We start from the raw sequence: 69477 nt of genomic DNA, 5'->3' as shown, positions 1-69477 counted from the left end.
CTTTTTCCAATAACAACCTGGACCTAAGTTGCATGTTTTTGGTGGTGGGAGGAAGAACCCGGAGAGAACACACAGAGACATGGGGAGGACATGCAAACAGATTTATTAAGGTTAAGGTAAGTCAATTGAGAATTAATTCTCTTTTTCAATAACGACCTAAATTGCATTTTTTTGGAGGAAGCCGGAGAGAACCCACCCAGACACGGGGAGAACATGCAAACTCCTCACAGAAAAGCCGCAAGTTGGATTTGAACCTGCAACCTTCTTGCTGTGAGGCAACGGTGCTAACCGCCGTGCTGCCCAATGAGAAGTTAGGATGCGAGGATGTGAGCGAAAGGGAGTAGGAAGATGTAAATACTCACTCTGCTAATAAATTGGCTCCTACGTCCACTATCGAATCATTGTCATTGTTGCGCCCTGAAAATCAAAAGTCAGTGTCATTGATTCGGTTTCACAAGCAGATAGCTCATATTGTGAATAAATGAGTGAATAATGGGAGAATGTGTCTTTGTGTAATTGGTAACACGCTTCTTGACAACGTTAGCTAAGTTGATTTGGCTAAACGAATTAGCCGAAGTTAGTCTACCGATGGTTACATATTTAAAATCTCGACTAAAGCAATGTTGTTCTTTGATATCAACGTTAGGTTCTCTTACAACATTTGCTAACTAATCCAAGTACAGGTCAGTGATGTGCAGTCAGTGGAGGCCATATAAAATCATATAAAAATCATGTATTTGTATTATTAAAAATAATATAAAAATCATATAATATATAATATAACATCAGTGATATTATATTGTATATTTTATGATTTTTTTATTTTAAATAATACAATTAGTGCGTCACGTATTCTTGTGCTCAGCGGCATTAAAATACTGCAGAATGAGGCCACATGTAATACGGCCTTCAGCCGATAGGAGACCAGTGAGTGAATCAGGCACTCATCAGCTGATCCGCTCGTTCGAGACGGGCTTGTAAACACTGAAGCGCTGGCTGTCTGGATGTCTGGACGTCAAGCAAGAACCCGTGTTTTCTGCTTTTCCTGCCGTCCTTTTCTCAACTTCTGAAGATGTCTGGACTCGGATGGGATAATGCGACATGAAGAATTTACCGAGAAGCCTCCAAACACGAGCAGCGACCGCGCGTATTCATGGTCAAATTGCGGGACCGATTCGAGCAGAACCCCGGCGGACTGGGCCTGACAAGAGTCCATTGGATGCGAACGAGTGTTCTGTAGCGTTCTGGAGAACATAAGCTGTCAAATGAAGCCCAGCTTTTCCTCCATCGCTGGCATATCTCTGCCGTTCCGTTCCGTTCTCTCTCTCTCTCTCTCTCTCTCTCTCTCTCTCTCTCCGCAGCCCCAGCTGGACGGCGACACGCCCCCTCACACACAGGCCCGTCTCAGAACATACGTTTAACAGTTAAACATCAGTTAAACTTTAACTGATCAACACACGCATCCACACACATTCAACACTGCACGCACACTGATACGCAGAGTTGAATAATTTTATTAAATCTCTTGTAAATACGCAGATTATGTGTGGTCTCCCCTTTTTGTCATAAACGAACGAGCCAGGTTTGTGACAATATGTAAAAAATTCTGGTACGAATTTTTAAACAAAAGACGTTAAATGTTGCCAATCAAATTATGAACAAGCTGTAGGTTCATTTATTTGTAAATCTGACTGTGCCTCACCAGACACGAACCTCACCGCACGTCACCGGTACAGGTATCTAGGCGGTTAATGGCATATATAAAAACGCAAAGTAATTTGTACTCGAGCTAGCGTTAAGAAACCGTTAAGGAGGTTAGCCATCTTGCTAACCCCAGGTCAGCTAATATTATTCTGCAAATAAGCAACACCAACCAAAACAAGTGATTACTGTCATAATACCGAATTATTTGGGTTTAATTCAGACTTCAACGCACTGCCACATTCAATGTAATTACAAAAAGTACCTCGGTCTTCTTCGCTTGACGCCATCTCGAAGTCTGTGTGCGTGAAGCTTAAAATTAATCTAATAGTGACACTTGTGATTTAAAATCTTTAGCACACCGCACAAGTTTTACCATTAAATAATAATCCAGCAGGCGGCGCCAGACAACAGAGGCCTAAAACTCACGATGGAATCAGAACCTCATTTGAATTTTTTAGTTTTTTTTAAAGCTATGATTAAAATCTCATTTGAGACATTTATGAACTGATAACATAGACGTGAATTTAGTTAGCAATTACAATAAAACTTTATGAATAAAATTACACTTCTCAAGCAATGTGTGCAATAAACAAGAAATTACTGATAAAGGAAAAAAAAAAAAACAATACTATCAGATTCAGATTCAGAATGCCATTGTCATTGAGGGTTCACAGACTAGGAATTTTTCTCGGTGAAGTTGTGCTACATGTAATAGTAATGACAAAATACAAAAAACATACAAAATACAAAAAACATACAAGTATAACTATAAAATCAGTGTGCATTATTCATTCAAACCATTATTAAACTAATTAAACAAATTCCTAAATATGAAAATGTATTAGCATTATATTAGCAACAAATGATCCAAACAGTAACAAGAAAATTGGAAGATTGAATGTCCAGCAAAAATGACATCAACCTGCAAGTCTGAATGATTTAGAAAGAAAGCATTCCCTCAACATCCATCCTGGTCAATAAGAGTTGCACAATGCAGGATTGAGCTCTGGATGATATTGGCTTCAGCATCGGTGCACCAGAAGACCAATGCGACCTCTTTCTTATGTTGCAGCCAGGATGACGCTCATCGTGTCTGAGATCCATCTGGCGCACGATCACTGATCAGTGTCTCTGTGGCCTGTCTGCATCAGCTGAGGCATTTGCATATGTGTCCTTCTTTCTGCATGTGCCCCCCCCCCCCCCACCCCCACCCCATTATCCAGCCTGGCTTTCAGTCTGTTGAAGACAGACGGAGGTGACCCCATTAACATAATGATGCTCCAATATGGTGATGGTGGGAAGAGGAGAAAGTGTTTAACGCCAGCTCAGCAGTGTAAACAGTCCCAGGATTTAGTGATTAGCTGAGAACGTCTCAGGTTCAAACATTTCCCTTAAACACAGTTTGCTTTTGTTTAAGTTGTCTCTGCAGACATGATACAATATTTACCTAAACAGCAGAGTCACAACTTCCAGCCTCAAATTACGCCCCTCTTGACGTGTGCTGTCAAGAGGAGCGTGCCGGTAGAATCTATCAGCGCCCGCCGCGCCTCGCGTCTTTTCAAATCTTCCAGGTGGTGATGTGGACTTCGGTGATGGTGTTGAGCATATTTAATAGCATGTAGCAAATTCATGTTAATTAGCATATTGAGTGATGTCATGCTGCGTGTACCTGAGTTATCCTGAGCATGCGCAGTAGTAAATAAATGGTCTGAGTTTCAGTTTCCCAGATGAGACACAAAGGAGTTGTGCTGTCCTTCTTTTCTCCGTGAATATTAAGTTAGAACCACTTGGTGCCTGCCACACGCAAGAACTGCTGCAGGATGGCAAATGCTACAGGTTATGGGCACAGTAATGCAAGCCAGAGATGGTTCAGACTTTTATTCGATGGCGACGAGTAAAGTTACGAGCTCTGGGAAACGCGGTTCTTGGCGCACATGGAGTTACGCGGCCTCAGAGGAGTTATCTCGGAAGACCCGGAGATAAGTGAGGAAGACGAGGCAGCTCTTGAGGAAGACGCGGCGAAGAACGGAGAGGCACAAATAGACTTAATTTTTTCTAACAAACCTGATTGGATCATAAAATCATATAATCTTCTTTGTGGTCTATCTGATCACAATATAACACTCATCGGAAGAAAACTGTCCCGAAATCGATTTAGAAAGAGCCAAAATGAAAATAAAGTAGTAAAATTTATAATCCCTCGGAAAGACATAGAAAAACTCGAAGTAGAGTTGAGTAAACAAAATTGGAATGAGGTTTTAGCTCATAACCAGACAGATGACTGTTGTAATATCCTTACATTCCAGATCCAATATATTCTCAACAAGTTCTTTAAACAGTGCAAAAAAGCACATAGAAAAACTAAACTCCCTTGGGTCTCAGACAAAATACGCCAATTAATGAAAAAAAGGGACCGTTCGCTCAAAATCTATCTAAAGAGTAAAAATAATACTGATATGTTGATTTTCAAAAGCCTACGAAATCTGGTGTTGAAAGAGACACGTGGGGCCAAAGCAAGTTACTACATCAAAGTTCTGTCTGATACAAAGGGAAATGGTAAAAACATTTGGAAACAACTAAATAGTTTGATCAATCCTAATGCTGGCACAGATTTTAAATATGAACTGCTAATATCAGGAGAAACTATATCTGAACCTACACAGGTGGCCACAATATTCAACAACTTCTTCATTTCCTCTGTTGAGGAATTGGCATCTCAGTTTACTCCAACCAAAACATATTCAGACAACATAACACCAGTTAAACCAGCTGAAAATGACCCTGATCTGTTTCAGATGACAGAGGTGGATGCGGACACTGTCCTCAAGACCATAACCCACCTAACAACTCCTCTGCTATGGATGTGTACACACTAGATGTTGCTTTCCTTAAGAAGCACAGCCACGTCCTAGTAGGTCCTCTCACCCACATCAACACCTCGATTAAAACTGGTCAATTCCCGAGCGCATGGAAGAAAGCACTTGTTAGGCCGACTTTTAAATCAGGGAACACTCAGGAAGTAGCAAACTACAGACCAATCAGTCTCCTGCCTGTCATGTCCAAAGTATTGGAAAAAAATATCAAAGAACAATTAATAGACCACCTGGAAAGCAAAAATCTATTACACCCTCTTCAATTTGGTTTCAGGAAAAAACATTCAACAGACAGCAGCTTCCCTGCTTCTAGAACAGGTCAAGGAATCCCTCGACAAAGGAAATACAGTTGGTGCAGTGTTCCTTGATTTAAAAAAGGCCTTCGATACGGTGAACCACAACTTGCTCATATCGAGACTCGCATCTTTTCATTTCTCTGAACGTGCAGTCTTCTGGTTTCACTCATATCTGCAAAACCGTGAACAGTGTGCCGTCATAACTAATTGTAAATCCTCATTTCATAAAATCAGAACTGGAATTCCCCAAGGTACAATTCTCGGTCCCATTCTCTTTAGTCTTTATATAAATAATCTCCCAGAGGTCTGTCCAGAAGTCAAGCTACAGATGTATGCTGATGACACGGTTGTCCACATTTCTGGTAAAGACTGTACTACAATAAATGAAAAGTTGACACATAGTTTAAATAAGATCTCCACATGGCTAAAAGAATCCTGCTTAACTCTAAATACAAAGAAAACCAAATGCATCTATTTCTCCATTAAAAAAGCCCCAGTTACCCCCTTGCAGATCAAAATAAACGACGAGTTAATTGAACAGGTATCAGAGGTGGAATATCTAGGATTAATTTTAGACTCACACTTAAATTTCAAAAGCCACATTAAAAGGTTATGTAAATCCATCCGATCCAACACCAATTGTTTTAAATTAATTAGACAATGCTTGACTCCCGGCTGTGCAATGATGTTTTTAAACTCTATAATCCTCTCTCGTCTGTCTTATGGAGCCACTCTTTGGTCACGAACCAGTCAGACCACGCTAAGGCCAATAGAGAGCCTTTACCACAGGGCCCTGAAGGTGTTTGACCAAAAGCCCATTAGATTTCACCATTGTCATATTTTATCGAAACACAAGTTTTTATCCTTCTTAAATTTTATTAATTTAAGTGTTCTTAAACAGTTTTTTAAATGTGTGAATGGCTTTGCACCAGAACCACTGAGCAGGTTTGTCAGCAGACTGCAGAGCTCTGGCAGGTCCACCCGGGCAGCCTCAGGTGGGGACTGTAAGGTGCCCCCCCGAAAAACATCTTTTGCACAATCCGCTCTCTCTGTGAAAGGTGCTAGTCTGTGGAATCTGCTCCCTGTCCACCTAAAATCTATGACACAATTGGTCTCCTTCAAAAAAGAAACAAAATCTTGGATGTGCAAGCAGCAGCACTGTACCCATGTTTAAATGTGTACATAGTTTTATCTCTAACATTTCTTTTTTATTACTGTCTTGTTTTACTCTTAATTGTTTTAGTTCTGTGATAAAAACATGCATAGATGACTTTTTAAAAAATTTCCTTCCTTTCCATGTTTTTATGAATATCTGTGTTAAAAGCCCATCTATGGACAAGTGCTGCAAATTAGCTTCAGCTATAAGCGCTATAATGCAAACATCAGATACTTGTGCTACATGTGTCTATGTTTTGTCTTTGTCCATATTCAAATAAACCAGAATATGCGGAGCTGGTGGATGTGTATGGTAGGCTGTATTACCGTAGCACAGTAGAGGTTGAAAATGTTGATGAAGCGTGTGGTTGTCATGATATTCAGACGTGGCATAAAATACTTGGTCATTGCAATTTTGATGATGTGGCAAAATTAGAAAAGGTTGTTGAAGGGATGTCAATAAAAGGGAAACATGACAAGAACAACCAAAGCTGTGAAATATGCACACAGGGCAAGTTCACACAGAGTAGAAACAGAGAGGCAGACGCTAAGGCTACGACAGTACTAGAGCTAGTACACACAGACTTATGCGGCCCTATAGAACCAACAGATAAAGATGGGTACAGATATGCAATATCATTTACTGATGATTACAGTGGGATGATTTTTCCATACTTTATTAAAGCAAAGAGTGACACGGCAAAAGCTACAGAAAAATTCATAGCAGATGTAGCTCCACACGGAAAGATAAAGTGCATAAGGTCTGATAACGGTACAGAATTCACCGGGCAGGAGTTCCAGTCTTTACTGAGGAGGAACGGGATAAGGCACGAGACGAGTGTGCCCTACTCACCTCATCAGAATGGAACTGCTGAAAGAGGCTGGAGAACCTTATTTGAGATGTCACAATGTATGCTATTGGAGAGTAGCCTCCCAAAGCAGCTCTGGACATATGCTGTACAGACAGCAGCTCAAATCCGGAACAGGTGCTACAGCAAGCGGCTGGAGCAAACACCTTACCGTGTTTTCACAGGAAAAACACCTAACCTGTCCAACATGAAAGTATTCGGTTCTGAGTGCTACACATACAAGCAGGATAAAAAGAAGCTGGATTCCAGGTGTGATAAGGGAATTTTTATTGGCTATGATAAATACAGTCCAGCATATAATGTGTATTATCCTGAGACAGGAAAAGTCCTAAAACATAGGCTGGTAAAATTCATCACTAAAAGTAGCTCAGATAGCCACACTCAGACAGACTGTGACATGGGGGACGACCTGGAGCGTTATGGTAATACACCACAAGAGGTCGCCAACCAGGGTCAGCCTAAAGAGAGTACAGAGTCTAGTGTTGAGGTGACTGCTGAGGCAGGTCCGACCCAGACAGATAGTACTCAGGGAGAAAGGAGGTATCCTAAAAGGCAGAGAAAGGCTCCAGAATATTTAAAGGAGTACCAGTGTAAAGCTGAGTGTAATGATGACGAATGTGAAAATGTAGATTATTTCTACAGGGTGATTTATGACATGCCTAAAACATTTAAAGAGTCAATGGACTCTAAGAAGTCAAAAATGTGGGCTGATGCGATGAAAGAGGAGATGAACTCTCTAGCAGAGAATGACACTTTCACTCTAACCCCACTGCCAAGAGGCAAACGAGCAGTGGGAGGTCGCTGGGTATATGCAGTGAAAGAGAGCCCTGAAGGGCCAGATATGTCGCAAAAGGATACGGTCAAGTGGAAGGGATTGACTATGTTGAAACCTTTTCACCGACAGCCAACATGACCTCCGTCCGAGCGCTGATGCAGGTCGCTGTACAGGAAGACCTCACCTTGCATCAAATGGATGTAAAGACTGCTTACCTCCATGCTCCAATGGACTGTGAGGTATATATGGAGCAACCTGAAGGTTTTGAGGTAACATCAAAAACAGGAGAACACTTAGTGTGTAAACTCAACAAGTCACTATATGGCTTAAAACAGTCTGGGCGTAACTGGAACATGTTACTGCATGATCACCTTACAGAGAATGGTTTTGTACAAAATGATGCTGATCATTGTGTCTACAACAGAAAATCTGAGAACGAGAAAGTAATTCTGTTAGTGTGGGTGGATGACTTAATCATCGCGGCGAGTAACAACACCTTACTCAGTGATGTGAAAGACATGTTGAAGAGAAGGTTTAAGATGAAAGATATGGGTCCACTTAAACACTTTCTGGGAATTGACTTCAAACAGAGTGAGGGAGAGATCAAAAGGACTCAAAAGAGACACATAGAGAAGATGTTAGCAAAGTTTGAAATGTCTGAATGCAAGCCGAGAGCCACCCCATGTGAACAGAAGTTAAACTTTGACAGTGAGGGTGAAGTAATTGACTCAACAGGATACAGAGAGGTTGTAGGTAGCTTGATATACATTATGACATGTACTCGACCTGACCTGAGCTGGATCATTAGTAAGCTATCTCAACATCTAGCAGAACCAAAGCAACAGCATTGGGCTGCAGCAAAACATGTGCTGAGGTACTTAAAGGGTACTATGGACCAAGAACTACACTATCAGAAAGGTGAGAAAAGCTCACAGCTTGAGGGATACAGTGATGCTGACTGGGCAGCTGACAATGATGATAGGAGGAGCACATCTGGCTACTGTTTCAGCTTAAGTGAGGATGGTCCAGTTATATCCTGGAAGAGCAGGAAACAGCCGACAGTGGCGCTATCCACCTGTGAAGCTGAGTATATGGCGCTAGAAGCCGCTACTCAAGAGAGTATGTACCTTGTACAACTGCTTAAAGGGATGGATAGTAACCAGCATGTACCAGCCAGTCACAGTCTATGAAGACAACCAGGGAGCGATAGCTCTATCTAAGAACCCAGTCTGCAGACAGAGGAGCAAACACATAGATATAAAGTACCATTTTGTACGGTCTGCACACACAGAAGGGAAAATATCTATCGAGTACTGCCCTACTGCAAACATGGTTGCTGATGTCTTCACTAAGCCGGTGGACAAAGGCTACGTTTGAGAAGTTCAAAGGGTATTTGTTTGGAGAATAAAGTGAACTGGCAGATGTAAATGTTTTGAAGTTTTGTAGAACACTGTCAGTATGCCAAAATTTTCATTTTGGAGTTATGTTTTGTTTTTGTTTGCTGCTATAGAGAGCTATACACATGTATTTGAGTGGGAGTGTTGAGCATATTTAATAGCATGTACCAAATTCATGTTAATTAGCATATTGAGTGATGTCATGTGATGTCGAGAATGGCGTTGATCCGGATCTGGATCCAGATTCTATAATTATTTTTACATCTGGAATCGTGACTGTGCTATAAACTGCCACTTTAAGAGGGAGGGACATGAATGGTGTAACGGATATAAAAGGGTTAAATTCCACTTGTCAGTCAGACTTGTGTCTGGTAGCGCCCCTGGTGGTCACGGGAGCGTATAAAGCCTGCAGACGAGGCGCGCTCGGCGCCATTGTGATCGCGGATCAGCCGAGGTAGGGCCGCGGGTGTGGTGCGTCTGCAGGTTTTGTATGTTCTCGTGGTTAATACGCATTATTACTCCCTCCGTAGCTGCTGCGCCACCGCGAGTGTCCCGGGTGTGTCTGACCCGAATAAATGTCGTTGCACAGGTACCCATTTTTATTTGATTGTACATTTATAATTTATTATTCGCCATTGTGATCGCGGATCAGCCGAGCTGCTGCGCCACCGCGAGTGTCCCGGGTGTGTGTAGGGAATTTCCGTATTTAGATGGGATTCCACAAAGTAATTACACGCCGGCACCACTAGGAACGCGCTACATTTAGTTTGTTATTGTAATTACTGATTTCAATTGAACGCATCACAACAGTGATGTCACACAACACAGATAAACATGGGCTTAGATTGGCTGGGGCGGGACCCCCACCTGGAGGGGGCCGGACTCATGGACATTGAAAGACGCGGACGCAGAGGGCGGCCCTTCGTTCGGACCTGAGACTCACACACGGAGCAGGATCGAGCCTCAGCGCTGATATCTGAACCAACTTGTATTGATCTGCATGTTATATAAATATCTTAATCATGACCCAAATCCTCTTTATTGACCACGCACCCACACGGAGAAGAAGAACCGGGGAGGGTTAAGGAAAACCCTAACAGATGGTGCCGTGACCCGGATCTCCTGTGAGGTGATTGATCGCTCAGGGAGGCCACGCTGTATCTGATCAGCGCAAACAAAGAGGTGAGCAGAAACCATTGATTAATTCTGCCGGATAGTAGCGTGGCCTTGCATGAGCGTGTATCTGAAGTAAAGCCCGTCGAATAAAGTAATGTTAAAGCTTGCGTTCTGTGAATAGCACACGGACGACACAGATCAGTGCAGTTGGTGACGATAAGGGGGGATAAATAAAACGGTTTAAACATATATATACACTGTACACACATATGTGTACATCGTCTCCATCAGCTGACCTGTCCTGTCCACACAATAATCCTCCCCTGAATACCTGCTGAAATAAATTACTACTACTACTACTACTACTCTGCGGTCCACTGAGCGTCCAGACGGTGAGAAACAAAATCCTACTCATCTGAGCATGTGGCATCCTCACCTGAGCTGAAATGTAAATTATCTTGTAAACACTAGGGCTGAAGTTGTAATTATCTTGTAATTACATGAGCAAATTTCTAGAAATCCTGTAAGTACATGTGACGTTTGTTTGACATTAATATTGGGACTACTTTAAGACAAAGACATGACTCAATTCAGATGTGAATTGGAGACTGTATGACTAGACGACGGAAACGACGAGACGGACTTCTGCTGGTCCGAGCAGAAAAGAAGGAAGAGATGGGTGGACAATCTGGCCTGTGATGTCAGGCCGAGACCGGGAGATGACGGACGGCGACGGACAGCACAGCTTTTTTCCCCATGTGCAAGAAAATCTTCTGCAGGACCCAGATGTCGCACCAGGAGACTGAACCCAGAGAGTGGGTTCTGAGAGAACAACATTGTGACCACAACCTGGGATCCCCTCAGGCTGTACAGAAGCACAGTGCAGCCTGGAGATGAAGGGACACATCCAGAAGGTCAGTGATTGGTGGCACGAATCCCGCAACATCGGAACTGGCCCACCAACGGAAACGGAGAGAGGACTCGGTGAGACCGGAAAACACCTGAGTGAGACGGAGGAAGAGGAGAAGACGGGAGGAGGTGAGTATGAGAGTGAGAGGAGGCCCCGTGTGGAACACGGGATAGATAGTTGTTTTGTTAGATTGGCATTGTGTTCTAATAATGACCGTATAGTTTTTAGGATGTAGAAAAGTTAGGGGGGATGCATTGAATAATAATAAACTGGAAGAGTTGTATATTAGTTCAGCGAAGGAGAGCAGGAGTACGATAGAGTAGCGCGTGTGAATGAGAAGGTCTCAGGGAGACAGAGAGGTCAAACGGAGTAGATGGATGGACTGTGAATGACTTCAGGTGTGCAGCGTCAACAGAGCAGGATAATGGAGAATGTGGAATGGAAGAGAAGAAGCGTGTGCAGCTAGACTAGAACAGGACATGAAGTAGTATATTTTGTTGTGAGTAATGGTAGATGGACTGATTGAAATTGTGTTTTTGCTTTTGTTGAAGAGGGGACATATAACGGAGATGCGGGCCATCAGCCCGGTGCTCCTGACAGCGTCCCGGTGAGAAGCAGGTTTACATTTTGAATCCTCCCGCATGTGAGAGTAGACAGGAATCAGGTTAGTTTGAGTAATGAGCAGGTATTCAGGGGAGGATTATTGTGTGGACAGGACAGGTCAGCTGATGGAGACGATGTACACATATGTGTGTACAGTGTATATATATGTATTTATGTTTATGTATATGTGTGCACATGTATTTGGCATTGTTTTATCATTTTTGGTTGTTTACGTGGTCGAAATAAATAAATAAATAAAAAGTAAATAAATAAATGTCAACTCGCCAGGCGGTGACGATGAGCATCGTCCGGTGACATCGTCGCTGGTATCGTTAGAGAATGATTCATTTCATAGCTCAGTGAGGGCTGGAACATCAACTGGCTGCAAAGCTAGCTTTGGCCAGAGCAGAAGGCGAGAGGTGTGGTGAAGACCACATGACAGACACCTGGACAGGACAGGCAGGGAGGCGTGTCTCTGTCTCTCTTTTCTTTCACCCATTCAGGTCCAGAGATCCAGACCTGTGCAAAGGAAATCCAGTCCCGTCAACGACATGGGAATTCCACGGGACGTCCTGAATGCGTCTAACCAGCTGACCAACTAACCTGAGGGGGGATAACGTTGTTTAGAGAGTGTCCAATAAAAGTGATAGGATCAGTAAATAAATAAAATAAAACGGTCGGAGTTTACTAATCATACCAGGGGTTACAGCAGTTCATGACTGGCACCTCTCATAATACATATTAAACTACTAACATTTAGAGACGCATGACTAGCTGGTAAAGTTAATGTTCTGTTACAAAACGCTGCATGTTTGATCTGGTTGTTCTAGACGGACTTTTCAGAATTTGGAGCAAATGACAATGAAATTATAGGATATTGTGTTTCGGATGCTTTTGATTAATGAAGGGAAGTTATGGGGAATTTTATTGTGTTAAGCAGATACAGTTGTAGGGAATTTTTATGGCAGGTGGAGGCCGTTGTGTACTATGTATACGGTGGCTATGATTGAGTGTATTGACAGAGCGGTGGGGGAGGCCATGCCCCCGCCGACCGGATGATGGAGCTGGAGGCCCGGCTGGAACGGGGCTCCAAGGAAGGAGGAGCCGGAGGGAATGCCTGAGACGTGGCGTTCATGTTCCCACCGGTTCTGAGGATGACGAAGAACATCATCTATAGTTGGGGTTTGCATGCTACATGACACACTGTTGCTAAGGCTAACACATGGTGACTGTGCGCAGGGAGAGGTAATGATAATCGTGTTTAGTTTTCTTGTGGGGATTCTAGATCTCTGTCTTAAGGGGTTTTTAGTGTCCCTTATGGGCGTCGTAGGTGAGGCTAGCACACTCACAAGACTAGGCCTTGGAAATGTTTAGATTTTTCCACTTTGTTGCACGACACGCCTTTGCGCCGGTTTGTGAGTTCAAGCTGAGTTCCCTGGGATGGACGTTCACGTGTCCTGGAAGTAACATCAAGCTCCCAAGGGGGGGGAGGCTTCCAGGCTGTGACAACCCGCTGGACGGGGACACTCATGGATCGGTTGCGGGGTCCTCATATAGCTTGCACCATACATTGGTTTATGGAGTGACCCAGTTGGGTCACACCATCAGGGGAAGTTGTAGGGAATTTCCGTGTTTAGATGGGATTCCACAAAGTAATTACATGCCGACACCACTGGGAACGCACTACATTTAGTTTGTTATTGTAATGACTGATTTCAATTGAACGCATCACAACAGTGATGTCACACAACACAGATAAACATGGGCTTAGATTGGCTGGGGCGGGACCCCCACCTGGAGGGGGCCGGACTCATGGACATTGAAAGACGCGGACGCAGAGGGCGGCCCTTCGTTCGGACCTGAGACTCACACACGGAGCAGGATCGAGCCTCAGCGCTGATATCTGAACCAACTTGTATTGATCTGCATGTTATATAAATATCTTAATCATGACCCAAATCCTCTTTATTGACCACGCACCCACACGGAGAAGAAGAACCGGGGAGGGTTAAGGAAAACCCTAACATGTGTCTGGCCCGAATAAATGTCGTTGCACAGATAAATGGATCCCGTGTCTTGGTTGTACGTCACGAAACACACAACGCAGAGTCAACCACGTTACAATGGCATGGTGGGATTGCAGACCCTCGCCTCCAAAAGACTATTGGATCTTGTGAGACAGTAAACAGGGCTTCCGGATCAGAGGGGCCAAACCTGCTCTAGCTTGCTGCTCCGGAACGTACTACAAGACTCCTTCTGGACTCTTTTTCCCCATCATGCCATTCGTGTCCCTCCCTCTTAAAGTGGCAGTTTACAGCAGAGGCACAATTCCAGATGTAAAAATAATTCTAGAATCTGGATCCAGATCCAGATCAACGCCATTCTCGGGGAGGACCGAGCCACGGACAGAACCTTGCTTGTGTAAAAATTTCAAGTCAATTGGGTTATTAGTTTTTGTGTTATGCGCTCGGACAGACAAACAAACAAACAAACAGACAGACAAACGCACCCAATTGCAATACCCTCGCCTCCTCTTCGGCGAGGGTAACAACCAGGTGACTGTGAATGGAGACGCCTCGCTGGCAGAGGAATTAAATCATTTCTTTGCCCGCTTTGAGGCTGACAGACCTGTGCTGAGGACGGTAAACCCCAGGAAAGCTGCAGGGCCGGACGGAGTACCTGGGAAGGTACTCAAAAAGCCTTCACCACCATCTTCAACCGCTCCCTGTCACCATTGTCCCCCCCTGCCTGAAATCTGCCACCGTCATCCCAGTCCCCAAGAAGTCGGCCATCGACAGCCTGAATGATTACAGGCCTGTTGCACATACGCCTGTGATCATGAAGTGCTTCGAGAGGCTGATCGCTAACCACATCAAAGACACAAGGAGATTCTAATCTGGGTGGGGGGTACCTTCTGAGGAGAAGACAAATAAAATTTCTCCTCATCATGGATGGAGGTAATAAAATGGATGGCAAAATGTGTAAACTAAAAACAGAACCTCAAACTTCACCATTCTAAGGGAAAACAAACAGAACAAATTGTCTTCATGAGCTCAAAAGTGATCATTGTGGCAAAGATGTTGGTAATTCTCTCCATGATATTATCTTCAGCATGTTGATATGCATAGGTATAAAAAGTCAACACAGCAGTCCTTATAATAAGTCTCGTAGAGATTTTGAAAGCGTGGATTAAAAATTGTGAAGCAAAAAATTTGCTTTTATCACTAAAAAGTATATTAGTTATTGTCTCCATAGAGCAATCCAAACTGTCTCGTGCACAATTCAGTCAGATTTATAAGATGCCATTTCAAAGGACATGACTTCAAAGAATGTGGGTAAGAAGAGATCAAAGGACATTAAAGGCAGATGAATACGGGATTAAAGCTGCTGAGCAGGAATGTGTCCCCCTTGAGCCGGTCCCAAGCCAGGATAGATGCAGAGGGTTGCGGCATAAATGGCATCCGGCATAAAACGTTGCCGGAATTAAGCATGCAATCAACTTAGAAGGCTGATTTTCTGTGGCGATGGCAACCCCTGACGGGACCAAGCTGAAAGAAGGGGGGGGGGGGAAATTCCGCCGAGGCGTTTTCTGCTGTTAAAAAACAAACAAAACTAGAAAACGACAATCAGAGACTGCAGACCCTCGTCTCCAAAAGACTATTGGATCTTGTGAGACAGTAAACAGGGCTTCCGGATCAGAGGGGCCAAACCTGCTCTAGCTTGATGCTCCTGAACGAACTACAAGGACTCCTTCTGGACTCTTTTTCCCATCATGCCATTCGTGTCCCTCCGTCTTAAAGTGGCAGTCTACAGCACAGGCACAATTCCAGATGTAAAAATAATTCTACAATCTGGATCCAGATCCGGATCAACGCCATTCTCAGGGAGGACCGAGCCACGGACAGAACCTTGCTTGTGTAAAAATTTCAAGTCAATTGGGTTACTAGTTTTGAGTTGTGCGCTCGGACAGACAAACAAACAAACAAACAAACAGACAGACAAACACACCCAATTGCAATACCCTCGCCTCCGCTTCGGCGAGGGTAAAAAGCAAAAAACAAAATGGTACATTAGGTTTGATGAGGAGAGAGACGCTTAAATAAAGAGTTCTATGTTGTGAGGATAAGAGTAACAGCAGGTTAAAGGGGCGGTGAAGTCTTTGTTGGATGGGGACAGGTTGGATTCGAGACATCGTTTCTCACTCAGGGACTGGCAGCACCCCCCCCCCCCCCCCCCTCGTAAAGCATGTTCATTGGTTGTCTAGACTTTACATGTATATATGTTACGGGGAGCACAGAGGGACAAGCACAATGACGAAAGGTTACAAGTATTTATTTCATAATGACAGGTGGAAAGTCACTCTTCACCTTATCCCGTATTGCCTGCCAGTCCCCAGTCCACCCCGAATAGCACCGCACTACAAGGCGGAAGAAACCCGCAACGTCAACACTCCAACTCACTGCAAACTTAAAAGCAACACACCACAAACCCATGCACTAATAAAACCACACGTAAAAATAGGATCGGGTATGGTGGGTATTGGAGTGTCAACGGGATACAAAGGAGGGAAGTGACAAAACAAAAGAAAAGAATGAAACAAAAGAATAAACAAAAAATAAAAATAGGTAATAGAGTTAGTCCGCTCGTACAAGCTTACGCAATAAACAAAACACAGATTTACGACACTGAGCGGACTAACTCAAAACAAAACTCAAACTAAACTTAATACAAAAGACAGCAGGCAGCGGCGACATGAACACTGAAATAACCAAAACAAATACAACATTATTATTTGTTAAAACACATTTAATAAGATATGTCTAAAACTTTAAAAGGCCGCATACCTGAGGCGTCGTTCTCCCACGCCCAGTCATTCAACCCTTACGAATCAGAGCTCGAATCACTCCGGTCTTCAACAGACCCTATCAAGTAAAACACGTTTAAAACCTAAAACATGATATATAAAACCAACATATTAAAATATTCACCGAAGTAAAACACATTTAAAACCTAAAACATGATATATAAAATCAACATATTAAAATATTCACCGGCTTAGCTCATCAGATGCTTCGACCATGCATGTGGGCCCAGCAAACAATCTGGTCACCCGACAGGAAATTGGCATCATCTTGGCCAACAGCCACTCCCTTTTTAAGGAGAAGCGCCCCAGGAGAGGGCGACACCCTGTGGTGGCCTCCAGCACATTCACCCTGTGGTGTCCCCTGCTACATTCCTCCCCCGCAGCGTGCATCGGCGACCCGACGATGTACTCAATCAGCAAGTTATTCAAGGCTTGACCTGCACCGACTGAGGCAGTCGACGCGGATTTGAATGCTGCCCAGCTGTTCTCCTCTCAGACCTCCTGGGCCCAGAAACTAAAGATGTGTCAGTTTCTCCCATGGGTTCTTGGTCTGAAAGAACCTGATCAGACACATTTCCAGCATTACAGTTTCCACTCTCTGATCCAGGGAGGGATTCGAGTTCATCCTGGTCTATGACAACATTGGTCGGGTTACCACCAAAGGGAGGATTCTCGTCAGAGGGAGGATTCTCTATCCCCCCGGCTCCAGTCTCCTCCGCCCCTCTACTTTCAGGCACACTCCTCATCTCAGCCCTATGTATCTGTCGCAGAGGACCGTCCTGACCTGCAGGTGCTATAGAATACACTACTCCTCGAGCCGGAGGTGGACGGACTATTTGATATGGAGCTGGGTCCCAAAAGTCCTGAATCTTATTCCGACCCCTAACTGCATGATTTCGTGTGTATACTAGATCTCCCTGCTCAAAATCCGGCGCCACGGGTACATCCTGATTCCTTGAGTCCCTCTGAGCCACTTTGTCATCCACCCTTCGCTGTACCATCTCATAAGCTGCCGCTAGAGATTTTTGGTGTTCTTCTACCCACTCTTTCATAGGAAGGTCCTCCCCCTGGTTGTTTCCAACAAGAGAGTCAATGGGCAGCTGTGGCTCCCGCCCAAACATTAAAAAATATGGTGTCCTGCCAGTAGTTTGGTGTACAGCGGTGTTGTACGCAAATGTCACTTGTGCAAGATGGCGAGGCCACCTGCGTTTCTGTTCGGGTGGCAGGGTACGCAATAAATCATGCAAGGTGCGATTGAAACGCTCACACTGGCCATTCCCCTGGGGGTGGTATGGTGTAGTGCGGCTTTTCTCGATTTTATATAACCTGCAGAGCTGCTGAACCAAACTACTCTCAAAATTTCTTCCTTGGTCCGAATGAATGCGACCCGGGACACCAAAAACCTGAAACCAATTTTTTACCAATGCCTCTGCAACTGTACTAGCCCGCTGGTCTTTAGTAGGGACAGTTTGCGTGCACTTAGAGAAAACGTCAGTCATTACAAGGACGTTTTCCCTGCCGTCAGTGGAGAGCTCTAAAACTGTAAAATCTATTGCCAGAATCTCATGAGGCCGTGACGCCTTGACTGTGCCCATGTACGTTTTGACTTTTGGCTGCACAGCTTTCGACAACACGCATCTTTCACAGGTTTTACACCACTTCTCTATATCAGAGTACATATTTGGCCAGTAGTGACGAGCACGCACCAACTGAAAAGTCTTTTCTATGCCTTGATGACCTTGTCCATCGTGAAGGGAGCGAAGAATGTTTTCTTGCAAACACTGGGGCAATACAAGTTGCTCAAGCTCAGCCTGTCCATCCGGGGTACAAACACGGCAATAGAGCACCGACTCTCTCTAAGACGACCCCACTGCCTTATCAACTCCCTGGTGCCCTTGGTAAACTTATTACGCTCCCTAGCATCAGGCATCCCACCTCTCTCCCAACACTCCAAAAAAGGGCCAATATTAGGATCCTGATGTTGGAGTGTGACAAGATCAGACCTTAATAACCCAGGCAGTGTACTGATCTCTTCCTGCAGCCCCAGGACCCCTTCAACAACATCAGAGCTAGTCTCAGACTCCCTTAAAATGGCATGTTGGCGGGACAACGCATCCGCATTAGTATTTTGTGAGCCGGGACGGTATTTCAGTGTGAGGTCAAAGACTGCCAACTCGGAGGCCCATCTCTGCTCCGTCGCCCCAAGCTTTGCTGTGGCCAAATGACTTAGTGGATTATTATCCGTGAAAACTGTACATTTATTTCCCAGCAGGTAATCCCTGAATTTTTCCGTTACAGCCCACTTCAGCGCCACCAACTCCAACTTCATGGAACTGTAATTTTTCATGTTCCGCTCCGTGGGCTTTAGGCTACGGCTCGCAAAAGCCATAGGACGACGCTTACCCTCATGCTCCTGGGAGAGAACAGCTCCTAACCCTCCGTGACTGGCATCTACTTCCAACACAAAAGGTTTCTGGAAGTCTGCATAAGCAAGAACAGGTGTAGTGATTAATGCATTCTTAAGAGTCTGAAAACTCTGCTCACATTCTGCATCCCAAACTTCGCTCAAAGGTTTTTTTGGCGTTTTTCCTTTCCTGCCAGGAGGGAGGAGCCTAGCCACTAATCGATTTAAGGGGGAAGCCATGTTAGAAAATCCTCCCATAAATCTCCTATAGTAGCTGGCAAATCCCAAAAATGAGCGAAGCTCGGCCAGGTTAACAGGACGCTTCCAGTCACGCACCACGGCTACCTTCTCCGGATCGGTAGAAACCCCCTCAGCTGACACCACATGGCCCAGGTACTTTACACGTTTTTGGAAAAAGTGGCACTTTGAAAGCTTCACCTTCAACCCTTGTGTATTGAGTCGAGAAAAAACCTGGTCTAATCGTTGCAGATGTTGCTCTACAGATGATGAAAAAACAATAACATCGTCCAGGTATAACAACAGAGACTGATGACGGCAGTCTCCGAACAGGCGCTCCATGAGACGCTGGAATGTACTTGGCGCATTACATAATCCAAATGGCATACGATTAAACTCAAACAATCCGAAAGGTGTACAGAATGCAGTTTTTGCCTTATCTTTCTCTGCCATCTCAACTTGACCGTACCCACTTGCCAAGTCCAGGGTTGTAAACCACTGGGCCCCGCCCAAAGCATCAAGGGATTCATCAATTCTAGGTAAGGGAAATGCATCCTTCCTAGTTCTGGCATTTAATTGCCTGTAATCGACACACATCCGTAAGGAGCCATCCTTCTTCTGTACCAACACAATTGGTGATGCATACGGACTACTACTTTCTCTAATAATGTGGCTCTGTAAAAGTTGTTGAACGTGGGAACGTGCCAAATCATATTGGGAAGGGGGAATGCGTCTATAGGGCTGCCGTACTGGTGTTTCATCCAATAGTGGGATTTCATGTTTTATTAAGTTGGTACTGCCCACATCTAGGTCATTCCTTGCAAACACTTGGTTGTATTTTAATAGCAAATCGCTGGCTTGCTTTTTTGCCTTCCCTCTCAGATTTTCAAATTCTGGCCAATCCAATACAGTGTCGTCGACAGTACTCTCCTGACTGGACACATATGCCATGCAACTCTGAGAGTCAATGGAAACCTGTATATGCGGGTCAGCCGATACAACAGTGGCTGTTTGAACCGTAGCAACAACTCTTCGAGGTGTCAGCCACACGTCTGTTTTACTCACATTAGTAATGGGGACAAATGCCTTGCCCTTTTCTGCCTTTACTAAAGAGGGAGAAACCAATAGCCCCTCAGGTAAACTGCCCTCTCCAGGACCAAGAGGCTCTACGAACAGGTCTATAGGTTGGTGTAGAGGCATCTGTGGACATGTTACCGGGACATAACAGAGACTACCTGCAGGGACGCAGAATGGTTTCTTACCCTGCACTCTGATGGAATAAGGGTCCGGAGAGTTGGCCATGACCTCCATCATCTCGCAGTATCTGAGGGCCAGCCTCCATCCACGAGGGGCTGCTGTGAGCACTGGCGCCTCCCACAGGTCGGGACCATATCTTTTACACAGCTCAACATAAAGAGAGTTCAAGACATTCATTCCCACCACCCCAGGAACATGTGTCTTTTTCTCTTTCATGTAATGGTCGCTCGGATCTTCAACAATCAGTACTCCCAACCGTGGAAGCGTCACACCCAGCACAGTAATATCGAACTCGATATAACCAAGGCACGGGATTCTCAACCCATTTGCAGCCCTCAGACCCAACCAGCCACAGTCTTTGAGTTCTTTATCTGACAAATGAGAAAATATTTGCTTGAAAGAACTTTCAGTTAGAGTTGTTACCATGGATCCACTAGCCAACAAAGAATTTACATTGATCCCACCAAAATCCACCTCCCCCTCCAAGCACTCACCAATCAAAGTAGATACATTTGGACATTTGGACTTGGACTTTGGACTTATACACTCACTAGAGCCCTGCAAAGCCCCCACCAATGTCTGGCTCTGAACACTGGCGGGTTCTAGTTTCCCGATGACTTTGGGAACTGGGTTCCATCTTTAGGATGGATTGTAACCGCAGGACAATTACGTGCAATATGCCCAACTTCGTTGCATCTAAAACAAATTGGTCTTCCATCTGCGGCTTTTGAGGGTCGGAAGTTACGTACTCTTGGGGGAGGCGCACTACTTGGGACCAAGGCCTTCATGACCAATTCCAACTGCGTCTGCTGTGCCTTTAACGACACCAGCTCACCAAACTCTGAAGGACGAGACACAGCACTTTCGCAGGAGACAGACATTTCATTTAAGACTGAAGCATTATTGCATTTGGATTTGGGGGACTGATTTTCCTGTTGTGCCATCCATCTTGTGGCTTCACCTCTAACATCTCGTATAGTCCAGTGGGGGTTAGAATTCACTAAATCTCCCAGTCTCATTCTGAGTGCCTGGTCTCTCACCCCATCACAAAACTGGTCACGTAAATCTTTAATTGCAACGTGCACATCAGTTTTGGAAACCTGATCCAGTAAGTCCATTAAAGCATGTGAATAATCAAGGAAAGACTCTCCCTCTAGCTGTTTGCGGTTGTAAAATTTACGTTGTAATGTAATACGGGAGTGCATGCAACCATACACTGCCTTAAGAACATCAAAAATGAATTCGACATTCTCTCTTTGAACAGCTGGCAAGAACTTTATCTCTGTACGGGCAGCGCCCTCTAGGTGGTCAAAAACTATTTGGGCACGTTCTTTTTCAGTGCGCCCTCTCGTTTGCACAAAGTCTCTCACTTTCTCGATCCACTCGTCCAGTGTTAGCGCATCGGAACCATCCACTTTACCCGAGAACCGAGGCATTCTTCTGTCCTGCTGCACGTAAATAACAGAGTCTGTGTGTCTCACATTTCGTGCATCTCCACCCGTTGCTCCAGATGAGGTGGAGGGCATTTCTGGATGCGTGGCAGCTTGTGCAGTTCTTAATGTGGCGAGTTCATTCTCCAAGTCCTTGATTCGCTGAGACATGGCCTGTCTGTCCGGCTCCTCCCGAGCCACGCCGCTATCACTTCCTGGATCCATGCCAACGTCACAGCGCGACGAGGAATCACTGCGCTGCTGCCGCTCCTGCTGTCTTACCAAACAAAAAAAAGTCACTTCCCCCTGTTTTGCTTTGTCGACAACGCCAAATGTTACGGGGAGCACAGAGGGACAAGCACAATGACGAAAGGTTACAAGTATTTATTACAAAATGACAGATGGGAAGTCACTCTTCACCTTATCCCGTATTGCCTGCCAGTCCCCAGTCCACCCCGAATAGCACCGCACTACAAGGCGGAAGAAACCCGCAACGTCAACACTCCAACTCACTGCAAACTTAAAAGCAACACACCACAAACCCATGCACTAATAAAACCACACGTAAAAATAGGATCGGGTATGGTGGGTATTGGAGTGTCAACGGGATACAAAGGAGGGAAGTGACAAAACAAAAGAAAAGAATGAAACAAAAGAATAAACAAAAAATAAAAATAGGTAATAGAGTTAGTCCGCTCGTACAAGCTTACACAATAAACAAAACACAGATTTACGACACTGAGCGGACTAACTCAAAACAAAACTCAAACTAAACTTAATACAAAAGACAGCAGGCAGCGGCGACATGAACACTGAAATAACCAAAACAAATACAACATTATTATTTGTTAAAACACATTTAATAAGATATGTCTAAAACTTTAAAAGGCCGCATACCTGAGGCGTCGTTCTCCCACGCCCAGTCATTCAACCCTTACGAATCAGAGCTCGAATCACTCCGGTCTTCAACAGACCCTATCAAATAAAACACACTTAAAACCTAAAACATGATATATAAAATCAACATATTAAAATATTCACCGAAGTAAAACACATTTAAAACCTAAAACATGATATATAAAACCAACATATTAAAATATTCACCGGCTTAGCTCATCAGATGCTTCGACCATGCATGTGGGCCCAGCAAACAATCTGGTCACCCGACAGGAAATTGGCATCATCTTGGCCAACAGCCACTCCCTTTTTAAGGAGAAGCGCCCCAGGAGAGGGCGACACCCTGTGGTGGCCTCCAGCACATTCACCCTGTGGTGTCCCCTGCTACATATACAATATATGATCCTGCATTGTGCAACTCTTATTGACCAGGATGGATGTTGAGGGAATTCTTTCTTTCTAAATCATTCAGACTTGCAGGTTGATGTCATTTTTGCTGGACATTCAATCTTTCTTGTTACTGTTTGGATCATTTGTTGCTAATATAATGCGGATCTGGATCCAGATTCTATAATTATTTTTACATCTGGAATCGTGACTGTGCTATAAACTGCCACTTTAAGAGGGAGGGACATGAATGGTGTAACAGAGATAAAAGGGTTAAATTCCACTTGTCAGTCAGACTTACACAAGTAAGGTTCTGTCCGTGGCTCGGTCCTCCCCGAGAATGGCGTTGATCCGGATCTGGATCCAGATTGTAGAATTATTTTTACATCTGGAATTGTGCCTCTGCTGTAAACTGCCACTTTAAGAGGGAGGGACGCGAATGGCATGATGGGAAAAAGAGTCCAGAAGGAGTCTTGTAGTACGTTCCGGAGCAGCAAGCTAGAGCAGGTTTGGCCCCTCTGATCCGGAAGCCCTGTTTACTGTCTCACAAGATCCAATAGTCTTTTGGAGGCGAGGGTCTGCAATCTCTGATTGTCGTTCTAGTTAGGAATTGGTTTAATTAGTTTAATAATGGCTTGAATGAATAAATGCACACTGATTTTTATAGTATTAGATATTATTTTGGTCTTCCTTCATCAGAAAAGTGTCATTTTATTCATGAAGTTTTATTTTAATGATTGATTACACGGAATCGCTAACTAAAATTCACATCCATGTTATTTATCAGTTTATAAATGTCTCAAATGAGATTTTACTCATAGCTAAATTAAGAATAAAAAAATTAAAATAAGGTTCATTTGATTCCGTCGTGAGTTTCAGACCTCGGTTGTCTGGCGCCCACTGCTGGATTTGCGTATTTATTGGAAAACGTGAACTTTTAGAACATTAGGAGGCGCTGTTGTACAGATTTAAAATCACTCGTGTCACTATTGGATTAATTTTAAATTCAACATTGACTTACTTTGTCCTTCACGCAGCATCCACCAAAATGTATAAATACATAAAGAGGCTGATATATTGTAAAAGTGCTGCTTTGCAAAAGAACAACAGATGGCGATTAAGTCGGCAGATTTGAGTTTGTAATAAAATTAAATCCTGTTGACCTGCGTAGTTTGAGGCTAATCGCCTTGTCAAAACTGGAGCAAACTGTCAGCAGGTGCAGAGGAGTGGGTGTGTTAGTGTCTTTAGGATTTAACAACACTGCATTGCAAACATTCAAATGCCAGATTTTGTCAGTGTTTTTATTTGAGTTGTACTTCACAATATCAGTTCTGAAATGTCCTCTTCGTCGGCTCATCATGGCGATCAGACCGCAACTTCCCTCATCTGTTGATCTTACGATATAATTTACACTCAGATCAAGATTTACATGATTATTTCTAATATGCAACAGTCCAAAAACAAAGCTGTCACATTATGAACCAAGTGGTTATAAAATGCCAGTGTGATAAGAGATGATCCTGATTTTTACTTGCAAATAAATAACCAAATCTGATGACTGATTAAACATTTTCAGTGGCAAAATCCTGTGAGGACATCAAATGAAGACCATAGAAACGGGATCAAACAAGGTTTTTCTTTATTTAACAGACATGTGAGCCGCTAGCTTTCCGTTCAAAGCAACATCTAAAATTTCTGGAACTGCTTCTTGGCTCCCGCAGCTTTGGTCACTTTGAGGACGTTGAACCTCACAGTCTTGCTGAGAGGTCGGCACTCTCCAACAGTGACGATGTCTCCGACGGTGACATCTCTGCAGAAACAGGCAAAAATGTTAAACGAGTATAATCAATAATAATACATGATGATTGAAGTCAGGCTGCATCAGTGTTTGCCAGAGGCGGTTTCCTCAGCGCTCGGTGAGCTTGGAAGACCATCGTGAGAAAAAGCATCATTTGCAGCAAATTACAAGCCGACGGACACCAGACCCACAAAAAACATCCTCCACTGAAAGACAACGTAGTTTTTAAAGAATGCATTAGGAAATTTAACATATGCAAAGTCACAATTTGCAAACTTCAAAGGCATTTCTCCCAGATTATCAACTGTCACACCGTAAAATTGAACAGCCTGTGAGAGGTGTCGTACCTGAAGCAAGGTGACAGATGGACAGAGAGGTTCTTGTGCCTCTTCTCAAAGCGGTTGTACTTGCGAATGTAATGCAGGTAATCACGTCTGATAACAATGGTCCTCTGCATCTTCATTTTGGTCACCACACCTGGAAGCCACATGTGCAGATAGAAAAGGAATTTAACTCTGCAAATTCAAGCAAACACTCAATTCACAAAGACTCCAAAACAGACAAACGGCAAAACTGTCACTTCGCTGCATCAGCATCGCCATTAGGCACTGTCGTCAGAACCCGGAGAGTTTGGAAGACCATCGTGAGAGAAACATCATTTGCAGGATAGTGACAAAAACAATTTCATGGGGTGTGGTCAGCTGGTTTCTATAAGGACTGCGTGTGAGTCATGCGCTTCTGCATTTGAGTGGCGATTTGCAATCAGGCTTGAACACTAAAGAGCAGCAAATGTGGCACCAGAGTTTAACCAAGATTTGAAATCATTGCACTGTCCACACACAAACAACTCCGCCGCCTGGTACAGCATTACAGCTTCAGCATCGCAAGCCAGAGCCCACTGGTGAGAGCACAAGCAATCTGTAAAGTAAGCGTTGAACTGACCAGAGAGGATACGGCCACGGATGGAGACATTTCCAGTGAAGGGGCATTTCTTGTCAATGTAAGTGCCATCAATAGCCTGGTGAAAACAAAACACATATTTAGCGCAACCACTCAGTACTTTACCCATCATTGAACATCTTCCACAGCTCTTCATCGCATCAGTTAACGCCATACGGCAGTATCGTCAAAACCCGACAGGTTTGGAAGACCATCGTGAGAAAAAACATCATTTGCACAGGTATGCACTTTGAAGATTCTGATTTTCAGTTACCTCTCTGGGGGTTTTGAAGCCAAGCCCGACACTCTTGTGGTAGCGGGGGAGTTTTTCCTTGACCTCCTTGGCACCATCAGCAACAAGAACACGCTTCTTGTTCTGGAAGATGGTGGGCTGTTTCTGGTACGCCCGCTCGGTCTGTGGAATGGATTACAGATGTGTAGCACGTTACCGTCGCAATCTGTGCTGCCCTTCTCGACGCACCACAACTCGACCGTAGCAACTCCAGAGAGACTTTCTTTTATAAAAGTACCATGGAACGATAGCTATAACATCATAATATAATGTTCAATGTGTTCAAACGTCTGATGGGACTTTACAACCTTAAGTATTGTGCACAGTTACCGAAGATTGTAGCATGCTAGGCTAAATTACCATCCCGGCTAGCTAAACGTTACACGAGGGGATAAAGATCGACAACAAATATCACATATAATGACCCGAATGCATCTCGAATTGGGTTACGCTCGTATACAGTGACTATCTGAAGGTATTTGTTTAATATTCCCAAGTAGCTGCATTCACGTAGTCGTAAAAAACATCGCTTTAAAGTCACCACGCCGCTTTCCCGAACATACTTGTGCATCCGCCATCTTCCCAAGCCGAGTCGTAAAGAGGCCTGCGAACGCGCCCGAGAACCGGAAGAGCACAAGCTCCAGGAAATGACGTTTGCAGTTGCCACAAACAAATACAAGTCATCACGTGACTTCACGGAAGTCCGAGAGATCTAAACAGACTTCAAGATGGCGTCAGGCGGAGGAGACGACCGAGGTACTGGCTGGCGTCAGTAATATAAAGCAATTACATTGAATGTGGCAGTGCGTTAAAGTCTGAATTAGCCCCAAATAATTCGGTATTATGACAGCAATCACTTGTTTTGGTTGTTGTTGCTTATTTGCAGAATAACATTAGCTGAACTGGGTTTAGCAAGATGGCTAACCTTAATGCTAGCTTAAAGCTAGCTAGTGTGCAAATTACTTTGCGCTTTTATAGATGGCATTAGCCGCCTAGATGCCTGTACTTGGATTAGTTAGCAAATGTTGTAAGAGAACCTAACGTTGATATCAAAGAACAACATATGTAGCCATCGGTAGACTAACTTCGGCTAATTCGTTTAGCCAAATCAACTTGGCTAACGTTGTCAAGAAGCGTGTTACCAATTACACAAAGACACATTCTCCCATTATTCGCTCATTTATTCACAATATGAGCTATCTGCTTGTGAAACCGAATCAATGACACTGACTTTTGATTTTCAGGGTGCGACAATGACAACGATTCAATAGTGGACGTAGGAGCCATTTTGTTAAAAGAGTGAGTATAATCCTGCGTTTTATTATTTTAGTAAGAAGTCAGATCGTTCTAATAAACGATCCATAACTGAGAATTGTGGATACATAGAGAGAGAGAGAAAATGGGTGATACATTTCAAAATGTATTTAATTTATTACTCAAGAGATGTTGTTTTCTCCAAGTCTTTCTGGAACTATTTTTGTCTTAGGCGTGGGGTGTCTTGTTATATTTCACTTCAGTATATGTTTCATAAGTAAAGAAACTGAACATTTTGACATTTCTACCATAAATATCACGGCTTTGGAAAAAATAAAAGCCAGACTGGAATGCCTTTTGTGGAAGCAGGCGATGGCTGTACCATTCTCATTTGATTTTTATTATCTTAATATTTCAACATCATACACTCAAAATTCTATTTTTCTATATGTGGCCCAAATGTCACGTCCTAACTATGCTCATTGGGCAGCACGGTGGCACAGTGGTTAGCACTGTCGGCAAGAAGGTCGCAGGTTCAAATCCAACTTGCGGCTTTTCTGTGAGGAGTTTGCATGTTCTCCCCGAGTCTGCGCGGATTCTCTCCGGGTTCTCCGGCTTCCTCCAAAAACACGCGATTTAGGTCGTTATTGAAAAAGAGAATTAATTACCTTAACCTTAAATAAAGGTTGAATACAAATAAAATTGTCTGCCTCCGTAGCTTCATCTACCAGCGGGTTCAACATCGCAACGACAGTAGCGTTTCAGTGACCAGAGCACAGCTAGGTGGGAGAGAGCTGAGCAACCCAAACCACAGGAAGCTTGCCAAATGCCTGCAGCAGATTGGAGATGAACTGGACGGCAATGCAGAGCTCCAAAGGTGGGCGATGTGTCATCATTATAACATTAATTCAGCAGATGTATAGGCTGTATAATAAGCTTTTATGTAATTCTTAAATCTTGTTTTCCACAGTATGATAAAAAGCTCAGCAATCTGTCCCACCAAAGATGTTTTTATGAAAGTTGCCTTCGAGATCTTTTCTGATGGGAAATTCAACTGGGGCAGGGTGGTTGCACTCTTTTACTTTGCCTGTCGACTTGTTATTAAAGTGAGTATCTCTGTTGTGGCTCACAGCATTTCAAATTCAAAACAAAGTGAGACATAGTCTAATATATATATAGGATTGTGAAACATCTCTTATTTATACCGTGTCAGGCTCTCGTGGATGACCTCCCTGGTGTCATCAGAACCATAATCAGATGGACCATGGACTACCTTCAGGAACATTTGACCTCGTGGATTAGGGAACAAGGTGGCTGGGTAAGGAAGCGGCTGGCAAATCCCAACTCATCATTTAATAGAAACGGATCTTCAGCCAGCGTTTTGTTTTAACGATCGATGCTAACAGTTTTATCTGTTCACAATTTTTAGGAGGGTATTCGTGCCTACTTTGGAACACCGACGTGGCAGACAGTGGCCATTTTCTTGGCCGGCGTTCTCACCACTGTTCTCGTCGTTCGCAAGATGTGAGACGTCTGTGAAGAGCAAATATCATAAAAAAAATGGGAGGAACTCTGGCAGAAGGAAATGTGGATTAGGAACAGAAACTGAAAGAGGAAAGGAAGACGTTGTAGCAGGATGAACAAGTTAAGCAGCTTGGACATGACGAACGATTCTTCGTTTCTGCTTGCCTTTCGTTTTCGTGGATTGGGAGGGTATGCGTTACCGTTATAGCCATGACCCCCCCCCCCCCCACCCTTTGCCACTCGTGAAGCGGAGCAATGCAAGGTGACATGCACAAAATGGGAGGATGGAGGGTTTGTCAGACTTGAGAAGAATCCATTTTAAGTAATTTATTTTTTACTTGGCCTTCTGCCCTTGAAGATACGCGGGCTCGATTTGTTTTTGTTTTTTAATGAAATATAAAGCCTTCTTTCTTCATTATTTTCAGTATACTTTTATTTTGAATCCCAGCCAGACTGCATTTTTATTCTTCCCGTGCTCCGTCCATCTCATCCTAGCATCTGTATGCCACTTGATAGATTTGTTTGTGTTTACTAGTGTAAATCCATAATAATCTGCTGGTGTCAGAGTGCTTGCCTCCCATCAAACTGCAGAGAGATTTATTCATGAAGTTGGACAAATTAGATTTTAGGCATCAGGTGATATTTGAGCTCAGACAGCCCAGAATAATTCATCTTGGCTTTGTTGCCATGCTTTGTTTCTGTGGACAATCAGTGTGTCGCACCAGGGACTTGCCTTTCATCATCCTTTGTGTACATTCACCATGAATCGCAAGTCTAAAGTGATGAGATCTCAACATGATCAAAATTCCTGTCGTCTATAACACTTAAGCACGCGCCTCTTTGAGGCGCTTTGACCAGCATTGTGACGGGTAAATGTCTCCCACTTTGAAAAGGGCATGCCAAAAATCACACACGAACATTTCCTGGGGTACGTAATGCTCGGATGCTTACCTCACTTCACACTTGTTGAAAGTACTGTATTTCTATGTAGTAATTCAAACTGCAATCTACATTATATACGTATTAAATCGGTTTTGATACCTTATCTTTGTCAGTGCCTAGGTGTTTTGTTTAGTTTCGTTTTTTTTTACTCTGAAATCTCTTTGATATTCTGACATTTTCATGTTTTTCTATCAAATTTGTTAATCCATTCGGTTCTTCCTGGAAATCTTTGCAGTGACCTTGTAATATGGAAAATAAAACTCTAAGCTCTTGCTGTGGTTACGGGTGGATAATTGAGGATTTTGTTTATCAGGCTTGCTCTCAGGCTGACCTCAATCATTGTTTATCCTGAACATTGTTGCAAATTAAACATATTAGCTTTAGCATACTTAACCAAAACAAGTATTTGTGCCTGAATCTATTTTGAATTTTCAAAAACTTTGTTTGGTTGTTCCCATGGAAACCAGATTGCCTGGCTTTAAATAAATCATCTTGTGTAATTGTGAAGCCACGCCTGCCACAACAAAACTTTTGACTATTTCAACATGAGGATGTTGGCGTGCTAGTGTTTGCATGGAGTAGCCAGCTTAGCTGCTGACTCAGTCTTTGTGGGTGGTATGATAGGATGAATGTATTAAATAATATAATTTTGTGTTTAGAAAACTGTAAGACATTTTGGTCTTTAAGTCAAGAACAATTCACATTTTGTACAAATGTTACAATTCTGTAGAAAGGTTTATAAATTTGGACACATAAATCATACTATTGAGAGCCATAGGTCAGGGTCTGACCAGCAAAACCACATAGATTTTGGGTTCCTAAACTTCAACTGCAATGGTCATAAAAACCCAGAGAGCACAGTACCATTAAAGAAGCAACTTTCAAGTTGTTTTAAAGGAGCTTTTTGTTCTCACTGTGACAACAGAGGGACGTTAAGTACACAATCAAACCTTCACGCAAGGTGTGAATTTCTGTCCCAGATACCACAATCTCATCAGCAGCTGACTTAAATTCGATTCAACTTCCATTTAGAAATAAAGAAAATGTATTTGATTATGACTTTTTAAAGACTAGAAATAGTCTAACAGCATTTATACCCCCAAAATGTTTCGTGAACACTTGTGATTTATAAACATGCAATAAACATCGCATTGGTCAAAATGCTCAGTACATCGCGACAGAATAATCAGCACTTAAAAGGCAATAAGCTACGAAAGAACCATGACTGATGCTTGACTGCTTGCAAGATCGGGCACGGAGGTGACCTTGTCGCCTCTCGTGTGGTTTGGCTCAGCGATAAGCATTTGTGGAAGGAAACACGAGGCGGCAGGTTCCTTTGTCTTTGTCTTCTCGGTCCCTGCCGTGACGGCTGTCTCCACAGACTCTTCGTGTTCCTCCTCGGCGTCGTTGCCTTCGAGATCTTTTCTGATGGGAAATTCAACTAAATAAAAATAAAACTGTCTGCCTCTGTAGCTTCATCTTCCAGCGGGTTCAACGTCTCAACAACAGTCGCGTTTCAATGACCAGAGCACAGCTAGGTGGGAGAGAGCTGAGCAACCCAAACCACAGGAAGCTTGCCGAAATCCTGCAGCAGATTGGAGATCAACTGGACGGCAATACAGAGCTTCAAAGGTGGGCGATGTGTCGTCATTATAACATTCTGTAGCAGATTAATTCTGGCGCTTCAAGGTAATGACTGTTTAATAAGCTTGTATGTAATTCTTAAATGTTGTTTTTTCCACAGTCTGATTAATAGCGTAGCAGTCGTTCCCACCAGGGATATGTTCGTGGCCGTTGCCCGCAACATATTCTTTGGTGGGACAATCAGCTGGGGCAGGGTGGTCGCCCTATTCTATTTTGCACGCCGCCTGGTTATTAACGTGAGTAAAGTGAGACGTAGTCTAATATATATATATATAAATATAGGATTGTGAAACATCTCTTATTCCTTGTCAGGCTCTTGTGGCTGAAATCCCTAGCCTCATCAGGTGGACCATGGAATACCTGAGAACATCTGGTCTTGTGGATTAGGAAGCAGCTGGCAAATCCCAACGCATCATTTAATAGAAACAAAGCTGCAGCAAGCGTTTTGTTTTAACGATCGATGCTAACAGTTTTTTCTGTTCACGATTTTTAGGAGGGTATTCGTGCCCACTTTGGTACACCGACGTGGCAGATGGTGGCCATTTTCCTGGCCGGTGTCCTTACCACTGTTCTTGTCATCTACAAGATGTGAGACGTTTCTGAAGTGGGAGAAACTTTCGTTTTCGCAGCTTCGACCAAAATGTATGAAGACATAAAACATGTGTTCAAGTGCTGTTTTCAGGATTTAATATATCACAAATAATTTTATGATTTTATGTCAAAGTGTTCCTTTTTGTGTTGTACTTCACAATATGCAGTTATGAAAATGTGGAATGTTCTCTTCCCTCATCTGTTGGTCCAGACAATACCGTCCTGTGTCACATTATTATGTGACACAGGACGGTATTTGTGCCTACTTTGGAACACCGACTTGGCAGACGGTGGCCATTTTCTTGGCCGGCGTTCTCACCACTATTCTCGTCATTTACAAGATGTGAGACGTTTGTGAAGAGCAAATATCATTAAAAAAATGGGAGGCACTATGGCAGAAGGAAATGTGAATCCATTTTAAGTAATTTATTTTTTACTTGGCCTTCTGCTCTCTGCCCTTTATTTATTTCTTTATTTATTTCGACCACGTAAACAACAAAGAATAAAATGATAAAAATGCCACATACATGCACACATATATACATAAACATATACATAATTACATATATATATACATACATATATAAAGACATATTCACACACACGCAGCACATGTAATATTAATGAATAACTCAAATAATCAATAGCCATAATGCACTAACTATGCAGTTTTCATGAGCGAAAAGGAGTAGGAAGACGTATGCACTTATTTAATCCTACCTTCTAAACTTAAACATTATCTTTAATTATAAATTTACTAGCCAATGTACGTAGCATTCTCTACCTTTGTATAATCAACATTCTTTGCTAATGAAGATAGTAATTCCCACCATGGTTGGACCCACGAGCGATTGTGTTAGGTATTGTCCCAATATGTTTGTAAAATCATTTCTTTGTGCCTTCTTTTAAATAAAGTCAAACTCAACATATTTTTCATTTCATTACTCAGTCTATTCCACAGTCTTACTCCACAGACAGTAATACATAAACCTCTTTTTCTTGTGCGTATTCTACGGACCTTTAGATTTGACAGACTGTATTTCTGAAATTGTAGCCCTGGTGTCTCTCATGAAACATTTTTTGTATATTGTGTGCTAATAAATAATTGCTTGCTTTATATAAAACGCAAACTGTTTTATCCTGTACCAATTCAAAACATTTTAGACTTCGAGATTGCCAGAATAAATCATTAGTGTGTGCTTTATAATCCACTTTATGAACGATACGTCTTGCTCTATTTTTCCAGTCTCCAGTAACTTGCTGCATTCTTTGGTTGAACCTGGCTCGTTCATAGATAACGTTTTTCCTCGGCACAGAGTAAGTGTCTAACGTATCGTTTACAGCTTGGTACTGATTACTGAAGTCTTTGGGCGTCCGATAGAGCTTGATATCGAAGAATGTCGCCACCTTCATCCCCCATGCAGTAGATTAGCGTGTTAACTTGGTTAGCCTCACAGCTAAGGTGCAGGAAGGTTGCCAGCTAAACGGAATCTTTCAAATCTCCGTATCCACTTGTCCCATTGCTGTGGCTTAGCAAAATCAAACGCTTCGGGTGGCTGAATCAGCAACAAGAACACGCTTCGTGTTCTGGAAGATGGTGGGCTGTTTCTGGTACGCCCGCTCGGTCTGTGGAATGGATTACAGATGTGTAACACGTTACGGTCGCCATCTTTGCTGCCCTTCTTGTCGCACCACAACTCGACCGTAGCAACTCCAGAAAGACTTTGTTTTATAAAAGTACTATGGAACGATAGCTATAACGTCATAATATAATGTTCAATGTGTTCAAACTTCTGATGGGACTTTACAACCTTAAGTATTGTGCACAGTTACCGAAGATGGTAGCATGCTAGGCTAAATTACCAAAGTCCGAGGGGTCTAAACAGACTTCGAGATGGCGTCAAGCGGGGGAGACGACCGAGGTACTGGCTGGCGTCAGTAATATAAAGCAATTACATTGAATGTGGCAGTGCGTTAAAGTCTGAATTAGCCCCAAATAATTCGGTATTATGACAGCAATCACTTGTTTTGGTTGTTGTTGCCTATTTGCATAATAACATTAGCTGAACTGGGGTTTGCAAGATGGCTAACCTTAATGTTAGCTTAAAGCTAGCTAGTGTACAAATTACTTTGCGCTTTTATAGATGGCATTAGCCGCCTAGATGCCTGTACTTGGATTAGTTAGCAAATGTTCTAAGAGAACCTAACGTTGATATCAAAGAACAACATTGCTTTAGTCGAGATTTTAAATATGTAGCCATCGGTAGACTAACTTCGGCTAATTCGTTTAGCCAAATCAACTTGGCTAATGTTGTCAAGAAGCGTGTTACCAATTACACAAAGACACATTCTCCCATTATTCGCTCATTTATTCACAATATGAGCTATCTGCTTGTGAAACCGAATCAATGACACTGACTTTTGATTTTCAGGGTGCGACAATGACAATGATTCAATAGTGGACGTGGAGCCATTTTCTTAAGAGTGAGTATAATCCCGCGTTTTATTATTTTAGTAAGAAGTCAGATCGTTCTAATAAACGATCCGTGACCGAGAATTGTGGATACAGAGAGAGACAGAAAATGGGTGATACATTTCAAAATGTATTTAATTTATTACTCAAGAGATGTTGTTTTCAACAAGTCTTTCTGGAACTATTTTTGTCTTAGGCGTGGGGTGTCTTGTTATATTTCACTTCAGTATATGTTTCATAAGTAAAGAAACTCTGAACATTTTGACATTTCTACCATAAATATCACGGCTTTGGAAAAAATAAAAGCCAGAATGGAATGCCTTTTGTGGAAGCAGGCGATGGCTGCTAGTAGTTGTACCATTCTCATTTGATTTTTATTATCTTAATATTTCAACATCATACACTCAAAATTCTATTTTTCTATATATGGCCCAAATGTCACATCCTAACTATGCTCATTGGGCAGCACGGTGGCACAGTGGTTAGCACTGACGGCAAGAAGGTCGCAGGTTCAAATCCAACTTGCGGCTTTTCTGTGAGGAGTTTGCATGTTCTCCCCGTGTCTGGGTGGGTTCTCTCTGGCTTCCTCCAAAAACATGCAATTTAGGTCGTTATTGAAAAAGAGAATTAATTCTCAATTGACTTACCTTAACCTTAATAAATCTGTTTACATGTCCTCCCCATGTCTCTGTGTGTTCTCTCCGGGTTCTTCCTCCCACCACCAAAAACATGCAACTTAGGTCCAGGTTGTTATTGGAAAAAGAGAATTAATTCTCGATTGACTTATAATTGGTTAAATAAAAATAAAACTGTCTGCCTCTGTAGCTTCATCTACCGGCGGCTTCAACGTCGCGACGACGGTGCGTCAGTGACCAGAGCACAGCTGGGTGGGAGAGAGCTGACCGACCCTGACCAAAGAAGGCTCGCAGAAATCCTGTATGAGTTTGCAGAGCAGATGGATGGCCATCCAGTACTCCAAAGGTGGGCGATGTGTCGTCATTGTAACATTAATTCAGCAGATTAATTCTGGCGCTTTGTGGTGGCTTGGTCCGGCCCCACAGCAGAAAGAGCCAGTGATGGGCGGAGGCCGTGGATAACAGCATGGACTCAACCATCCGCACATCGGACCCGGGGGGGGGGGACCACACGTTTGGACAATACACGCTTCCTAGGGGCGCTCTGATGTGCCCATATGTTTGTCGCTGGGACTGTCTCTGAGCTATGTTTGTTTTCCGGTGAGCACGTCAAGTGCTGGGTTCTCAAGGCTGATTTATTTTGGGAATGTGGGGATTGTTAATTGGGTAATGACTGTTTAATAAGCTTGTATGTAATTCTTAAATGTTGTTTTTTCCACAGTCTGATTAATAGAGTAGGAGTCGTTCCCACCAGGGATGTGTTCGTGGCCGTTGCCCGCAACATATTCTCTGATGGGACAATCAGCTGGGGCAGGGTCGTCGCCTTCTTCTATTTTGCATGCCGCCTTGTTATTAAAGTGAGTAAAGTGAGACGTAGTCTAATATATATATATATAAATATAGGATTGTGAAACATCTCTTATTCCTTGTCAGGCTCTTGTGGCTGAAATCCCAGGCCTCATCCGAGCCATCGTCATCTGGACCATGGACTACCTGAGCGAACACTTGGTCTTGTGGATTAGGAAGCAGCTGGCAAATCCCAACGCATCATTTAATAGAAACAAAGCTGCAGCAAGCGTTTTGTTTTAACGATCGATGCTAACAGTTTTTTCTGTTCACGATTTTTAGGAGGGTATTCGTGCCCACTTTGGTACACCGACGTGGCAGATGGTGGCCATTTTCCTGGCCGGTGTCCTTACCACTGTTCTTGTCATCTACAAGATGTGAGACGTTTCTGAAGTGGGAGAAACTTTCGTTTTCGCAGCTTCGACCAAAATGTATGAAGACATAAAACATGTGTTCAAGTGCTGTTTTCAGGATTTAATATATCACAAATAATTTTATGATTTTATGTCAAAGTGTTCCTTTTTGTGTTGTACTTCACAATATGCAGTTATGAAAATGTGGAATGTTCTCTTCCCTCATCTGTTGGTCCAGACAATACCGTCCTGTGTCACATTATTATGTGACACAGGACGGTATTTGTGCCTACTTTGGAACACCGACTTGGCAGACGGTGGCCATTTTCTTGGCCGGCGTTCTCACCACTATTCTCGTCATTTACAAGATGTGAGACGTTTGTGAAGAGCAAATATCATTAAAAAAATGGGAGGCACTATGGCAGAAGGAAATGTGAATCCATTTTAAGTAATTTATTTTTTACTTGGCCTTCTGCTCTCTGCCCTTTATTTATTTCTTTATTTATTTCGACCACGTAAACAACAAAGAATAAAATGATAAAAATGCCACATACATGCACACATATATACATAAACATATACATAATTACATATATATATACATACATATATAAAAACATATTCACACACACGCAGCACATGTAATATTAATGAATAACTCAAATAATCAATAGCCATAATGCACTAACTATGCAGTTTTCATGAGCGAAAAGGAGTAGGAAGACGTATGCACTTATTTAATCCTACCTTCTAAACTTAAACATTATCTTTAATTATAAATTTACTAGCCAATGTACGTAGCATTCTCTACCTTTGTATAATCAACATTCTTTGCTAATGAAGATAGTAATTCCCACCATGGTTGGACCCACGAGCGATTGTGTTAGGTATTGTCCCAATATGTTTGTAAAATCATTTCTTTGTGCCTTCTTTTAAATAAAGTCAAACTCAACATATTTTTCATTTCATTACTCAGTCTATTCCACAGTCTTACTCCACAGACAGTAATACATAAACCTCTTTTTCTTGTGCGTATTCTACGGACCTTTAGATTTGACAGACTGTATTTCTGAAATTGTAGCCCTGGTGTCTCTCATGAAACATTTTTTGTATATTGTGTGCTAATAAATAATTGCTTGCTTTATATAAAACGTAAACTGTTTTATCCTGTACCAATTCAAAACATTTCAGACTTCGAGATTGCCAGAATAAATCATTAGTGTGTGCTTTATAATCCACTTTATGAACGATACGTCTTGCTCTATTTTTCCAGTCTCCGGTAACTTGCTGCATTCTTTGGTTGAACCTGGCTCGTTCATAGATAACGTTTTTCCTCGGCACAGAGTAAGTGTCTAACGTATCGTTTACAGCTTGGTACTGATTACTGAAGTCTTTGGGCGTCCGATAGAGCTTGATATCGAAGAATGTCGCCACCTTCATCCCCCATGCAGTAGATTAGCGTGTTAACTTGGTTAGCCTCACAGCTAAGGTGCAGGAAGGTTGCCAGCTAAACGGAATCTTTCAAATCTCCGTATCCACTTGTCCCATTGCTGTGGCTTAGCAAAATCAAACGCTTCGGGTGGCTGAATCAGCAACAAGAACACGCTTCGTGTTCTGGAAGATGGTGGGCTGTTTCTGGTACGCCCGCTCGGTCTGTGGAATGGATTACAGATGTGTAACACGTTACGGTCGCCATCTTTGCTGCCCTTCTTGTCGCACCACAACTCGACCGTAGCAACTCCAGAAAGACTTTCTTTTATAAAAGTACTATGGAACGATAGCTATAACGTCATAATATAATGTTCAATGTGTTCAAACTTCTGATGGGACTTTACAACCTTAAGTATTGTGCACAGTTACCGAAGATGGTAGCATGCTAGGCTAAATTACCAAAGTCCGAGGGGTCTAAACAGACTTCGAGATGGCGTCAAGTGGGGGAGACGACCGAGGTACTGGCTGGCGTCAGTAATATAAAGCAATTACATTGAATGTGGCAGTGCGTTAAAGTCTGAATTAGCCCCAAATAATTCGGTATTATGACAGCAATCACTTGTTTTGGTTGTTGTTGCCTATTTGCATAATAACATTAGCTGAACTGGGGTTTGCAAGATGGCTAACCTTAATGTTAGCTTAAAGCTAGCTAGTGTACAAATTACTTTGCGCTTTTATAGATGGCATTAGCCGCCTAGATGCCTGTACTTGGATTAGTTAGCAAATGTTCTAAGAGAACCTAACGTTGATATCAAAGAACAACATTGCTTTAGTCGAGATTTTAAATATGTAGCCATCGGTAGACTAACTTCGGCTAATTCGTTTAGCCAAATCAACTTGGCTAATGTTGTCAAGAAGCGTGTTACCAATTACACAAAGACACATTCTCCCATTATTCGCTCATTTATTCACAATATGAGCTATCTGCTTGTGAAACCGAATCAATGACACTGACTTTTGATTTTCAGGGTGCGACAATGACAACGGTTCAATAGTGGACGTGGAGCCATTTTGTTAAGAGTGAGTATAATCCCGCGTTTTATTATTTTAGTAAGAAGTCAGATCGTTCTAATAAACGATCCGTGACCGAGAATTGTGGATACATAGAGAGAGAGAAAATGGGTGATACATTTCAAAATGTATTTAATTTATTACTCAAAAGATGTTGTTTTCTCCAAGTCTTTCTGGAACTATTTTTGTCTTAGGCGTGGGGTGTCTTGTTATATTTCACTTCAGTATATGTTTCATAAGTAAAGAAACTGAACATTTTGACATTTCTACCATAAATATCACGGCTTTGGAAAAAATAAAAGCCAGACTGGAATGCCTTTTGTGGAAGCAGGCGATGGCTGTACCATTCTCATTTGATTTTTATTATCTTAATATTTCAACATCATACACTCAAAATTCTATTTTTCTATATATGGCCCAAATGTCACATCCTAACTATGCTCATTGGGCAGCACGGTGGCACAGTGGTTAGCACTGACGGCAAGAAGGTCGCAGGTTCAAATCCAACTTGCGGCTTTTCTGTGAGGAGTTTGCATGTTCTCCCCGAGTCTGCGCGGATTCTCTCCGGGTTCTCCGGCTTCCTCCAAAAACACGCGATTTAGGTTGTTATTGAAAAAGAGAAATAATTCTCAATTGACTTGCCCTAACCTTAAATAAAGGTTGAATAAAAATAAAACTGTCTGCCTCTGTAGCTTCATCTTCCAGCGGGTTGAACGTCTCGACGACAGCCTTTCAGTGACCAGAGCACAGCTAGGTGGGAGAGAGCTGAGCAACCCAAACCACAGGAAGCTTGCCGAAATCCTGCAGCAGATTGGAGATGAACTGGACGGCAATACAGAGCTCCAAAGGTGGGCGATGTGTCGTCATCATAACATTCTGTAGCAGATTAATTCTGGCGCTTCAAGGTAATGACTGTTTAATAAGCTTGTATGTAATTCTTAAATGTTGTTTTTTCCACAGTCTGATTAATAGCGTAGCAGTCGTTCCCACCAGGGATATGTTCGTGGCCGTTGCCCTCAACATATTCTCTGGTGGGACAATCAGCTGGGGCAGGGTGGTCGCCCTATTCTATTTTGCACGCCGCCTGGTTATTAACGTGAGTAAAGTGAGACGTAGTCTAATATATATATATATAAATATAGGATTGTGAAACATCTCTTATTCCTTGTCAGGCTCTTGTGGCTGAAATCCCTGGCCTCATCAGAGCCGTCATCAGGTGGACCATGGACTACCTAAGAGAACATCTGGTCTTGGTTTATTTATTTATTTATTATATATATATGTAGATATATTTATTGTATATATATTTATTATATATTGTATATGTATTGTATATATATTTATATATTGTGTATATATTGTATATTGCAATATTTTACTTTGCATGCCAACTTGTTATTAAAGTGAGTATCTCTGTTGTGGCTCACAGCATTTCAAATTCAAAACAAAGTGAGACATAGTCTAATATATATATATAGGATTGTGAAACGTCTCTTATTTATTTATTTATTATATATATATGTATATATATTTATTATATGTATATTTATTGTATATATATTTATTATATATTGTATATGTATTGTATATATATTTATATAGTTTTTACTTGGCTTTTCTAGAGGTATTTTGGACACCAGGTGGCGTCTGAGCTACAATGGAATAGTCACGCTGATTCCTGGTCTTCCAGGTTAACTGCCCCCCCCCCCCCCCCTTCTTCAAAGTTTCCCTTTCTAATTCCCTCATTCTTTATAACGTCTTTCCACTCAGGTTTCATCTTCTCCCTTCTGTCTTTACAATCTCTGGGTTCTTCTCTCTCTCTCTCTCTCTCTCTTTCTCTCTTCTCTCACTAAGTGCTTCCTGCTCCTGTCCCATCCCCCCCCCCCCCCTCGCTCTTTCGTTCCTTCTTTCTCACACATGCGTTTTACAGTCGTTCCCACCAGAGATGTGTTTGTGACTGTTGCCCTCGATATATTCTCTGATGGGACTATCAGCTGGGGCAGGGTGGTTGCACTCTTCTATTTGGCATGCCACCTATATATATGTATATATATTTATTATATGTATATTTATTGTATATATATTTATTATATATTGTATATGTATTGTATATATATTTATATAGTTTTTACTTGGCCCTCTGTTCTCTGCCATTTATTTCGACCATGTAAACAACAAATAAAATGATACAAATGCCACATACATGCACACACATATACATGAACATATACATAATTACTCTTCTCATCGTTTACAAGATGTGAGACTGACACAGGAATCTTCCCGTACTGTTGTAGAATAGAAACATTTCCACCGCAACATCTCATGTTTTCCGGGTTCGGTTTGTTTTTGCATTTTGTGTTGAATCCCGTGTTTGGGGACCAGTTTTCCTGCGTCTCACTGTCATTTATTGTTATTTTGTACATTATTTTTCCATTTTATTTTATTTGTTATCTGTCCATTGTGTTCATGCTCAACCCGTGCTGTGTTTCACATATTAAACAAACTAACTGTCCTGCGCCTTCTTTTTATTCCGTCATTACCTTCTCCTGCCGCCAGAGGGAAGCATCCAACAGCCTCCAGGCAGCAGTGTTTGATACAGCTGCTCGGGGGCAGCATCAAAGAAGATGAGCGGACCAAAGAAAATGAAAGTAGACGGTGAGGGCCGAGTGTTTAAGGAGTGGACAACAAGATATTTTTTCACCCCCCCCCCCCCGTCAATTAAAACATGATTACAGGTCAATTGATGCTTGAATGCTGGCTGCTCCACGTTCCAAAGAAGGTCACGTTAACAAGGGCTAAAATGACGCTCCAGCTGACGGGAGCAGAGCGCTCTCTATCTCGTCTCCAGCACCCCGTCTCTGATCCTCCATCTCCAGGAGGAGCTGAAGTCTGGAGCCGAAACACAGCAGAGCTCCAGGCCCGACTCCTGCACCTCGGCATCGTGAGCGACCTGCTGGCCCTGCTGCGTTTCCAAGGTGAAAACCCTCTCTGTGATCTAAAAATAAAAAAAGAGTCACAAATAAGCACCGAGCAGGTTTAATACTCGCAAGTAATGAGAGAGATTGATTGTGAATGGCTGAGAATGTCACCTGATCGCTGATTCCAGTGGCGATGTGGCCCACCTTCACCCGGCGGGTCTCTCTGATGCGGATGCTCCTCCTGTTGAAGTCTTTTATGCAGACGTCTACCCCTAAGCCAATCACAGAGCAGGATGCACATGGCATGAGGGAAACGGATAACAGGCTTTTGCATGCCACGCCGCATTAAACAGCAGACGTTGTCACTCACCTTGAAAACAGCAGGGTGGGGATGCCTGCGTGTGACCCAGCAAATCCACGCTTAAAACCTGAACATCTGGCTGACTGTTGTAGGAGAAGACGCCGGAACTGAAGTCATCTCCAGGGCTCAGAGACCAGCGGCCAGAGTCCTGGAACGGCCGTTTAAAATACTATTAATACCTTTTGCCCTCTGCAATCATTTCAAAGTCATTCTAGATGCCCTTGTCCGGTTACCCTTTTATCCCATGGTTCCCAGTTGGAATAAGGGTCGCTGCTGATGCAAGACAAGAGCTGCTCCTGCATCTCAGCTGAGTGAAGCTGGGACAAACTGCTCAGGTAGAACTCTGCAGACATGTGGAAAAAAAGATGAGCACCGGTCCAACATTTAACGCAAAGACAACGAGCAGGACACCGAGAGGAGCCTCACCCCGCTCCAGCTTCCGTAGCTCAAGATCGGGCACGGAGGTGACCTTGTCGCCTCTCGTGTGGTTTGGCTCAGCGATCAGCATTTGTGGAAGGAAACACGAGGCGGCAGGTTCCTTTGTCTTTGTCCTCTCGGTCCCTGCCGTGACGGCTGTCTCCACAGACTCTTCATGTTCCTCTTCGGCGTCGTAGTCAGCGATTCTGTCGTCCTTTTGCAGGGAGTCGGGAGGTCTATCGACACGATAGAAAGGCTCGGCATAGGGTCCCTTCACTGGGCTGCGGAGTCCTCCAACTGCAACCCCACAGAGAAAACACATCCTCGCTAGCTGGTTGCATTCAACCTGGAGGAATACCTGTCGGCAGTGTCATGCACACGTTTCAGGTTACCTTCTTTCAGAGCTTTGATCGTTTTCTCTTTGAGGTCTGACGCTGATGATCTCTTGGCCGGGTCTTTCTGAAGTCCCGCTTTCATAACTTCGGCCGTGAGGCGGTTACAGTCCGGCGGCATGTCCCTCAGAGGAGGAGGCTCATTGGCGATCTGCAACCGAGAATGAAAAGGGCTGACGTGAAGACAGGGAAGCGCGAGCCAAAATGCTTGCGAGTCCGTGCAAAGGACTTGCCTTCAGGTAAAGTCTACAGGTGTAGTATCTTGTCCAGGGCTGACATCCGCTGAGCATGTGCAGAAACATACAGCAGCTGCTCCACACATCTGCTTTGGCTCCGCGGGGTTCCCCTTTTACGATCTCGGGGGACATGTGCGTCTCTGATCCTTTTAGATCTGCATTGGATTATAACAGGACAATTATTTATGAAGTGGGAAGCGGCGGGGCGGATGAACCGTCCTTCTTATTCACTGATAATCGTCACCTTTGGACCCACTCAGGCTCTGTCCTCGATTGTCAAGCCTCTCGGCGTGGCCGAAGTCGCACAGGCAGGCGTCTCTGCCGTCCTTCGACAGCAACACGTTGTCCGCTGCAGGAAACAGGCAGGGCGAGTTCAACGGCAGCGCCGATCGGGGCGCCGCTCGCTCAACCCAACGGAGACTTTGTTCCGCGGCTTTGTGGGCGATATAATTAGAAACCAGGCGGGAGACACGAGAGCAGCAACAGATGAGAGTGTGAAGCCGCTGATACTCAGCTGCGTTAGAACGAGGTCACCAACGGGCAGCGGCCGCAGGTTCCCCCTCGTGTGGTGCTTTTCTAGAGGTATTTTGGACACCAGGTGGCGTCTGAGCTACAATGGAATAGTCACGCTGATTCCTGGTCTTCCAGGTTAACTGCCCCCCCCTTCTTCAAAGTTTCCCTTTCTAATTCCCTCATTCTTTATAACGGCTTTCCACTCAGGTTTCATCTTCTCCCTTCTGTCTTTACAATCTCTGGGTTCTTCTCCCCTCTCTCTCTCTCTCTCTCTCTCTCTCTCTCTCTCTCTTCTCTCACTAAGTGCTTCCTGCTCCTGTCCCATCCCCCCCCCCTCGCTCTTTCGTTCCTTCTTTCTCACACATGCGCCGTCGCGAAAGAGCAAGCGGTGAGTCACGCTGTGGGAAATTCCCAGCCCTTCTTCTCTCTCTTTCTCTCTCTGTCTCTCTCTCTGTCTCTCTCTCTCGTGGTTCGGTTTCACTGCACAGGTGCCGAGGATAAAAACCTAGGCCGTATCCGTGCTGGCCGTGTTCCCCCACGACACGCAGGATCTGACTCGCGCTGTCTTCTGTGTGTTTTTGTTTTGTTTTGCACCACGACAAGTCAGATCCAAACCGACACATTTAGTTTGGCTGTTATTCCTGCAGTCGAGGAGTCATCCTGAAAGTGTCGTCGTGAGCCGAGGCCAATATCTGATGTCTGTGTTTTGGTGCGAGAACACCCATTTTACGCCATTCACCTTTAATGTCCAGGTGCACCACCTTTTTCTTCACCAGGTACACCAGTGCCGTCAGGACCTGCGAGAGGTAGTGGAGACTCAGGTCCTCCGGCAGCCGGCCACGCTCCGCTATCAGCTGGCCCAAAGAGCCTGCGAATACCAGATCAGGGTGAGACCAGGATGAAGACGGCATCATCTTCTTCATTTGTAATGATGATGAAGGAAAAGTGCGAGATACGTTATCGCGTATAGCTGCCCGCTCCCACGACTAGACGCTAAACGCCATCTGTACGTTAGCCTTCGTAGCGCTAGTCTTGCAGCTACAGAGTTTGCGTCGAAGCGGGGCTTTGTTTACCGCATTTCAGGTCCATGAACAGAAACACGCTGGGCCCCTCTCTGACCACGCCGTAGAGTTCCACCACATGAGGAGATCTGAGGGCGCTCCACGCACCCACCTCCTCACTGCTGAACCTCTTCTGGAAGATCTGCGATGGGTCAGAGTGCAAGAAGGACATCAGAGCTCTGGGCCGAAACCAGGCGCCAGAGAGACGAGGAGGGCACGGCCGTGCGCGCACCTTTTTCACGGCGAATTCAAAGTTCGTGCTGACGTCCTGAGCTTTGTACACTTCCCCGTAAGAGCCTTGCTTGAGGAACTGTGTGAAGATATACTCCCTCCTCTCCCTGTACTCAGAGTCCACCGGCTGGATCTTCTGACAGAAAACGAGAGAGCAACAAATCTGTTTCACAAAACCACACTTGGAGATGCGGAGAGAGACGGCAGGAAGTAAATGGCGTGAACCGGAAGTTTACCTCATTGTAAAAGATAATTCCCTCATTGATGACAGAATCTGCAGCTGAGAGTTCATCTTCCTCATCCTCTTCTCTTATATCCCTCTCCACGCCTTTGAAAAAGGGCCCCGCGTAGCACGGGTCCCCCTGACTGACACTGCCCCTGAGGCCCGCGAGGGCCAGCCAGCAGTCCCCCAGACTGCTGAGGGACTCCGATGCGCTGTCCTGCCCGAAGGAATGGACGCTGGACGGGGAGCCGCAGACCTGCTCCCTCCAGCTCAGAGGAGAGCAGCCCGTGATGTAGACCTGTCGGCCGTGTCGAGCAGCTCCTCTGTCCCGCTCTTCTTCTGAGCTTCCGGTGCGACCGCACGACGTGCTGAGGTCACTCCTCGCTCCCGGAGGCCCCTCCTCCTGCGGGCGAGGAGAAGGAAAGCAACAGCGTCATGTAATGTCATGACTTAATGCATTCTCAGCTGACGTTGCTCAAGGCTGAGTGTTTATGGCAAATCCTCACCAGGATCCGGCCCAGAGAACTTCCACTCTCCTGTTCGGGGACTCCCGAAGGCATTCGCTGCCGGTGCCGCTGCTTCTCCTTCTTCCTCTCCAGTTTTTTCCTCCCCTTGCGCTTCTGTCTCTTCCTGGTCTTCTTTCTCGGGGCGAGCTGCGAGGATGAGCGGCTCGGCTGCTGGACGGAGGCGGCAGACGGGAACGCCACATTGTTGTGCTCTGAAGGAAGACTTGAGAAGCGCAGCGACGATGTCAGAAGGATGTGAAAGAGTCACTTTCTGCAGGCAAACGGAAGGCGAGGCGTCGGATACCTGCTGGTGAAGCAGTTGGGGGAGGCGACGTAGGATCGGTTCAAACAGGACGGGCTAAACTCCTGGGAGTCCTGGGTTTCACCTGAGCGGAGCGTTAGGGCGTCCGTTAGTAGTTATTGAGTTTACCGTTAGATTTAAATTCAAACATTTACATTCAGCCTGGGCGATGAAGGTCGAGGTCTTCAGTGGCATCTCCCCCACTTGCTCTGCAGTCCCATGGGTCAGCAGCTTATTGATCAAAGGGTTCAAACAGGCTATGTAGCCCATTTTGCTGTCTTTCCCCTCCTCTTCCTCCTCATCTGTGTCCTGGTCGGCAGCAGAGCAAGACGGGTGCGACCCCTTCAGCTCGGCCCGCGCCGACCCGGAGAACGGGGATGTCGAGTTGAAAATCCTTTGCCTCACCGCCATTTCACCTGCTGGATCTGGAGCGAGAGAATCATAGAGGGAAGTTAGGTTACCGTCAACCCGCCTTAAACTCTAATCTGTAAGATCCGATCCTCTCTGAAATCTTTAACGCCACTTTCCTGGAAGCCCAACCCCGTTCAAGTGAACGGGATTTTGACCGGCGACCTGCGTTTAAATCCATGAGAGTTTTCAACACAAAAACAAGTTTATTCAAGAGCTGCAAGTAATTGGATTGTAATTAATCTGCCAAATAATTCCCTGATTCATTGTCTATAAACATGCCTCCGATCGCACGTCTTTGAATGTCATGTTTTGTCTGGCTGAGAGTCCAAAAAACCAAACATACCGAGTTAATTCCACACATGACAAAACCCTCAAATCCTCAACGGACTGGAATGATTGATTATCAAAACTGTCGTCACTTCATTTTCATTTGACTGATAAATCCCACATTGGCTAATTGCTGCAGCTCCGGCATATAATATTTAACATTTTACAATAACAATGTAAACCGTTGGCCGACTTCTCAAGCTGCGGTCGATTAAAAGCGATTGTTTTAACTCCAGCAGCAAATCAAAGGGCTCGGCGTCGCCGGCGACCTTTGTAAATGTCGTAAAAGTTCATGCTTGTGAAGAACGGTTTCCTCGCAACGCAACAAAAACACTTCTCATGTGAGAACCGTTAAAAAAAAAAGAAAGAAAAACCCGATAATGAAAACCAAACATCTTGTTCATGTTCAAGTTTATTTGATTGTTTATTATTATTCGGTTTCATGTCTGACTGATTATTTCCAGCAGAAGACGCACACACCCGACTCGTTTGACTTGTTTATCCTTGTCAAATCCTTCCAAACACGCACACACACACACACGCACACGCACACACACACACACGCCAGGCTTTGTACTGGCGGTCGGGCTAGTGTCGCTGCTTCTTAATAGCTTGTTAAACATGACTGACTTTGAAGATAACTCAGGATCACGCTGCTCGCTTGATCTGAGACCAACTGAAGGTTTGCGGTCAGCAGATGAGACAGGAAATCCAACCGCGGCCCGTTTTTGTCCGTTGCAAACTGCGTCGTTAGATGCAGGCGCTTTTAACGCACGGCAGCGTCAGCCCGGCTGAATCTCCAATCAGAGATCGATGTTGACTTGGAGATTATGACACGTATGACTTTAGAAGCAGCACATAGAGACAGAGTCTTTTCATTTAAGCACTTGTTTGCATGCATTAAATGCAGTTGGTTGCAGCTTGTTGCATTACTCTGACTGCTGATCTTCACAGATGCTTCTCCTTGTGTGTGGGGGGGGGGGGGGGGGGGGAACTTTTGAATATTTCTTCACATACATACAGATCGGCCGAATCATCTTAAAACATCTCGGTTAACGTCGTTAGCTCGTGTGGAACGAACGAAGCCATCCAACTGTCACTTCCGTCTTTCAGGCGCTCTGAAAGCACGGCTCGGCACCGCACCCCGACGAATTCACGCAAACAGGAAATAGAGAGAAACCGAACGCAACAGATGCAGAACCACAAAGACAAGTCAACGCAAAACGCCGTGTGCAGCGTGCAGACGTACCGACAGATGCCGGGGGGGGGCGAGCCGCACGCTCCCGTCTGGAAGCGTCTGCTGGGAACAGCCGGTGGGATGAAAACTAGGCGCTGAAATCCGGCTCGTCCTTCATGCTCAGCAACGTTTCACCAACGCTCTGCTCTCTCTCGTCTGCTCTCTCTCGTCGGCTCGCAGCCAACCAGGAGGCGGAGCCGACTGACACTGACTTATGGGAAATGCATCTCCACTTCCCCATATTCCACCCCTCCCTCCAAACAGGGTCGGTTTATGTGCTTGTCCCTCTGTCTGGATTAAAGGATAATAAAACGTGGCCGTGCTTTTGGGTGATCAAATGGGAAAGATGAAAGTGATATATATATATATATATATAACCTCCCGGTGGTCTACGTCTGTTAACGTGTATTCAGTTTTAGTCAAACAGGAATTAACGACAGATGTGATGGTGACTGCTGAGTATTAAAATTAAAACCAGAATCTGGACGAATAATGTCTGCAACTGAGAGAGAAAACACGAAACCAAACAAGTCACGCCGTCGCGTGCGTGTTCGGAGACGGGTTCAACGTCCTTTGAGCATCTAAAACGACACACGATATCCTTCCCAGAGGAAACACCGCAGCCCGATAGCTAACATGATGAAGGCTGTCGCGGAAACCGTTTCCCAGCGAGAGCGTTTAGAGAAAGCTGCACGGTGAGCTGTCACTCGAAATGTGAGGCGTCTGTCGCTGCGACATCATTTCACTCGCTTGTCTTGTCAACAAGCAAAACAACAGTCATTTAAAAACCGCCGCAGAACACAGGAAATTCAGATTAGCACCGGAGAGGCTAACTTTATCTGAGAAACGCCGGTTGTTAGGATTTAGGGTTTATTTATTCGATACTTTAACAGGTGATTCAGTCACGCGTGTCCTTGGGAGCAGCATATAAAGCTGTTATGAAGTGAGGGAGGCGACGATTAGCTACAAGTCTAGTTTGGTCCGTTCTGAAACAATTAATATGTGGTAAAAAAAAAAATACAACCTACAACACATAAAATCTCAGATCTTCTATTGATTATTAGAATAAAAAAAAACCTTGATATTCTGCTGCTCAAGTAAGGAATGAATAATGTCATTTATACACGCGCTGCAACAACAACACTCCGCTGCCCTCAAACGTTCAACCAACCTGTCAAATGAAAGTGAACAATTTAAGCTTGTGATCAACTAAAACTGATAACAGGAAGTGGCACGCACTTCAATCAATCAGATGCAGATGTCATTGGAGTGAAAAACAACAAAGACGGATCCCATCTGTTTCCAGTATTCTCTGCAAACGATGATTCAACTGATGATGTCTGTATGCGTACAGTCAACGTTGGGTATGTTATATATAATTTCCACATCTGGATTTGGTAAGACGATGTAGGACACAATACAATCACAGCTCTGTTTACATTACTGCTTGTCTCAGTTTTAGACAAGCAGACAAGAAAGATGTCAACTTAAACCCTGGATGATTATCACAACCATTTTTTAAAATAGATTTTTAGTTGTTTTACCTAAATCACGGATTGATTAATACAGAAAATAATATGAAAACGAACGGCCAGTTGTAGTCCAACATTAAACATACAACTTCAAAAATGAATGAACGCCATGTTTCCTTTGTGAGTGCCAGGAGATTCTGCCAAGCAGTGTTTTTGATCAGCAACAAAACCACAGAACAAAGACAATTCAGTGACGATGCCCCTTTAACTAGAAAACTGGCATGTAGTTCATATTTTATATGCTATTTAGTCAACGCCACCATGCTGTAGAAGCATACAGAGAGAGAGAGAGAGAGAGAGAGAGAGAGAGAGAGAGAGAGAAGCCCTAGGACGTATGGAACAGATTTATTTCAATGCAATTTCTGCCTTTTCTTTTTTGCTTTGCAGGAAAAAGCACAAAGGAGATTTGCACTGACAGGATACCGCTGGGTTCTCCTGCATGGATGGACCCGGTCCAGCACTGCTTAGCTGTAAATGCAGGCCAGATGCTTGACCCCGAGCCAAGAATGGTCTGGCATCCATCTATACAGTGTGTGAGAAGCAGCCGCGGAACCTGGACTCAACATACAAGCGACTGTCAGGGGTGACGAATGTAAACAGGGAAATTGGGCGGACGCGAGCCAAAAATGGCATAATTTTCCTATCGATCAGGAAAAATGGAGTTGATAATGGCATAAAATCAAATGCTGTAGAGCCTAATATGACGAAATAAATGAGCACAATATCTAGTCAGACAGGGATTATGTTAAAAAAGGGAAATACATTAAAAACACGCTTTTTAAATAGTCTCTTATGTGCATTATATGTGCATTATTACACGTGCGTGGTTATTACGTGCGCTTTTCTTCCATATTAGCCACATGTTTTAATAATAAAAAATTACACAAGACTTCCATGTAAAGCAACAGTACAACAATTAATGAGTGCGCGGGGGGGGGGGGGGGGGGGGGGTAAAAACATACCATAGAAATAGAGAATGTTGCATGTGGCGTACCGTATATCTCCCGTTAAAGGTCGTCTTCGTTTAAAGTTTCAAAGCGCGGCTGCTCTATGGGGAACTCAAATAAAATAAAATAAAAAACTGCTTTCTGGCTTTATTCAGCGCCATTTCACATTTCGCTAAAATCCTGGAGCGACGCGTCTTTGTCATAAACTGGACAAGACAAAGAAGAAAGAAGCCGTTTCCTCCGATGAGACGAAAGAATCTGGATGTGGAGGAGGAGGAACGCGTAAAATCTGTGCCGCTTGTTATTAAAGGATAAATATACTTACTGTGTTCACATACAGGCTTAGGCGTCGGCCGACGGCGAGCAGAGCCAGAGTCAGTGTCCAACGACCGGGCTTCCGTTTAGTCATTTCAAAGTAAATACATGTGTCGTTGGTTTTACACTTATTTTGCGTTGAAAATACCTTAAAAAAGGAAATACTCGTGCACTTATTACACATAGACATAATTTTCTAAACGTTCTGTTGTTGTTTTTAGATCAAATATTTTTGTGAACTTTTAAAGTAGGCTTTTAATTTGGAAATAATAGTATACACTTCCTGTGCGCGCAGTTTTTTTTTTATTGTGACACGAGCTGATTTCTTGAAAAAAGCAGCGATTCGATCCAATTAATGTACTCATTTCTATGTTTATTTCTTCTTTTATGTATTACTTTGCTTCCTTCGTGTTTTCCTTCAAGCTTTCTGGTGGCTGTCTTTGTGGTAGTCGGATTCATGAGCTCTTTTCCAGTGCCGTAGTTTTAATCTACTCGATCATTTTGTTGTTGTGTGAATTTGGATTCCACAATAACAGGAAAATAATGTTCATTCGTTTGATCTTTTGTTTGAGTTTAAAGTAACGTAATCTGTAATCATACAAAACAAAATTAACGTGTTTTGACCTATGCCCCAGTTGCTTCTTTAGAGCCCAGCTCTTCTGTGTTTATACTTGCATTTTGACTTTTAATTTAAGTTGATGTGCATGTCATTCCTGTATGCATTAAATTTATTCCACATGTCCACAAGGGGTTTTTTTTTTCAGAGGGTTCTGACACACCACAAGATGGAGCCATAAACTACTGTCTAAAACACTTCTGCTTGATCGTAACGTTGTAAACTGAGTAATGTAAATGTCTGAAAATTATACTACAATGAAATCTAATTAATGAGGTGAAGTATAAATGCTTACAACATAATAATTCATCAGCAACAAAGCTCAGTAGGTTACATAGAAAATCTGAATACATTATCGGTGTATTCATAAACTAGTTTGCGTTTGACTGATCTAGAATTCATTGTGAATCCCACATTAAATCATGTTTACCTTGGGGATATCTATCTATTCATTATGGGTTCTATCAAGCAATTCGTCAAATACATATCAAGTACATAATGTACCAAAAAATGGCTATTGTCTCCTGTTACTTGAAAAAAAAAAGTAAAAAAATATAATAATAATATCCCTTCTAGCTATGAGCAGTATCTTCCACCTAATATTTCATCCATTACCTTACAATACAAAAATGAAATTAGATTGCACCTGTCGAAATTTGCGAGCTATCCTTTGATTGAGGGTAATTATACTGAAATAGAAACTATTTCTGGGCAAAAACATTTAGTTTTTAAATGTATTTGATGTGAATTAAATCAAACGACACCGCGGCGTCGTGTTGTTTGATGTGACGGCGCGCGCATCGTCGCCTCGGTGGGACAGACGGAGAAGCTGCTGCGTTTAGAAAATGGCCGACAGGTTTTCTAGGTTCAACGAAGATCGAGATTTCAAGGTAATGCATGTCAGACAGCCGGCTATGTGCAGATATTTTAGCGTTCTAAGATGCTCCAGCATACGGAGCCATGATAAAACGCCGCGGACGGTTTAGGTTCACGAACCGAATCGTGCATTTCGGTCCAGAACCCGGTTGCTAGCACTGCAAGCTAGCTATGCTAACGACGCTGAAGGCACTGCGGTTCTTTGCAGTATAACTTCGTCCTGCGTTTGCTTTATTTGCCTCCCGTCGTCGGTTATACGCTATAACAATATGCGTGCTACTTAAGTCAACCGCACAACGATTGAAGACATGTTGAAGTCCCGCTATTTCGTTTGTGACCTTGGGTATACTGCTTATTTATCGACATATGCTAACGATGGTTCGCCAGCTAGCAGAGAGCTAACTTGCGCACTCACTGGGTAAATGTAGCGCCAGTAAGAAATAGCTGCATCATTTAGACATCAGAACAACGATAGTCGCTTCTAGTTAGCACAAACTAGGAATAAATAGTGTTCTGGTAGACCAGTAATAAAAAGTCACGACGAGAAAGTGCCTGGTTCATCTCACGAGTATTTTATCAATGAAGTGACATTGTTATCAGCAGGGTAGATAAACATGTCATTGTCAACTTGTTTGTTGATTTCCTTTTTCTTTTGTGAAAGGTGGCACTGCTTCATTCCGGTTATATATTTTTCCTCCTTGTTTAGCATCAGTTTTGATGTTTGTTTTTGTTTTTAACACGCTTATAGTTTCGTGCTGATCACAATGGGGCTGGTAAAACGGAGCTCTAGTGTTCATGCTGCAGGTTAATAACGGTGTTTGTGCGATGGAGCATCACTACCAAGGTCTGAGCTGTTTGTTTCTGCCTATCTGCGATCTCAGACCGCAGCCAGTATAAGACGAAAACTCCCAAACGTGTCATGTTTTCATTCCTCGCTCTAGCTAGCTTAACTGTATCCCTCAGAATGAAACGAATCTATTTTTACACAGGCTTTCCCAGTTTCAGTCAGTGTGCTTAATGCTTGCTGTACCCCACATCTCAAACATGGATCTTTTAAATGTGTGTCACTCAGGGTGGGAATCACTTTGACCAGTATGAAGAGGGCCAGTTGGAACTGGAGCAGGCGTCCCTGGACAAGCCCATCGAATCGGTAAGGCTGCATCTGTCATCCCGCACCATTGGACCAGCTGTGAGAGTGGATGATTGGTCCAGGGAGGAATAAACACCACACCTTTTTACTCCATCCATTCTACCCATGTAGATGTATCCAGTGTTTCCTTGGACACGCCCTTTGTTTTACACCTAACCGTAGAATCATTTGCCTCACGTCCATCGAGACCCTTTAAGGCCCCCCCACCTCCCCATGTCATCTGCCTATTCCATTTCCCGTGTGAAAATTACAATGATTATGTATTTATTTGATAAATCTGTTTCATTTAGAGATTACAGATAAACGTTTGCTTTGTATCAGTATGCCAATAGTCACTGTTAGTCATCGTTGCCCTGAGAGATGACTCTGAAAGCGTGGAGTGGATAAAGCATTGCATCGACCATTTATCTTCTCATCCATTTTGAACCATTCAGAAGAAATGACATATTTTTGAAGTCAAATGTCATCCTGGATCCTGGCTTCATTTGCATCAATTAAGATTTCCATGAAGTCGCTGCATTTTTGTTTTGTCTCTCTGACTAGTCGGTGTTGCGTTGATCAACTCCTTTTTCATTCAAATGTATTAACAAGGAAGCGATCATGAATTGCACCAAAACAAAACTATGAAAGGCAGATTAGGAAAAGCGGCTTCTGAGCTCCATTTAGACGTTTCTATTTCGTTCCATTGGTTCTTTTGTAGCGGCTCAAATTTGTCTTAATCAGGAATCGGGCGGTGCTTCTTCCACTCCATTTAGCGAACCAGAGAGTGCACATTAGATGGTGTGAAAGGCTACATTTGTGTTTGCGTGACTGTGTTTCTATGTAGCTTTAGGATTTCTGTGTTAGTGTATAGTGTTTGTATCTGTAGGACAGTTATCTTATTGTACACAACTTGGGGTGTTCGACATTTCTCTCCTGCAGCGAATTGGCCCCTAGTAGCTAAGCAGCAATGACCCGGTTTGTATTTGCACGCTCTGCTTTTTTACTCCTATCGTTAGGGTCCTTGTAACGCTTCTCTGACTGTCTTTCTTTCTGTTTCACTCCTGTCACACTCGACATCTATTCTCTCTCTCTCGCTCCCTCCCTACTACACAGTGATTCGGTGTACAGTACCCGCTGTCATTCTGTGCTGGCATGGTGCTTGTGCAACTGGGACTGCATTTTTCGCTGAAGAGGCACGCTGATAATAGCGCAGGCAGCTCCGTTTTCTGTCTTTGCCGCTGTCTTCCTTCCCTTCTTCTCCCTCCGTACCACTCTGATGAGCAGGCCCAAACTCCCGCTATGTACGCTGTGGCAGGTCACCTCATCCCCACGTTGTTGGGGGTGCTTTTGTTAGCCAATCACATCGCATCAGCGGCCAGGATTAAAGCAGAATGGTGTCGCTGCACTTTTTCCCCGTGTGTTCAAAACCTCAAGTTGTTATATCAGTAGCAGCCGATGACAGATTAACATCCCACATAATCCCTACCTAACATTAAACTATTACAGGATTTATTGGTGGGTGAGACTTAACATTAATGGTTTTATTATTCCTCACTATGTATGACCAGATTTTTTAGTTTGGTGAAGCCAAACCAAACTACAGCTATTGATTTTATAGATCTCTGCGGTGCCATTTGTCATTTGTAGGTACAATCACACCCCACTGTGAGTGGAGAGGGAGAAGGGAGGTGGTCTGCTCATGGAGTTTGAGTGGTTTTCTTGCTCCTGCGCTATTATTTTGGAGGGGCGCTGAGGGGCCGTGCTGCAGTATCAGACGGTTCTTGAAGCATTTGTGGACTAGCGGCTGTATCAGGGGCCCGTTGGCTGCCGCTCACTTGAAATACTTCACACCTGGCGTTGCCTTCTCATTAACACTTTATCCACGTCCGTGCAACCCTTAAGAGCCGGCTGCCGATTCAAAGGGAAATCATTGTAGACGATTTGATTTGAAATGGTGTCAAATATTAAGGTATTTTCTCTGACCTGTAGATCATAAGAATGCTACATTACATTTCTGTTGCTAACCGCTAAGGTGATGTGATTTCTGGCAGTTCCACCAGTGTTCCATCCGGGTCCTGTCAGTGAATGCTTCAGCCCGGCTCCTCGGAGCCCCTCTCCTGCCCCTTATTGTGTTTGATCTATAGGCAGCTGGAGGTCTGTGGTACTTTATTGGGATCTTTTTTCTGTCTTTCCCCCTCTGGTCTTTGCTCTTCCTCTCTAACATTGTTTTTGCATTGCATGTATTAACTTGGTAGAATTAAGTGGGGGGGGGGGGGGGTTAATTTTATTTTTATTTTAACTTCTTCACTACTACAGTTTCCTTCCCGGCCTCTTTTCTCCTCCCACATTCCCTGCCTCATCTAGTCACCCCACCAACCTACCCTCCTCCTCTCACCTGACCCCGTCAGAGCGATATGCAGAGGTCAGCCGCAGAAGCCACACATCACTCAGGAAATCTAAACAACACCCATGCTGTTCATATATGATCGACCTTAGCACATGGACAGAAGTTATTCCTAAATGCTGTGGGGTTTCAAGGTGGGCTCCCCTGCATATCACTTCCCTCACCCATTCCTTGCACTGTCCTAATGATAGAATAGTGCATCCTTCCCCCCGATCTCTCTTGTTTGGATAACATTTTCTACTTTTTTGACATGCCTACCTTTTTATTTTTTTGTTTACAGTGTTCTGATTGTTTAAAAGCAGAGAGATTTGCATTTTTAAGCACTAGAGAAGCTAGCACAATTGCAGTTGAAAGCGTTTGGCCGGTTTCTTACGTTGTCACGTGTGACTGTTTTTTTGACAGCCCAGTATTTTAAAGCCAGGTTCGTATGGAAATGCCTTCACTCCACTTGCACTGCTGTTGGACTCGCCGCCGTTGCTTTCGTCCGTCTGTCTATTCTTTTGGTGCACTCATCAGTTGTTCAACACACAGTCTGCGCCTCATCTCCGCCTCCTAACCTTTGCTGTGCCCATTTTCTACTCATATCTAATAGTCGGCTTTTGCAACTGGTGCCTCATCCAACCTGCCCTTCTGGTTTTTATTTCATTTTAATGGAGCTGTAGTTCAGTCCTGCGTAATGTGGTGAACAATAAATGCAACAGCGGGGATTGTGTAGACGCTAAGCAGGCCGTGTCAATTGCGTTTTATTTTCTTACTTACTCCGGGACTTATTGATGAGCTAATCTTTGAGAAATCAATACGATTGTCCAGCGTAAAGCGTGACGCTGCACCATAATGCTGCAGCGAGGGACAGTCCGCCGGTGGGGAGACATTTGCTGCAGCAAAGTCTGCAGTGTTTTCCTTCATAGTGAAGTCAGGAGACGCGCTATCCACCGGGGAGGATGATCGGCCATACCACCCTCATATGGCGTGCAGGGAAATCCTATACAGGGCAGTTAGCATGTTAATGTAGCCCCGTATGTCCCAGTTGTGATCCAGACGGGCAGTTCTCTCCGCACCTTGTGAGGCCCAGCACAGATTCTTCTCTTATCTTATCGAGCGGAAGAGATCTGACAGTCACAGCGAGTAGCTACAGCTCCATGAAAGGAAGGCAGAAAATGCCAAACCCTGACAGAAAACAGGAAGTGAAGAGACTCAACCTCTCACTTGGGGGATTCACAGGTAAATATCAGCCTGATATTTTGGATATATATTCTTTTCTAGTCTGCGATTGTGAAGAAAAGTTTTACCGACCAAAATACGTTTTCTAGACATTAAAATGGGGCAAAAGGATGGCAACAGTTTGCTCCGAAATAAATACCACCAGTGGTTGATTTGAGAGAGCCAAATGATACCTTATGGGCGGAGATGCGGTGTGTCCCGTGTGTGCGATTACCACTCCCCTTCACATGCACTGACCCACCTCTTCGAGCTCACCTCCATCACCGTATAAACTCACCCACACCAAGGCTCAGCCTGCTCTGTCCTCCCGCGTCCTGATCGCCTTTCTTTTTTCCTGTCAAAGAGAACTAATTGAGTCCCGTTGAGCCATCGCCTTCCTCTTTGTGCCTGATCCACCTGAGACTAACGCAGATGGAGCTTTGTTAACCCCCACCAAGCCGCCCCCACCCCTCTGTATGTGTACCATTCACAGTGCGCTACTAACACCGACGAACCTTTTTGTTAAAAGCTCTTTTAACAAAAAGCTGCATGCTGTTTTGTTTCAACCCCTCCACAATCTTTGTGATTATAAATATCCTTTTGTTTGGTTTGTATGATTTTTCCTTTTCATTTTTTTTTTATAGAATGCAGCACTATGGTGAATGTTAGCTAAGCTTGGAATAGTTATAATCACAACAGAATAAAACACTGCTTATTAAGAAATGTCATTGTTTCCTGTTCATTTGTGCTTGAGGATGTACTGTAGCGTGTCGTGGTGGGACATCCTTGCATTTCACTTAATGTCTTTGTTTCCTTGCTGACCCATTCTAGTCCAGACCCCAGTTTGTGCTAGGAATCCATGCTCGGTGTGTTCTGGTACTCCTCTGTGTCCTCGGGATCCGTTGCCTGATCTTGTCCACGTGTATATGTGTAAAGTCACTAAATTCATATTACAAAATCTCTCTACGTGTTTATTCTAGCTGAAAACCACCTTCTAGGTCAGCTACGGCTGATGAATTCTAATTTAAAAACGATACGAAATTAGCTCCTCGCTAGCAGCATCACTTTTCTTGAATAATGTGGTGGTGATCAGACATTGCTAACAGACCCCTGGATGCAGGAGTTGTCCAAAAACATACACGCCAGTTATTTCTAGCATATCTAATGGGGCTGCCTACGCACAATGTCTCCTTCTCTTCCACCAGAACACGTTCATATCCTCCCACACGTTGCATATTCTGTCCACCCTGGGCCTTGTAATGGTAATCCAAGGCCCACGAGCTCCACTTTTGTTTCTTCCTGCTGCTATTCATATATATTTGTTTGTTTTGTGAAAGCTGCGTATGTGTTCATGGTGCTCCCCTCGTCATGGTTACGAAATCACAGCAAGTTTGGCGATTCTGGTCTTTGTTTTGTTCATGCAAGATTTCCATACATGTTTTGTGGCACCTCTCTACGTGTACTAAGATCTTGCTCTGTAGTGTTTCATATATGTATGCCTGCAATACATATATTACCCTCTCCTTCCTTCCTCCTCCTCTTACCTTCTCAGTTAGTGGATGTGACTTTGATGTGTTATCTTTATCATCAAAAACATAGAAATGCTCGTTAAAGAAAGACGAGCATACCCTCCACTCTTGGAGGGTATGCTAGCTTACAGGCTACACATAGCCTCATGTATTCACCATAATAGAACAATCTACACTTCCTCTGTCCCCTCCCACCCTTAACCCCCCTTGCCACTCCTTGTGCTGGCAGACACTGATGTTACACGCTGTAGGTGATGTGGATGACTATAATGATAGTGGTGGTGGTTGTGTTGAAGATGATGGCGTGATCTGAGTATTTGCTTTCATTTAGTTGTGTTTGTTTTTGTTTTTTTTGACCGATGCACACGGGGAAAAGCTCCTCTTATTATTGGAATATTTTTGGTTTTTTTCTCCCCTCTCCTCTCTTCTAGGATAACATCGGGCACCGGTTGCTACAGAAACATGGCTGGAAGTTGGGGCAAGGCCTTGGCAAAACCATGCAGGGTAAGGACTCAATTTTCTGCACACCCTTATCCGATATTTGCCGGTGGCGCTGAGGCACCGCCTGCCATCAATTTCTTTCCCCCCTTCACATTTTCTAGGTTTTCTCATTATCAGGAAATTGTCTTTTCTCTTCACTCTTTCTCTGATCTATCGTTTTGTCTACAGCTGAGTAAAAACGTATATATAAAGCGAGCGTGTTCCAGTTCCCTTTAACTGAAAGAGGGAGTAGAATGTGCTTGAGGCCTTTGCAAAGTACGAGGGCAGGTTAGTAGCTGGAAGATAAGTGTTTGTCTTCCGCGATGCTTTTAGTTTTACAGCCTTTCAGATGAAAGCAACATCCAGTCGTTTAAGCCAACCAGCCTCGCGCCTTCTCCAAACATTTCTCTGATCGGCTGGGTCTTTGTTTTATTATTTTTATTATTATTAAAAGCATCTTGTTTACAATAGTCAAATCTTTTTTCTCTCTCTTTTGAAACATGAGCATTTTTCTTTTAGTGGGTACAGCGGACACAAACTAGTTTGTTCTGGAAAGCTCTACTGTTATTCCAGAAGGACGGAAACCTTTTAACTAATCTCTTCTGCATTAGGAAGATGCATTTCCTGGACTCTGCTGTAGCATAAAGGCCAAGTTGATACTGTCTTGCTGTGAGAGAGCAGCCAGAGCAGATCCCGGTGTGTGGGTTGGTATTGGTTGACATCAGCACCTCATTACGTCGACCCTGCTGTGCTCGTAGGCTCCTTGGATCTGAGCTAGTGGTGCAGACTGCCTGATGCTTCTTGATTCTTTGCTCTGTTTTCCCTCCTCGTCAATATCTATTCTCTCTATCGTTTATTAGCATAGGGCTCTCCTCGTAGCCTCACCCTTCCTGGATGATGAATGGCATTGTCTGTGAGCGATGTCATCACTGGCAGGCCGATGAGTCCCTGCAGTCTGTAAGATGGAGCTTGTTTTTCCACATCATCTCAGACATTTTGTTTTGTCTCCTTCCTCCGTGGCTTTAATTTCCGTGACTTTCCCGCGTTCATTCCGTCTTCTGTGCCGAGTCGTAGCTCGTGTCCGTCGCTCGACCTGCACGTTACAGCCTTACACTTTCACATGCATGTTTGCAGGCGGTGCCAGTGAAGCGAATGAGTCACTTTAAATTTCAAAAGACTTGATTTTAACAGAGCCGGGTTAAATTATTCCATTTTGAGGACGACACAATTTTCCGAGGCCAACTGCGCTCCTGCTTGCGTGGCTGGTGCCACCTATGTCTGGTTATGTAAGCAGCGTTCTTTGTGGGCAGATGAGATTGTATAGGAATTAACGGCCTGGTCTCTCGATGCAGTTACAGCCCTCGTGTCTCATGGAACTCTGCAGGATAGTCATTATAATCGTTTTCCTGTCCTCCTCAACAGAAGATATGGTTTTTGAGTTTTGAAGTGAAAGCATTGTGTCCCCTTTTTAAGTTTTTCACTGTATTGACTTTGTTGTTCTTCTTCTTTTGTCCTTTTGCCCCTTTTTAGGTGAGGTTTGTTGGAAACCCTCTGTATGTCCGTATGTGTGTGTGTACGGGTGTGTTTTCTTTCTCCCACTCTGCAGTTGACCTCAATGTAACGCCCCCTCTTACGGTGTACTGTAGGCTAATGGCCTCTCTCAGCTTCCTCCTCTTTGCTTTGTAATCACTAAACCTTTATTTCAATCTGCACAAAGTTTTTCGATTTTGAACAAAAGAACCAAAAAAACAAAACAAATCAATTTGAAATCAAGTTAGATTTAGCGAATCATGATTCCATCACATCCCTTAGAATCAGCATCTCAACGCGTCCGTTTCCTTTTTCCTCTTCGACTTCCTGTTGCTGCTGTCGGGTATCTGATTGGCTGTAACCACGGCTCAGACGTTGAATGGCTTCAGAGTAGACACATTTTCTCCCCTCTGCTTGTTTGCCCGTTTCTATTTTATCCGAATCTGTGAAACTCGTATGTTCTTTATTTTATCTTGTGTGTGGTCATTTTGTTGGTCTGCGATGTGTGTGTCTGTGGGCGCGCGCGTGTCTGTTACTGACCGGGCCATAGAGTCGACTTACAGGGAAAAACCTCGCCACCCTTCTACACCGAAAATGTCTCTGTCCCCGTGGTTACACCCCCCCCCCACTCTGTTTCTTTGCCCCCATCCTGCACAGCATGTTTGCCCCAGAGGTGCACACTCTTGCCTGCCTCAAACTGTCACGCTCTCCTGGAGCTTTAAGCAGTGTTGGAGGTAACACACACACACACACACACACGCACACGCGATTAGAGTGAAATGTAACACACTTTTACGCAGCGACGCACGACTCGCTCTAAGCACTGCTCAAAGCCTCCGCTGGCTCTATCCTCAGGTGTGTTTTATGTGCGTCGAGTGTTCACGTTTCCCGGGGGTTAAACGCACACCAAAAAAAAAACAAGCTTGCTGGTGGTAAGCTAGCAGGGAAATGAGAGAATCGCTAACTGGGCTAACTGTGATGCAAAAAGCTCAAAGGGGGGGGCGTGGTCTTCCCTAGTAATGTCGTATCAGATATTTGATGATGCACACTGCAAAAGTGTCTAAATTTTATATTTATTATTTCCTGATCAGCCGGGGGGGGGGGGTATAATGAGTCAGGGTTTGGCACATTTGGGGAACTAGAGTCTCTGAGGAGGCGCACCATGACGACACGCTAGGACCCTGGGGACTGGGACCAGTGGCTAGCAGACAGTGGCGAGAGGAAATCCCTGTAAGCTTCTAGCCCCGAGTGAAGGGATGACGGGGGGGGGGGGGTGACGACACACTGATGCCCCTCTGGTAATAAACCACACTCACAGCCCCGCCCCACCCTCTCTATGTGCCTCAATCTTCCTGCTTAACCAATTGGTGTTTCTTTTTTACAGCGATTTGATCCTGGCCATGTTGTGCTGCTGGTAAACTTAGTGGTAAATGTTATTTTATCCCCCATTTGATTTCTTTTTGATTTCTTTTTAGTTTAATTCCCCCCCCCCCCCCCCCATACTTTGTTTTCTTCTCATCAGAGCACCAATGCTACCTAGGCTTACGATTCTCTCTGTATTAGCTCCCATCTGCTGCTTGTATTTTATCATGCATATGTATTAATCTTAGAACATTGTCCTTTTGTTTGTTTTCAGTTTCTTTTTTTTTATAACCTTGTGATTCACACACCCTGTGATTTTAGATGCACAGTTTGTTTTTGTCTGGTCCCTTTCTTTCTCGCTGGAATGGGTAATGTGGTAACGTTTTGTCACTGTGTTTAAAGATTGGTGATAGTTTGGAATGACTGTAATCGCTCATTAATCTTTAATTCCGGGGCTGGCTAACTGACCCGCTCTGGGTTTTTATTTTATGTTTGGTCTTACAAAGATCACGACCACACGTGCATATCAGACAGTCCTGTCCTCTCACATTGGCATTAAAACTACCTTTCAGTCGGAGTTTTCAAATGAAAAAGGCCACCCAGATGCTGCAGCGATGCTGAGAGTCCGGTCAGGCCGTTCTATATTCTACAAAGCTTACGCGACTATGATTTCACAAATCTTTAAAATGTCATTGGGCTCTGAAAACAAAGAAACGATCACATATAATAATCCTGTTACCTTCCTCTGTCCAGAAAGGTAAGAAAGTCCTTGAAAGTGGCCTGATTAAATTAATTATTAGCACGCGTTTCCTGAGGTCTCGGGTGTCGTCCTGGCTTGAAACATTAAGTAGGAAATGCACGGTGCTAGCTCCTCGTTAGCCTCGTCATTTTTAACTACCTGCCCGACTTGGTGCAGTCTTGAAACTCAGATGATACATTTCCACTGAATGTTTGGAGTTATTCCACATGCCCAATGGTTTAATGAGAAAAAAAAAACTGAAATCAAACTGAATTCATAATATCTGTGATTGAATCTGCCTGGCAACAGGACAGCAGAATAGTCCAAATAATCTTTATGCCTTTTTATATATATTGTTTTTTTATTTTGAGATTCCCCTGTCTGTCTGTCCATTTGTCCCCCCCTGCCCTCTCCTTCTGCCCCTACCCATGTTTTATCAGGTAAGTATCCCCATTCCTTGCTCTGTCACCATGGCGATACCTGGCCTGTGACGTCACTCTGCTGTAGTTCAGTGCCTGTGTCCTTTTTTAATTTTTACTCTCGTTTTTCCTCTCTGCTTTGTTTGGCTGATTATGAGTGGATTAAGCAGTTCTGTGTCAATCTTCAAAGTAGTTTTGTTTTTTTTTTTTCTGTATTTCATATCTTAAATGTTTCATTCTTTTTTTATTTTTGGTCGTTCTGTTTTGGTTTGTTTTATTTTTCTACAGTTAATTTCCTTCCAATCCAGCTCTTTTCACGGCTTACACAACGTGGCTTAACTAGACAAATCAGATTAGTGCACGGGACGAGTCGAAACCCGTTCAGAATACGATGATGCAATTCTCAAACTCGGGCCACGAGGCCTCTTAAACTCTTGCGTCCTTGTTGAAACTTGGCATTCCGGTTTGACGGAGCTTCAACAATGGGCCGGTGGAGGAGAGGCGGCATGTTCAGCTATAATGTCAGATATAAAAGGAGGTTTTTTTTTTTTTTAACTGACAATCTGGTTTCTAGGGAACCTGATTGTCCTCCGCTTCATGTCCTCACCGGCAATTCAGAAATTGCTTTAAATGTCATTCATTCAAAATGCAAATGAGCAGCCCGGTCAAATGATCAAGAAGGCTAGATAAGTTAGTCCGGTGGGACCTCGGTTCTCAAACAACTCGGCTTTCGAACAAAATAATGGACTTTAAAATGCGTCGGAAGTCGGACACACGAGAGGAGCCGAGGACACGCGAACGAAGGCGGAGTCTATCCCAGTAGGTTCAGTTTAAGTAAGGTTAACAGCAATAAGGAACGAGTTATGTTCGGGAACCGAGGTTCCGCTGTTTTAATCCCTTGAGGCTGCAGTAAGCGGTGAGAATAGCTGGTGTTTGGTTCACTGTAGCTTTCTGGTCTCTCTGCACCTCAAGGCAAAATTCTCTAACCCCAGCACCCTATGCTCTAAATACAGACTGTCTCCGAGCATGGCTCCCCGTCTCCGTTTCAGAACCTCACCTGTTCCTCTCTCTGTCTCTTCTCCTTCAGGACGTACCGACCCGGTGCCCATCATCCTCAAATATGATGTCATGGGGATGGGACGGATGGAGATGGAGGTAAAGATGCTGTTTATTTCATCCTTGACACTGAGGGCTTCGATGCAGTGTGACGCGTTCGTGGTTTGAGCTCCCACCTTAATATATCAGTACTATTGGATACTATCGGACCTGAAATCCAGGCACACAAACTATTATTTAGGAATGGTTCTGTTTCCTATGGGTGTTGTAAATTCTGCGCCTGTCCCTTAAAGCTGGACTATGCAGAAGATGCCACAGAAAAGCGAAGAGTCCTCGAGGTGGAGAAGGAAGACACGGAAGAACAGCGGCAGAAATACAAGGTTCGGTTTGCGTTGGTCCTGTAGCTTGTGGACGGGATTTAATAAATGCATTTAAGGCTGGAAGGGAACCGCAGACGAGATGTTCTGCAGGATTTGAGTTCCTTTGCTGTAAATGTCCGTGCACTCGCACTCGCGTTTCTCTCCGGTAGGACCAGGTGGAAAAGGAGAAAGCCATCGCGAAGGCTCTTGAAGACCTGAGAGCCAATTTCTACTGTGAGCTGTGTGACAAACAGTACACCAAACACCAGGAGTTCGACAACCACATCAACTCGTACGACCACGCTCACAAGCAGGTGCCCGGCCATCGGTCCTTCCGCTGCTTCCGAATGTGAAAGGAAGGGGAACCTCACCGGCTTTCTTGCTCTCTGTCTTGTCGTTAACGCAGAGGCTTAAGGAGCTGAAGCAGAGGGAGTTTGCCCGTAATGTGTCATCGCGTTCCCGGAAAGATGGAAAGAAGCGAGAAAAGATGCTGCGTCGGTTGCACGAGTTAGCTGAGCAGAGAAAACAGCAGGACCTGTGAGTAGTCACTCCAGCAGCGCCCCCTGCTGGCTGGATTTTAAGAATCAACTGCATGTTTGTGTCCAGACCGATGCTATAACATCCTCTCGCTTCTTTGAATTTGATGTATCTGGGTTATTATGGATGTTTTTTGAGCAGCGTCACACGCCTCTAATTTCATTGATTTCACCTTAGATTCTTGTGTTTCAGCACGCCAGGAAGTGGGCCCATGTTCAAACCTACCACAGTGGCGGTGGATGGAGAAGACGGTGACGCCATCGTGCTCGAGAGCGCCGCGTTGACAGACGTAGCCCTGGAGGCACCGCCGGCAGATAAAACTCCCTCCCCAAAGCCCTGTCCAACCATCAGCTTCTCTTTTGGGAAGAACGCCGCCACCCCCTCCTCCCCAACGCCAAGTGGCACATCCAAAGTCAGTGTGTCCTTCTCCTTTGCTAAGAAAGCCCCGGTGAAACTGGAGACGGCAGCGGCGGTGTTTGCCGATCATGGAGAGGAGGCTATGGAGGAAGAGGATGGCCAGGAGGAAGAAAAAGCTGGAGGACAGGAAGAGACATCTGGCAGCAGCAATGAAAGCGTTAAGGAAAGTGAAGGCGGGGAGAGCGTTGGCGTGCCAGGGGCGGATGAGGTTCAGGAGCCCGACGGAGGTGGCGGCGGCTCTCTGGCTTCGACTCTCAACAAATTGAAGATGATGATGAAAAAAGATGAAGGATATGCTGGCCAGGAGCCTCAGTACTATCACTATGTACCGCCGGCTCACTGCCGAGTAAAGCCTCACTTTCAGTTTTTGCTGTTTATGAAGGCCACCGATCAGTGTCAAAGCAACGAAGAGGAAGACGAGGAAGAAGCAGAGGAGGAGAAAATCGTAGAAGATAGTTCCGAGCAGATGGAGACGGGTGTCGCAGAATGCAAGACCGTAACGGAACACGATGACGTCCTTCCAACCCCCGACCCAGATCTAAGCCCTCCATCGCCTGAAGTGCAGGCAGAGGATGTCTCTTCGTGTGCGACAGATGTAGTTTCCATTGCGCCGATTTCCCCGAGTCAAGAAGCAGAGAGTGCACAACAGAATACTCAGGATTCTGACACGGGTCCGAAAATCCCCACGGGTCCATTTTTCACTGTTCTGAGCAGAGACGAGAGCACGACCCTTCAGTGGCCATCGGAGCTCCTGGAGTTCACAAAGGCTGAGCCTTCGCTCTCCTACAGCTGTAATCCGCTCTACTTTGACTTCAAGCTGTCGCGTAAAAAAGGAGCACGTGGAGGGAAAGTAGCAAAGTCCCAGAGGCCGTGTGAAGGGTCCGACGACAAGGGACAAGAGAAGACTGCCTCGACGACTGAAGTAGACGCAACCGCCGAACCCGGTACCAGCACAGACACAGACAAGCCGGCGACGAAGGGCGAGCCGGGCCAACCAGGAAGCGAAGAGCACGAGCCAGCCGCCGGCAACAGTAGCGCCAAGAAGAAAAAGAAGAAGAAGAAACATAAGAAGTCCGCAAAGAACTCAAAACGCAAAGGGAAGGAGAAAGGAGCCGAAGAGGAGGCGGAGAAGGACACTGAGGTAACGCAAGACAAGCCGAAGAAGAAGAAGAAGCACAAACGGAAGAAGAGCAAAAACAAAGCCACCGATCAAGACGAGGCAACCGCCGATGAAAAGGGGAACCAGAAGTCGGAGGACAAACCTGTTGCTGCTTCTGTTCAGCCCGTGGCCGCTGGAGGAGGGGCGACGAGGAATACAGGAGCCGAACTCGGGAAGAGGAAACGTGCTACGAAGGAAGTGCCTTGCAAGTCTGGAGTCGAGGAGAAGGCAGCCGGGAAAGTCACCGAAATGGCCGACTCAGAGGAGCGCAGTAGCACTAAGCGGCAAAAGACTGACTCCGGCGCGCTTCAAAGTGCTTCCTGCTCCACCTCAGCCCAAAAGAGTCCCGGTCCTGGCAGGCCTCCAAGCAGTGAGAGTGAAGAAGAAGGGGGTTCAAAGACCCAAAGGTCACATCACCAAAGGTCAAGCCCTCACGAGCAACGCCGGCACCGTAGCGAGGAGTCAGGGAGGTCCTGTAGCCGCTCCTCGAGGCGGGGAGAGAGGCGGGGCAGCAGCCGTCGGCAACATCGCGGCCAAACCTCCCACAGTCGCTCGTCCTCGAGCAGCTCGGCGCGCTCCTCGGCCGGCAGCAGCGCCGACAGCCGCCGTAGCCGCAGCTACTCGGACAGTTACAGTGACTACAGCACGGAGGGTCGCAGGAGACGGCGCTCCAAACGGTCGTCAGACTCCGAGTCCGAGCGGCGGGGAAGCCGAGGTCGCAGGAGATCGAGGAGACAGCAGTACTCCTCCTCTTCCTCAGAAGACTCCCGCTCACGTTCGCGCAGCTACAGCCGCAGGAAAAGGCACCGGCGGCACCGCAGGAGCAGCTCGAGAAGCTCCAGCAGCTGGAGCCGCAGCACAAGCGCCAGATCCTGGCGGCGCAGTTACAGCCGGAGCCACAGCTCCGCCAGCCACTCCTCCAGCTCCGCAAAAGGCTCCCCTCGCCGCCGAGGCCCCAGGGCCCGGGTCGACAGCGAAACGCCCCGCAGAGACTTCAACCGCTCTCGCATCTACCGCTCGCAGTCGCCGCGTTCGTCCTCGTCGCGCGGCGTCAACCGCAACGCCCATTCGTCCGGCTCGCAGCCTCTGAGGGCGAGGGGATCCCGAGATGCAGGCGAACAGAAGAACACCCTCACTGCTCGCCAGCTACTGGAGAAGGTTCAGTCTAAAAAAAGCTCCGTCGATTCCGCCGCGGGAAAGAAGTCTGGAGTTAAGATTAAGGACCCACCACAGGGCTACTTCGGTCCCAAACTACCCCCGACTCTGGGAAGCAAAGCCATGCTGCCGCTTTTCGGGAAGCTGCAGGCGGGGAGGAAACCGATGATTCCCCTGACGAGACCTCATGACGGTGAAAAGTCCGGACCAGGGAAGAGCTCTGAGGCGGAGGCAGAGGTCATCATTGTAGAGCCTATAACGGAGTTCCCTCCTCCGCCACCGCCCCCGGCTCCACCTGTCCAGAAGATTGAGGAGGCCCCACTGACCGCAGAGGTGCCAGAGGAGGCGCAGCTCCCCCCTGCGGAGGCCGAGGTGTACCAAGAACCCCATCCGCTGTATGAACAGGAGCCCGCCATGATGATGCCCCAGTACCAAGGAGAGATGGGGCAGGATCCCTCCCAGGACGCCATGATGGAGTCCCTAATGCCGGAGATGCAGCAGCAGCCCCAGATGCACGCCTACCCGGGGTACCCGCCGCCCAACATGGAGGACGGCGGCGTGGAGGCAGAAGAAGACGGCCTGGCTCCGCTGGAGAGTCAGCCCATCACGTTCACGCCAGAGGAGATGGAGAAATACGGCAAGCTGCAGCAGGCCGCCCAGCAGCACATCCAGCAGCAGCTTCTGGCAAAGCAGGTTAAGGCGTTCCCGTCCGCCGTTGCCAGCTTGGCGCCGACTCCCCACCACCCAGCCCTGCAGCAGATCCACATCCAGCAGCCCACGGTGTCGATGGCCTCCGGCGCGTCCATCACCACGGTGCAGCACGCCATTCTGCAGCACCATGCCGCGGCTGCCGCAGCCATGGGCATCCACCCAGGGCATCCGCACCACCCGCACCCGGCACACGCCCAGCTGGCCCAAGTACACCACATCCCCCAACACCACCTGACTCCCATCTCGCTGTCTCCGTTGGGCCCATCCCTCGGGCATTCCTTGGGACACTCGCTGGGACACTCGCTGGGACACGCCGGACTGATTCCTGCTCATCCGACGGCCTTCCTCTCCGGTCAGCCCATACATATTATCCCCGCTTCTGCACTTCACCACACGCCGTTAGCCCTCCACCACGTCCCCCACGCAGCCCTCTACCCCACACTTTTTGCCCAACGGCCCTCGCAGGCCGCCGCCGCTGCCGCGGCAGCCCTCCAGCTCCACCCACTGCTACACCCAATATTCTCAGGGCAGGACCTCCAGCACCCACCGAATCACGGCTCTTGAGTAGGATGACGGTGGCGTCACGGCAACCACTGGAAGGAAGACTTGACCTTACTGGTTTTGTGTCGGGTTTGAGGATGAAGTCTTGGCAGTGACGCGACAGGCCGTCGTTGGACCGCCTTTCAACTGGCCGACGAAGTGCAGGAAGTTGTAACCACAAAGTGGTGCTGCCTGCGTTAGCCTCAAAATTAATACTAACATTTTCTTCTGACTCGTGAGGGTTGTTGTTGTTGTTTTGTTTTTTTGCTTGTTCCATATTTTACCCTGAAATGTTATAATGGGATGTAGAGGTAACGACTTTATCCAACTCACTGGTTTATATTCTCGTTTGAGGTAT

General features: G+C 44.8%; 7 protein-coding genes and 3 non-coding genes across 10 annotated transcripts in view; 4 read left to right on the top strand and 6 right to left on the bottom strand.

Annotated features, from left to right (window-relative positions):
• LOC137905510 (apoptosis regulator BAX-like) overlaps positions 1-1991 on the bottom strand; it is a 2848-nt gene extending 857 nt beyond the window's left edge. The window contains exons 1-2 of the mRNA XM_068749755.1: positions 1967-1991; positions 363-417 (exon numbers count right to left, since the gene is read on the bottom strand). Of these exons, the coding sequence (XP_068605856.1) occupies positions 363-417; positions 1967-1991 (80 nt within the window). The remainder of the gene's footprint in view (positions 1-362; positions 418-1966) is intronic.
• A 22805-nt stretch (positions 1992-24796) lies between these two features.
• Positions 24797-26819, bottom strand: rps11 (ribosomal protein S11). Its single transcript, XM_068750379.1, has 5 exons — positions 26767-26819; positions 26186-26326; positions 25915-25990; positions 25320-25449; positions 24797-24984 (listed from the first exon to the last, which is right to left on the bottom strand). Exons 1-5 carry the CDS (start codon positions 26779-26781, stop codon positions 24861-24863), a joined length of 486 nt encoding a protein of 161 aa, XP_068606480.1. The 5' UTR covers positions 26782-26819; the 3' UTR covers positions 24797-24860.
• On the bottom strand, positions 25047-25131 carry LOC137906190 (small nucleolar RNA SNORD35). Its single transcript, XR_011105880.1, has one exon. It is a non-coding gene; the product is annotated as a small nucleolar RNA SNORD35 (small nucleolar RNA).
• On the bottom strand, positions 25553-25636 carry LOC137906202 (small nucleolar RNA SNORD35). The gene has a single exon (XR_011105890.1). It is a non-coding gene; the product is annotated as a small nucleolar RNA SNORD35 (small nucleolar RNA).
• Positions 26064-26149, bottom strand: LOC137906189 (small nucleolar RNA SNORD35). Its single transcript, XR_011105879.1, has one exon. It is a non-coding gene; the product is annotated as a small nucleolar RNA SNORD35 (small nucleolar RNA).
• A 93-nt stretch (positions 26820-26912) lies between the features above and the next one.
• LOC137905442 (apoptosis regulator BAX-like) lies at positions 26913-30183 on the top strand. Its single transcript, XM_068749685.1, has 6 exons — positions 26913-26959; positions 27448-27502; positions 28176-28334; positions 28428-28563; positions 28671-28775; positions 28887-30183. Exons 1-6 carry the CDS (start codon positions 26932-26934, stop codon positions 28983-28985), a joined length of 582 nt encoding a protein of 193 aa, XP_068605786.1. The 5' UTR covers positions 26913-26931; the 3' UTR covers positions 28986-30183.
• LOC137905508 (apoptosis regulator BAX-like) lies at positions 29878-32159 on the top strand. Its single transcript, XM_068749753.1, is given in 6 exon segments — positions 29878-29909; positions 31397-31555; positions 31668-31803; positions 31880-31929; positions 31931-31964; positions 32061-32159. Coding segments are annotated over 6 exon segments (510 nt in total).
• Positions 32160-33752: 1593 nt separating this feature from the next.
• LOC137905504 (apoptosis regulator BAX-like) lies at positions 33753-36493 on the top strand. The gene is made up of 5 exons (XM_068749750.1): positions 33753-33769; positions 35457-35612; positions 35988-36123; positions 36200-36298; positions 36395-36493. Exons 1-5 carry the CDS (start codon positions 33753-33755, stop codon positions 36491-36493), a joined length of 507 nt encoding a protein of 168 aa, XP_068605851.1.
• A 4613-nt stretch (positions 36494-41106) lies between these two features.
• Positions 41107-46540, bottom strand: map3k14a (mitogen-activated protein kinase kinase kinase 14a). The gene is made up of 15 exons (XM_068750118.1): positions 46285-46540; positions 46133-46214; positions 45829-46051; positions 45336-45725; positions 45101-45235; positions 44881-45010; positions 44547-44675; positions 43539-43643; positions 43292-43449; positions 43059-43209; positions 42676-42963; positions 42483-42592; positions 42259-42397; positions 42060-42160; positions 41107-41965 (listed from the first exon to the last, which is right to left on the bottom strand). Exons 1-15 carry the CDS (start codon positions 46538-46540, stop codon positions 41804-41806), a joined length of 2559 nt encoding a protein of 852 aa, XP_068606219.1. The 3' UTR covers positions 41107-41803.
• A 5819-nt stretch (positions 46541-52359) lies between these two features.
• The window catches only part of gpatch8 (G patch domain containing 8), a 17933-nt gene continuing 815 nt past the window's right edge, over positions 52360-69477 (top strand). Inside the window, exons 1-8 of the mRNA XM_068749688.1 lie at positions 52360-52404; positions 53463-53540; positions 59087-59159; positions 64273-64340; positions 64535-64621; positions 64771-64914; positions 65007-65137; positions 65330-69477. The exon at positions 65330-69477 is cut by the window's right edge and continues 815 nt beyond it. Of these exons, the coding sequence (XP_068605789.1) occupies positions 52360-52404; positions 53463-53540; positions 59087-59159; positions 64273-64340; positions 64535-64621; positions 64771-64914; positions 65007-65137; positions 65330-69143 (4440 nt within the window). The 3' untranslated portion in view covers positions 69144-69477. The remainder of the gene's footprint in view (positions 52405-53462; positions 53541-59086; positions 59160-64272; positions 64341-64534; positions 64622-64770; positions 64915-65006; positions 65138-65329) is intronic.

This window comes from Brachionichthys hirsutus, chromosome 16, assembly GCF_040956055.1.
Source record: "Brachionichthys hirsutus isolate HB-005 chromosome 16, CSIRO-AGI_Bhir_v1, whole genome shotgun sequence".
Classification (NCBI taxonomy): Eukaryota; Metazoa; Chordata; class Actinopteri; order Lophiiformes; family Brachionichthyidae; genus Brachionichthys; species Brachionichthys hirsutus.
This window is presented reverse-complemented; position numbering and strand designations above follow the sequence as displayed.

What these genes read in the sequence shown, in the direction of transcription:
- rps11 (XM_068750379.1), bottom strand. An exon ending in GCTTCAAAACCCCCAGAGAG is followed by an intron (nt 25,991 to 26,185) that starts GTAACTGAAAAT and finishes TGTTTTCACCAG; the next exon opens with GCTATTGATGGCACTTACAT. An exon ending in CATCTGTCACCTTGCTTCAG is followed by an intron (nt 24,985 to 25,319) that starts GTACGACACCTC and finishes CTGTTTCTGCAG; the next exon opens with AGATGTCACCGTCGGAGACA.
- LOC137905442 (XM_068749685.1), top strand. Translation starts at nt 26,932, where the DNA reads ATGGCGTCAGGCGGAGGAGACGACCGAG. An exon ending in AGGCGGAGGAGACGACCGAG is followed by an intron (nt 26,960 to 27,447) that starts GTACTGGCTGGC and finishes TTTGATTTTCAG; the next exon opens with GGTGCGACAATGACAACGAT. An exon ending in GGAGCCATTTTGTTAAAAGA is followed by an intron (nt 27,503 to 28,175) that starts GTGAGTATAATC and finishes CTGCCTCCGTAG; the next exon opens with CTTCATCTACCAGCGGGTTC.
- LOC137905504 (XM_068749750.1), top strand. An exon ending in GGCCATCCAGTACTCCAAAG is followed by an intron (nt 35,613 to 35,987) that starts GTGGGCGATGTG and finishes TTTTTTCCACAG; the next exon opens with TCTGATTAATAGAGTAGGAG. An exon ending in CATGCCGCCTTGTTATTAAA is followed by an intron (nt 36,124 to 36,199) that starts GTGAGTAAAGTG and finishes ATTCCTTGTCAG; the next exon opens with GCTCTTGTGGCTGAAATCCC.
- map3k14a (XM_068750118.1), bottom strand. Translation starts at nt 46,540, where the DNA reads ATGGCGGTGAGGCAAAGGATTTTCAACTCGACATCCCCGTTCTCCGGG. An exon ending in GAGCCTGAGTGGGTCCAAAG is followed by an intron (nt 43,450 to 43,538) that starts GTGACGATTATC and finishes AATCCAATGCAG; the next exon opens with ATCTAAAAGGATCAGAGACG. An exon ending in GATCAAAGCTCTGAAAGAAG is followed by an intron (nt 42,964 to 43,058) that starts GTAACCTGAAAC and finishes GTGGGGTTGCAG; the next exon opens with TTGGAGGACTCCGCAGCCCA.